Source organism: Rutidosis leptorrhynchoides, chromosome 9, assembly GCF_046630445.1.
Source record: "Rutidosis leptorrhynchoides isolate AG116_Rl617_1_P2 chromosome 9, CSIRO_AGI_Rlap_v1, whole genome shotgun sequence".
Classification (NCBI taxonomy): Eukaryota; Viridiplantae; Streptophyta; class Magnoliopsida; order Asterales; family Asteraceae; genus Rutidosis; species Rutidosis leptorrhynchoides.
Window position 1 is genome coordinate 370,332,193 of NC_092341.1, and position 72,089 is coordinate 370,404,281.

General features: G+C 34.0%; 4 protein-coding genes across 4 annotated transcripts; all 4 read right to left on the minus strand.

The window, feature by feature from the left end:
- Window positions 1–5,898: 5,898 nt before the first annotated feature.
- Window positions 5,899–7,158, minus strand: LOC139867561 (dof zinc finger protein DOF5.7-like). Its single transcript, XM_071855928.1, has one exon. The coding sequence runs from the start codon at window positions 7,067–7,069 to the stop codon at window positions 6,041–6,043; it is 1,029 nt and encodes a 342-aa protein (XP_071712029.1). The 5' UTR covers window positions 7,070–7,158; the 3' UTR covers window positions 5,899–6,040.
- A 2,168-nt stretch (window positions 7,159–9,326) lies between these two features.
- Window positions 9,327–18,074, minus strand: LOC139867487 (uncharacterized). Its single transcript, XM_071855855.1, has 15 exons — window positions 17,883–18,074; window positions 17,678–17,779; window positions 14,789–14,864; window positions 14,434–14,555; window positions 14,183–14,236; window positions 13,945–14,064; window positions 13,691–13,810; window positions 12,970–13,105; window positions 12,661–12,831; window positions 12,038–12,193; window positions 11,736–11,921; window positions 11,502–11,643; window positions 10,429–10,588; window positions 9,933–10,173; window positions 9,327–9,807 (listed from the first exon to the last, which is right to left on the minus strand). Exons 2-15 carry the CDS (start codon window positions 17,770–17,772, stop codon window positions 9,568–9,570), a joined length of 2,019 nt encoding a protein of 672 aa, XP_071711956.1. The 5' UTR covers window positions 17,773–17,779; window positions 17,883–18,074; the 3' UTR covers window positions 9,327–9,567.
- A 7,388-nt stretch (window positions 18,075–25,462) lies between these two features.
- LOC139867669 (dof zinc finger protein DOF5.7-like) lies at window positions 25,463–26,722 on the minus strand. The gene has a single exon (XM_071856032.1). It carries the CDS (start codon window positions 26,631–26,633, stop codon window positions 25,605–25,607), a length of 1,029 nt encoding a protein of 342 aa, XP_071712133.1. The 5' UTR covers window positions 26,634–26,722; the 3' UTR covers window positions 25,463–25,604.
- A 2,168-nt stretch (window positions 26,723–28,890) lies between these two features.
- LOC139867509 (uncharacterized) lies at window positions 28,891–37,630 on the minus strand. Its single transcript, XM_071855873.1, has 15 exons — window positions 37,439–37,630; window positions 37,234–37,335; window positions 34,345–34,420; window positions 33,990–34,111; window positions 33,781–33,834; window positions 33,543–33,662; window positions 33,289–33,408; window positions 32,568–32,703; window positions 32,259–32,429; window positions 31,636–31,791; window positions 31,334–31,519; window positions 31,100–31,241; window positions 29,993–30,152; window positions 29,497–29,737; window positions 28,891–29,371 (listed from the first exon to the last, which is right to left on the minus strand). The coding sequence occupies exons 2-15, from the start codon at window positions 37,326–37,328 to the stop codon at window positions 29,132–29,134; spliced, it is 2,019 nt and encodes a 672-aa protein (XP_071711974.1). The 5' UTR covers window positions 37,329–37,335; window positions 37,439–37,630; the 3' UTR covers window positions 28,891–29,131.
- Between the last annotated feature and the right edge of the window lie 34,459 nt (window positions 37,631–72,089).

The following is a 72,089-nucleotide window of genomic DNA, read 5'->3' on the forward strand; positions in this document are numbered from 1 at the left end:
GTTTTCGACACGATAAGCAAAGTCTATAAAGTTGAATCTCAAAATTTTTGAACTATTCAATTACCTTTCGATTATTCTCAACGATTCGAGAACAATTATAGGTAAATAGATACATATATATACCATAACTTGAAAACGTAACAAAGTGTTGAGTATATGATACTGTGCATTAAACTTATTGGTTTGATTATCTGATTGATATATTTAGATACAAAAGTTAAAAGATTATGCCAAACGATTGAATTAAAAGATAATTATTGAGTCCCTTAAGGATTATGATATTATTACGGGTCTCTGTTGTAAGGTCCAAGTTGATTTGGGAAATCATTCATTCTTAACGGTATTCGGAATAAATGGTAAAGTGTTTGTTTAAATAACGTAATTTGGACACATACAATAATAAGGAATATCAACTGTTGGAATTAGATATATGAATAACTTGCGATATGTATTTTAAAACGTGTTTATTAATATCGAAAATATATATTTAACAATACGATAAAATATAATATTAACTTGGTCATAAAAACAAATTGTTATTATATATATATTAACAAATAGCGAGACGATGATTTATAGAAGTAAATGATCAAAATACTCGAAAGTTTAAGATATACTTTGAGTGGTATAGTTTAGGGATAATTTAAGGCTATATTTTGACAAAGGTACGTGACACGAAATGTAAAATACAAGTTTTCTCAGCGTACGAAAGGACATTTGAAAAACCGGAACCGGGACATAAGTCGAATGATGACGTACGACTTATCGGAACAAAAATTACAAGTCAACTATGCATGTGAATTTAATATAATATATAATTAATTATATAAATTAAATATATATTATATAAAATTATGTCGACAAACAAAAAGTTAAAAGTTTGTGAGCTGGATCAGAGGGCCATGCGATCGCATGGCCTTGAAGCACAAATCCCATGCGATCGCATGGGGTGCTTTTTCAGAAAAGGTACTATAAATTCAATTGTTTTGCTCGAACAATCACACACAGTTACAAATGTATAGATATATACTCTGTAATATTTATATTATTTATATTATTATTATTATTATTATTATTATTATTATTATAATTATTATTAAAGATTAATATTAATATTAATATTATTATTATCAGTAGTATTAATATTATTTTTATTAGTATTATACATAAAATACTACGACGAGGTCATGTTCAAACGATTTCAAAAATGATTTTCGAGTGAATTAAAGCTAAGGAAATTATGGGTTATTGCCAAGGAGGTTATGGGTAATGTTCGGGGGTATAATTGTGAATCAAACTTAGTGTTTATCATCTCCGTTACGTCTACGTACTTTTCTACAATATTGAATCTCAATATTAATACGTAAGCATTTATATTTTATATTTTATAAATTAATAGTGTATACATACTAGTGCTCGAGTGTATATATTTATACATGCTTGTATGCTAAATTTCGTCGTTAAACAGTTTATAATAAATCACGAATTAAATACATATATTACGGGTAAAAGGTATATGATATACATGTTTTCGGAAAGCTGGCGAAAAATCAATAACTTTTCATTTAGATATCGAATAGTTTCGAGGAACGAATCAAAAGATATGGTCAACTGAATTATAATTGACATTAATTGGAATTGCTTTTTGAATCTACAATTAATACTTAAACAACTTGTTTACGAGATTGATAAAATGGATTTTTGAATATTACCAACCGAGTAAATGAATCCTTATATAAGGTACGTCTCGTTTGTTGAACTATTGTCAAAATTGACTTTTTGAAACAACTTTGAATAACTTTTGTATGTCAATTTCGAGCATTAGGATTGTGATACACTATGACCTGACCTAGCTTGATAGACATTTATTGACCAACATATGTTCTCTAGGTTGAGATCTACGATTATTTGATATACCGAGTTTCGGTCACATTACGATGAACAACTTTATGTGCTGCTAAGGTGAGTTTCATATGATCCTTTTTACTCTCTACATTTTTGGGCTGAGAATACATGCAAATGCTTTATTAACTGATTTACAATATTTATATGTGTGAGTTTCATCTGCTCCCTTTTTAATTGCTTTTGCAATCTATATTTTTGGGCTGAGAATACATGCACTTTATTTTAAACGCAATGGATACAAGTACATACTAAATTCTACACCGAGTTTGAACCGAAAATCCCTTAGCTTTGGTAACTAGTAACTGCCGGTTATAAGAACTGGTGGGCGCGAGTAGTAGTATATGGATCCATAGGGATTGATATCCCCGTCCGAGCTAGAGCACTAGCCTTTTAACGGACGTATGCTATTTGAGAAGCGTACACGTTGGTTTGCGTGTATTATTAAGATGATTATACAAAGGGTTCAAATTATATATACGTTAAGTTTAGTTACCAGGGTGCTCAATTTCGTAGAATATTTTGATAAACGTTTCTGGATGAAACAACTGAAATCTTGTGATCCATCTTTATATACAGATTATGCGAAACATACAAACTATGAACTCACCAACCTTTGTGTTGACACTTGTTAGCATGTTTATTCTCAGGTTCCCTAGAAGTCTTCCGCTGTTTGCTTATATGATAGACAAGCTATGTGCATGGAGTCTTATATGGCATATTTTTCAAGAAAACGTTGCATTCACCAATTCATCATCATGTACCTTATTTTGACTGCATTGTCAATGGAAGTACTATTGTAAACTATTATATACGGTGATTGTCTATATGTAGAAATCATCAGATGTCGAAAACCTTTGATTTAAATATTCATTTATGGTGTGCCTTTTCAAAAGAATGCAATGTTTACAAAACGTATCATATAGAGGTCAAATACCTCGCAATGAAATCAATGAATGACGTGTTCGTCCATATGGATTTGGAGCGATCATCACAGATTACATACAAGGAAACTTGGTGTAATTGTTAATAAAGTATTAAAACCTTGGATTGCACGCAGTCGATATCCTGGTGCAATTATTAAACAAAGTATTAAGACCTTGTTACAGTATAAGTCCCCAATTAGTTGGAATATTTGACTTCGGGTATAAGGATAATTTGACGAGGACACTCGCACTTTATATTTATGTCTGATGGACTGTTATGGACAAAACCGTATGGACATATTGAATAATCCAGGACAAAGGACAATTAACCCATGGTAATAAATTAAAATCAACACGTCAAACATCATGATTACGGAAGTTTAAATAAGCATAATTCCTTTATTTTATATCTCATCGCACTTTTATTTACTGTCATTTTATTTATTGCACTTTTAATTATCGTACTTTCAATTATCGCAATTTTATTTTCGTCATTTACTTTACGCTTTAAATTAAGTTATATTTATTTTTAATATTTACATTAGATTTTAATTGTGACTTAAGTTTTAAAATCGACAAACCGGTCATTAAACGGTAAAACCCCCTTTTATAATAATAATAATAATAATACTACTTTTATATATATATATATATATATATATATATATATATATATATATTTATATATATATATATATATATATATATATATATATATATATATATATATATATATTTATACAAATATAGTTTAAAATAAAAATATAGCGTTAAACTTGGCTAGCTCTCTGCGGAACGAACCGGACTTACTAAAAATTACACTACTCTACGATTAGGTACACTGCCTATAGTGTTGTAGCAAGGTTTAGGTATATCCACTCTATAAATAAATAAATAACTTGTGTAAAGTTGTATCGCATTTAATAGTATTTCGCAATAAAAATATAACTATTTCATATACACCACGCATAACATCAATATATATATATATATATATATATATATATATATATATATATATATATATATATATATAGTAGTATGGTCAATGGGGAAGTAACCAATTGAGGGGAAGTAGGGGAAAGCAAAAAAAAAAAAATCGTTTTTAGATTGGATGACAATATGAACATTTAAAAAAGTCACTTTGTGATAAATGTTTTTATTTTGACGGAAAAACGCTTGAAGAAATAATATATAACAATTATCTTGTTTTTCGAGCGTATTTTGAGGGTTTAGAAATTAGGGTTTAGATTTAGGATTTAGATTCAGTTTTTAACACGAACAGTTTAGTGTTTAGGGTTTAGTGTTTTGAGTTTAGGGACTAAACCCAAAGCCCTAAACTCTAAATCGGGCTAAATTTTATTTCACAAAACATGGAAAAAAAAAAACGTTAACATTTTTCACGAACAATATTATCTTGAATGTTATTTTTGTCGATCGTTTTCCCGCCTAAATAATAACATTCATCACGAAGTGTCTTTTCTAAATGTTCATATTTTCGTGTGATCTTGATGCCTGAAAAAAAATTAAAAAAAAACGAAATTTTTTTTTTTTTGCTTCCCCCCGATTCCCCCCGATTGGTTACTTCCCCATATATAGATTGGGGGAGTTACCAATTGGGAGAAGCGGGGGGAAGCAAATTTTTTTTTCATTTTTTAAAAAAACTTTGTTCACGAACATTATAGATTGGATGAAAATATAAACATTTAAAAAAGACACTTTGTGATAAATGTTTTTATTTTGGCGAAAAAATGCTCAAAAAAATAATATATAACAATTATCGTGTTTTTCGAGCTTATTTTGAGGGTTTAGATATTAGGGTTTAGGGTTTAGATTTAGGGTTTTGATTTAGGATTTAGATTGAGTTTTTAACACGAACGGTTTAGAGTTTAGGATTTGGGGTTCTAGGTTTAGAGACTAAACCCAAAACACTAAAACCTAAACCCTAAACTCTAAATCGTGCTAAATTTTGACAAAAAGTGCTTCACTAAACATGAAAAAAAAAAACGTTCAAATATTAACATTCTTCACGATCAATATTATCTTGAATGTTATTTTTGTCGATCGTTTTTCCGCCTAAATAATAACATTAATCACGAAGTATTTTTTTTTTTAATGTTCATATTTTCGTGTGATCTTGATGCCTGAAAAAAAACCAAAATTTTTAAAAAAAATTTACTTCACCCACTTTCACTGTTTCCCTCGATTGGTTATTTCCCCATTGATCCTACCCAAATATATATATATATATATATATATATATATATATATATATATATATATATATATATATATATATATATATATATAATTTCGTGGATATATCTAAAAATGACTTGTCAACTTTTTTGTTAGTTATAAAATGTTATAATCAGAAAACTAATAATTAATTAAAAAAAAAAGAAAAAAGAAATATCACTATTGTTTTTCTTAAATCAAGCTACTTTTCTAACAAACACTAGCTACAAAGTAAAATGAATTTAATTTGCCGTAGCAGCAACAACAACAACAACAACAAAAACTCAATATCACATAAGTGATGTATGAAGAAGGTGAGATGTAGACAATTCTTCCTCTATTCGAGAATAAATACAAGTCATTTCTCCACCCAGAATGAAAACACACTTAAAAGTAGATAAAGTCATCTTTTTCTCTTCGACGGATAAAGAGATTGCTTCCGCGTGACCTCCGGCCAATAGGTAGGAAAAAAATTTTAAAAAAATTAAAAAACATTAAAAATAAAATTTAGACTCCATGAAAATGGTAAAATTAAATTTCTATGGATTTCAAATTCTGCCTGAAATTTAATTTAAACTCTAAAAGTCAGTTAAGTCGTCAATAAATCGACGTTCGCTATGTATTAATTTGATACATAATCACTATAACTCGTAAGAAAAGATTATTTTAAAAACACTTGTCATTATAGAGAGTCATCATAAAACATTTGAAAAAGGCTCTTTACCAATGTAAAACATATTTTATTCCCCTTGAAGTTAAACAACATAGAATGAGAACATTCATAAGAACAAAACAAAAACAAAAACAACTATTATCTTCATAATCATGCTTTTTTACCATCATAACACACATACATGTAAATTAAAAAACAAAAAGATAAAAAGACATAGAATTTAAAATGCAGAAACATAAAGAACTTTGATTAAACTCTGATTTTTAAGTCTCTTATCATCCTTCCATATTAAATATTAATATTAATCTTGATCACCATAAGCATTGTACTGATTGAATTGATCCCATCCTTGAATTCCATTATTCCAATTATTGAGACTTCCATTTTCATAATTTCCAGCTCCATTTCCATCCGCTGAAGCTATCGTTAAATCCGCATTCACCGATCCAAAATTGTTGTCGATGAACCACTCAGTAGCCAAACCACCATTATTATCTCTTTTAAACTCATCATTCATCGAGTTTTGAGAGGAGGGTTCAAGATTTTGAAACAAAATAGGCTGCAGCTTCTGAGCTGGTTGAGGTATAGCAACAATTTCGTTCTGATGATTAATTTGCAGCTCAGTTTCAACTCCATGTCCACCAACACCAACATCATTTCCGCCACGTCCACCGAACATCTCCGCCAATCGTTGTTGCTGCAGCTTTTGATGTAAATTTTGGTTCATAGAACTCAGAGATTCAATTGAGGAAGCAACATGATTAGGAACACCAACTTGTTGAAAGCTTCCATGCAATTGAGGTGGATTATGTTTGATCAAAGGGAGACGAAACCCTAATGGTTGATCAAGATTCATGAAAGGTGGTTGATTGATTGAAGATGATGAAGAATATTGGGTTAACCCATTTAGTTGAAAGTCCATAGCTGGTTGTGAGAGACCACTTAACAAATTCAACCCTCCAATATCTAAAGAGGAGTCTTTGAAGGAAGAAGAATCACCATTAATGATGAATCTTGAAGAACTTGATCTAGTTTTCTTGCTCTTCCTACAACCGCCACCGATTGGCACATTACGAAGGGCCCCGCCTTTAGTCCAATACCTTCTACATGTCTTGCAAAAGTGTCTAGGCTGAGTGAGGCTGTAATTATTGTAATAGCAAAACTTTGTGTTTGGTGAATCACATCTAGGACATTTAAGGGTTTGTTCCGGAGGCTTCAAAGAAGATGTTTTTCGACCAGCACCACCGCCGTTTGAACCGCCACCAATAGAGGTTTGGATATCATCTTTTGTAGGTCGGTTCGGTGGTGTGGTTTTGTTGTCTACAGACATGATGCCAAATGGATTAAATTGAGAAAAAAAGAAAAGAAAAGTAACCCTAATATTTAAGTAAAAGAGAGAGAGAAATTGAATATCCTATAGAAGAGGGAAAGCTATGAATTGAATGGCTTCATGTTTGAGATTGAAATTAAAATGTAAGAGGAGGATGTTGATGGGCACTTGTGAAGTTCATCAATTTATAACAAGAATTAAGAAGCCTTCTATTTTCAGAAAGAATTATAGGCTGTCTTTACAAGGTTAGATCCTAAGTAATATACTCGTATATAGCTACACAAAACATGCACAATGTGAAACGTACAATTAAATTTTGCTTTTCATCATGATATTTTATATGATTATTGAAGATTGATGAACTTTTAAATTAACCAAGTATTTATCTTGTGAAAAGCTTGTGAGTGTAACAAACTAACAAACACTGAACCCATATGCTAAATATACAAATTTCTTGCTATATTTAGTATTTAAATAGTGTGAACATTGATTCATGGAGGAATTGTGCATATGAGTTGTCTTAAATCTTTGTACTTCTAATTTAAGTATAATAAAAAACAATTAATAACTCACATGCATTACATATATACTTACTGTTTACATTTTCTCACACCTGATCGAATCAGTGAATTTTTTACACCAATCAGATTTTACTGAAACTTATAAATCATGTGACAATAATTGTTATAAACAACATGTTAATCATGTTTAAGCTAACTTATATTCAATATTTGGTTAGTTTTATTATAATTATTATCGTACATTAAAGAGCGTAACAGATGCATGGTTTTCTTCTGGCAACCAATTAAGAATGTCATTTTGTATAACTAAACGGATATATAGCTTGGCATCACAAGTATAACACCAGGAATAATGAAGCATGAGTTATGTTAGTATCATAAATTGAAATTGTCATTTTCTTAAAATAACTACAATACTAGATATATATAGCAATAAAGTTAGAAAACAAGGAATAAATAATTATAAATATATATACAGCTAACTCACATCACATGTTATATACAACTACATGATACTACTCAATACAATGTGACTTGAGTTTCATGCTTTATAATTTATATATTTATTTCAGTTCTAGGAATCACGAATGATATTTCTGATGATAAAAAGAATTAATAAGTAATAAACTTAATAAACCAGATATTTCATTTGATAAGCTTAATTAGCCATCAGCCTTCGCGGGTGGGTGGGTTGGGTTGCCAAAGGCAATACAGGGTTAGCGTGTCTATGCTGATCTACATATTTTGTGACGATATTTCATGTGATATATATTATTATATTGCATTTGATTACATAAAATAAACTTTTCACTTCATAAAGGATCTTGAAGAGTATTATACTCAGTGCCAGACGATCGGGTACATGAGAGAGGTGCCCCGTCCCTTAAAAATTGAGTACTTACACTTAACTATTGTGACATTCATAATATTTATGAGTTAAAAAAAAAAAAAAAAAATTAAGCCCCCAAAAATTGCAACAATATCTAGTATTATTATTCTTACCCCCAAGAAAAAGTTTCGAGTTCCGCCACTGATTATATCATAATTTGTTGACCATAATGTTTACGTTGCACGCTTTAAAGTCATCGTTAAGGTTAGGACATCAACAGTGAAAAATAAAAGATTTAATTTTTTTTTTAAAATTCTCACGTTTGGATGAAATACTTTGATCCAAAACTATCAAACGAATATTTTGAGTGTAATAATGGTGTGACAAGATAGTGTTTACCCTCTCAGATTGGATCAAATTCCCTCACAACCAAATATACTGGTTTCCTGCGATGACAGAAATTTTTTTAAAAATTTATTCAACTTTCGTATGATTGTTGAAGTTGCATGAGAGCTAGTATTTAAATTATGCATCCTTTCAGGCTTATAAAATCGATTATAGGCTGGATAAACGTATTTCCAGTAGTGGTGTCAATTTGGGTCTGGTGGGGCTGAGATTGGTGGATCATAATTAGCACCCCGCTTGAATTCTATTTAATTTGATATAAACAGGTTTACAGGTCGAACATACCCAATTCGATTAGGTAAACAAGTCAAATGAGTTTTTGGTTGACATGTTAATTTTGGGTCGCACGTGTCAATCATGACGGGCTAGTTTTATAGTTGGTGGGTAGATCTTGGGTAAATCAGTTCAAATTATACAGGCGAGTGTTGATCGGTGGCTTTTGGCTAGCTGAAACCGGGTCAAATGGGTAAAGTTTGACGAGTTGTTGAGTCAAACCCGTTAACCCTCACCCAAACTCGACCTAATTTGAGATTCAACCGTTAAAACAAATAGTAATTACAATACTTAAAACGACCCATACTATGTCAAAACCATCAATTTACAACTTACACATCAATGGATTGAACTTTTCATTTCTTTTATATCTACTCAGGACAAACATACGCAACTATATGCAAAATATACTTTCATCTATCTATATATCTATGTATAAAATATAAATTAAAAAATATATAATTTAAATTCTATGAACGAGGAGGACCTTCTAAACGAATATAATCATACATAACCCCTCTAAAAGGACTCAAACCTCTAGTTTGTGATAAATACATTATGTTCCTTCCGGCTCGTAGTTGAGTATGCATAACATTGATACCATATAACCAATATAGCCCATGAATACCATGTCGCGCAATCGCATTATCCCTCCCAATTAGCCCTGTTGTAAAAAAGGGCATCACCCCTCTCAGGTCATTGATCCGTACCTGAAAAAAAGGTAAAAAAAAAGAAAGAAAGAAAGAAAGAAAGATCAGTAACTGATATCCTTTTGTAATATATATATGCATGTAGCATTGATTGATTGATTTATTGATTGATTGATTACACGTACTTGCAGTTCTGCTGAGGTGGCAGAGGCCAATGCTAGTTGTAGTGTATAGTTACCAGTAGTAACTTTGTCAAGATCAAACAAAACAGTCCACGTAGTCGGAATGTATGTCTTATTTCCAACATTCCTGTTAACATGTGCGAAAAACCAGTCTGTTTTATAATCGTTAAAACCAACTGTGTAGACCAAATCTCTATCAGGGTACAGATCAGTGTATCGATCCCACAAGCCGTATTGCCTAAACCTGAAGTAATATAATTTCAGATATTATCACATAGAATTATTTTTTGGATTTAGCTAACGGCAGCCCTAAGGGCTGTCGGTAACATGCTTTATATTATTGTACAATTTGAAAACCGCCAGTTAGAAAGTGATAGATAACCGCTATGTACAATAATTTAATGCATGTTATTAATGACAATTCTTAGAGCCGTTGTTAGCAAAATCCATATCTTTTTTTTAAGTTAAAAAAATAGATGAATATAATGAATGGGCTTACGAGTCCGTTTTTTGGGTCGTGAGTAATTGGTTCATGAGGGTTGGGTTAGGCTCGGGGATAAAGAACTCAGAAGCTGTGCGATCTGGGACTCCGATTTCCCAAATGGTAGGACCATTTCTTGGTGGTTTGTATACAAGTGGACCCACTCTGATTCTACTTCCTGTTAATAATCAAAAATCGTAAATCTTCACAATCGTTTTATAACTAGTTGGGCGACCTGGTTTTGTGCCGGTTCTTCACCCTTACATAGCTAATTATTGAGAAAGTAACTATTTATCATTTTTTTTGTTTTATTTTTCGTTTTGTCGAGGAAGGACCCAAAATAGTTATGTGATTGATTTGTAATAAGCGTGAAAGTAATTATTCATCATTTTTTGTTTTAGTTTTCGTCTTGTCGAGAGAAAAGAACCAAATGCTCAATCAATAAAGTGAGACGTAACCATTTGTACAAACGATTTAATAAAATAGGAAAAACTATATATATATATATATATATATATATATATATATATATATATATATATATATATATATATATAAAACAAAAAAACAGTTATTAAAAAATGAGTTACGTGGTTAATTTGTAATGAGAGAAAAAAGTTAAATAATAATAAAGTGGAAACTATGTGATTGATTTGATGATAATAATAATAATAATAATAATAATAATAATAATAATAATAATAATAATAATAATAATAATAATAATAATAATAATAATAATAATAATAATATTATTATTATTATTATTATTATTATTATTATTATTATTATTAATTATTAATAGTGAGTAGTTATTAGATAGTGAAAATTGTGTGGGCGATTTATAATGAACAAGAAGTTTGATGGTTAAATTATAAAATGTGAAAAGTTTATGGTAAGTTTATAAAAACTATGAAGGTAACTATTATAAAGGGTGGAGTTGAATTATAAAAAATAAAAAGTTTGGTGTAAGTTTGTGAAGCTTCTAGAGTTCACTATTCACTTGGATTATATCTTTTAGATATATAGTATAGTATAATATAATATAATAAGATATGTATAAAAGTGAACACTTTAAATAGGGAACGAACCTTGTAAGACATTGATAACAGATTCGTACATATAATCACCAACATACCCAGGAACCCAAGCATATAGATTATAGTAACCAGGGCGGACGTTTTTGATCTCAAAGTAACCTCCATCGTCAGTTTGGGTCCAGAACTGGTATCCCTAATTATTTGAAAAAAAAAAAGAAGATAATTAATATTAAACTCGAGAGTGGTTAGCGAACTAGAATAATACCGAGTGACGAGAAAACGCACCTTATTTTCTAGTTGCCACGATCCAAGAGTACCTGGTGGGGCCAGGCCAATAAAAGCAGACTTAGCGCGTGCTAATGCTACATCACGAACCAGTAGGGTTCCTGATACGACACCGCGTTGATGTGCACCAAGAAAATCAGGAGAGTTTGTGAAATCATACGGCCAACTCTCTGTTTGCTTTAGCATCTATTATATCGCATAGCATAGAGATTAACAGAAGATTTACAACTAATAAAGAAACATATTATAATACATTGCAAACTTATAAACAACCATATGCAACTCATGAGAAAGAATCTTACCTCATCTTTGGCATCAGCCCAAAGTGACACAGGATTTTCTTCGGTTGTAACTGAGTTGAGATATATAAACACTGGGCCAAACACCTTTTTCCATGGCTCACCATCTCGAAATTTCATTCCTAATTCGATCCCCGCATAATGGGTGCTAAAGAACATCTGAAGTAAAATATAAAATTGGATTATAAACTGATTATTGTAGATGCATTCGTCAATGGTTGAATACTGTCACCGGGTTTCTACTAACTGTCATGATACGTAGAGGTGGTAATTTGGGCGGGTTGGATAATGGGTTTGTTCAAATGATTACCGTTATGTATACTGTCAACTAGGCATGTTTAGTTAACTCTCAAACATTATTATACTAATTATTTTAAGAAACTGATTACACTGTGATTACAAAACAGAATATTGTGAGATAGAGAATCTAATCTAGAACTTTGAACAGGTTGATTTATGATGTTGCATACAACCAACATAGACTTGGTGTTTCAACCCATTTGACCAAGTTGATCAGTTCTTTTTAGTCAAAACTTTTTTATTATCAGATCAAAAAACACAACCCGAATCAACTTATCAACTCAGGAAAAAATTGGTTGAAGAAAATGTCTAGTGTGCCGACTTACAGAGAGAGTAACAGGACCAGCATGAGATGTGAGGTCTTGCTTAACTGGACCAGCAGTACGAAACTCGTTACTGGGAGTGATCATCCAAAACCCAACGGGCGGGTCAGAGCATATCCAACCATGAACCCGGTTATCTTTATTTTCTGTTGAATATTGGTACTTGTCATCTACCTGTATTTACAATTATAGATTATTATTTTTATTGATTTAGAAAAAAGTTAAAAATACTTAAAAATACATACATACTACTATAATATTAATAAACTCATAACTATAATAACTACTGTATTTATAGAAACTGTATAGTACCTCTCCCTTGAGAATAGAAATTGAGGGATGAGTCAAACGAACAGCTTCAGGGTAATCTAGGGGCACTCCTTTTTTTCGGTCATCGAACGAAGGCATAATCCTTTGCCTTTCATCCGAAATAGCCATGTAATGAAACCTTTCATTCAATTCAACAAATTATTAAATTAAACAAATGCATAAAAAGATGGATGAAGTCATATATATAGTCTAAGGTTATACGTGACATCTAATGATGGATATTTCTTTCTTAGTTATATGAAAAGAACCTAGAGGTTGTGACTTGTGGTTTCGAGTATCATTGAAAACGACACATATACATGTTTAATTGTTGATAATATGTTTAGAAAGTGATACAGTATAAGTTCTTTTTTTGCTAATAAAAGGTGAACATAGGTCAGGCACAAAACCTACCCAAAAACAGAAAAACGAGGATAAAAAGAACCCAAAACAAGACAATAGTATTTTTGTACTATCTTGAAGATATTTAATAGACTTTAAAGTGTTCAGTATAGCATGTCAAACAAAATAAAGTAAAATTAACACAATCTTAAGCCCCTGTTTTACGCTTTAACACAATCTTTCGGATTAAAAACTAAAATAAACACGACACCCTTTTGATTCTAATTATTATTATTTTGTGATTATGCATTCACATGTGTTTATAAAATAGATCGAAAAAAGAGATTTATATAAAAATGCATGGATCAGGATCTGGTCTTACAATTTTTCTTGAAGCTTGAAGACGATTCGACCTTGGTAGACATCAGCATCAGGCCACCCTTCTAAACGATCAAAAATCCCATACGAATAAAACCCACTCGAACCCCGCAACACTATAAACCTTGATTTAAAAATAAAAAATGCAACAATGATAATCAAATTTTACTGCAATTAAGACCGAACGTATAACAAATCATGAAAATTAAGCTAAATAGTCCTAGCAAATTACTACTACAAAACGTGTTACATGCACACCTTTTGTCGATGTTTAAGGAAACATGATTGTTTTTCTGAGAAAAGGACCAACGTCTTTTGAATGAAAGCTCCACTTGGTTTCCGTCGTTCTGAATAACATCCAACTGTTCGCCATTAAGCCTGCCAAATATTTGTATTTGTATATAATAATAAAAATAAAAATGTAAGAGTATAACACAATCTATATGACATAAAATTTTGAAAACTAATCATTAGATGAATAGTTAAATTAACTTACTTGTCCAAATTATCCTTTGGATTTTGCGGGTCACTCCAATCTACATCCCAATAACTGCAATAATTCAAGTGTATATATATATATATATATATATATATATATATATATATATATATATATATATATATATATATATATATATATATATATATATATGTAAAAATCAAATAAAATGAAATGAAATAATTTTAGATGTGATATACTAATCAACAAATTGCTTAAGTAAGCAATCAAAATAATAAAATTCATACCCTCGATCTGAAATTTCATTTCGATCGCTTAAGATATTGTCAATTCCGTTATATTCTATACCCGTGACTGTCCCTTCTGGACTTGCAAAAGTGATGCTGAAGATGCCGTTATCCACCACAACCTACAAACACACGTATACTGATTATTGTAAGCTTCAGGGACTGTGCGCGCAACAATTACAAACTACGAGTTAACGGAAATTTTTTAAGGTTTGTTAGATTTAGGGACTGTGCGCGCAACAATTGAAAACTTTGAGGACTAACCACACAAAAAAATAAAGTTTAGAGTCTGAGTGCGTGCAAACCATTCCTAATAAACAAAATAAATAAAAACATGAAGGTTGTGTGAAATTACATGATCATCGTACTTATGTAATTGCACTGGAGGATATAACACCTGATGACCTCCCACTGTTCTTTTTGCACCCATTCTACAATTAAAACACAAAAATCATGAAACACCTTTTTGAACTAAACAATTATTTTCATGTTCATTCATCGACGAAAGTCATTATCACAATTATTTATTATTTATTTACAAATTACACTTTATAATAAATAATGAAAAATAAAAACGAAATAGTCATCTGACTATTAAAGTACTCGCACAAAGTAACACTCAAGATTATAACTCCGTAGTATAATTTTTCTGGTGTTGCAAATAAAAATGAGTTTTCTCTATTAAAAGTAGTACAATGATGCTTAATCGTGAATGGGTTTCGTGTATTAATTTTTTTTGTTTACACCCTCTTATAATTTCCTTATATTTTGTACTCATTTTTTGTTAAGGATTTTTTTTTCAATATGTAGCAGCCAAATGATATAAAATCTCTTCATTCCATTTTAAATGTACTGACTATGACTATCTTCGGCCATTTTATCAACCTTGAAGTAATGAGTTTGAGTCTTATCGTGACCTATTTAATTTTAATTTTAAATAAAAAATAAAAATTATTTTAAAAAAATGAATTATAAACTGTGATTTGTATCTGCCGTTAAAAAATAAAAAATTAAGCAAAATTAATTTATATATTGTCAAAATTAATTTAACACAAAATACTTTATGATTTTTCTACTTGTAACTTGTTTATAATCATGAATTGTTCTATATATTGATATTGATTATGTGATAGTTATAGTTATTTAAATAAGTGTTTAATATTATTCTGCATTTTAGTTACGTTTAGAAAAAATCAAGTATTTTATAACTATTAGGACAACAGAGCACAGGTGTTGTATCTGTCAATTTTCTAGAAAGGTGTAAATGTTTTTTGCATGTTAGTGCAAGCCCTTAAGTTTTGGTTCATTTATATGACACGTACCAACCTAAAATATTGTTTAACAATTTTGATTATATATAAAATAATATATCTAACTTAGGTTAACTAAATTCTTGATTATTCAATCTATATGTTCTTTTGCAAAAGCATTTGTGAACACTATTTTTTTAACAAAAATTTTGCTAACGGAAATTCTTAAATTGCTAACGATAGCTCTTAGATTGAAATATGTATTGTACAATTTGATAACCTTTGTTTCAAATTATAAATTATAAATATCCGTCGTATAGTTTGTTTTTGATTTTTAACTAACACGGGTTCATAGTTACCAAGTTACCAACCCTTTCTGACAAATAAGTGGAAAAATACGGGGCTTATTTTATAGAACTTTGAAAGACTGAGGGGTTAGAATAGTACTTTCTCACCTATTACAATAGGTGGTCCACGTAAAGAGTTTATGGTTACAAAATGGACAAAATAATGATCACAAGATGGTGTTGAGACGTGAAAAAGGTAAACACATGCTCACAGTAAAACAAACTCATATGTTCCTTAAATTGGTAACTCATAAACGGGAACAAGCTAATTCAAATATTAGATTTATAACTCCTATTTATTTCACTAAAATGATATATAATGAATGACATCTAATGGCAAAGAATGAATGATATATAATGATATAGAGGCTAATTATGTAACTTTTCCTTTCATATGCTCCTAACTTATTTTTATAAGCTATTTTATAGAGCTAATTTTTTCATATCTTACGTTTTTCATAAGCTCTTTAAATAAGTTTCTACCAAACAGTGCTACTAATTCGAGCGTATGAAAAATAAGTTTAAACTTCCTTAAGTTACCATAAGCTAATGTGTGAAACATGCCTTTGTAAAAGTAACACGTTAAAATCCATTGCCAACGACAATCATTACGATCGTCGTTAACTTTAATCACTTTGTGCAACATATTAATGTATCTTAACGCATGTCATTCTTAACAAAAGTCTTAAACTGTCCTTAAAATATTCCAAAACATATATAATTGCAAATTTCTTTTAAACATATTTCAAAACAAATAAGTCGTCATAAAGTCAAAGTAATAGGTCAACAAATCTACCATAAAGCATTAGAAAGTCAAAAGAAAACTAAGAGAATGAGTACCGAACAAGAAAACTCTAACCCAATATGTACGCACCCATAGTTGATTTATTATTTAGTTTTCTAGCGTATATGAAGGTTAAAAAACAAAAAACTTGTATTTGGAGTAAGTAGATTCTATTTCTATTTGTATATATTTGTGTTCTCGAGAACAAAAAGAAACCCATGTTTTTCCTTTTACTTTTTAATAAACCATGTATTGTGAGTGCTCAATTTTTTTAATCATCCTTGTAAAAATATTCCCAATAAAAATATTCTTTTACGGGAAGGAAATCCTAGGAAGAAACTATGGAGTAGTGGAGTACTTAATAAAACATAATTATAGAACAAAATATATGTCAAAAATAAAGTATTTATTAAATGAAAATTAATGTAAATAATATTTATTTCCCTTGCATGGATTTGAAAACCAAAAAATTTTGCACCCGGTTCGACACTTTTGCCTCACCAGCTCCACTTACTTGTTTACTTTGTAATTTAACAGGTATCATTCTTTTCTTATTACCTATACTTCCGACCAACTTCCACCTTCGGGTAAGGTCAAATGGGTTCGACTTGCCACCCAACCCATATGCAGTAAAAGATTTCTTCATCTTTTACATCAATGCATAATCTTAAAAATATATATTAGTCCATCTTTTAAGCAACCATTCATCAAGAAAAGAAACAAATTAAATAAACAAATTTGTATGCATGATCTTAATTGAAACACCCAAATAAAAAGATAGTAAAAATTATGTAAGAATCCAAGATTATTTAATTTTTTATACATATGCAGGAATATAATGAATAAGAAGGAAAGAAACTAACTTTGTATTCAATGAGGTTGTGAAGTGAACAGAAAGAATGAAGAAAACAGCAACTAATGTTTTGGTGGCTAATACCACTTCATTCTTCTTTCCCATTATGAACCTGCAAAACATTCAATAAATAAGTACTAATTAACACATAACAACAATTCAAAGTAAATGTATAATAACTGTAGTTTAGATTGTTAATGACGAAAATCAATTACCTTTAAAACAAGATATGTTGTTTTAATGTTTTTGAGCTTATGAATTGAACCATAAAGTCAAAGAACACGAACAAAACCGGCCTGTTTGAGAATCTAGCCAAAATAGTGTTTTTATGTGGGGTGGGGTGTGGGGCAGTATATACCAATCGTTACAAATAAACTTGATACGATTATAATTATAATTGTAATCCCAATAACTTAACACGCTTTATTCCCTCAAAAGGAACGGATTTGATATTTATAATGTAACGAATGGACGAATTATGGTGAGTTTAGGTAGGTTTTAATATATTAGGTGTGCAACCCTTACGAAAATTCAATTTTCAAGGTTGACTGATTTTTTTTCAATTCTGACAAAAGATGTAGTAGTTGATAAATAATTTGGTAATAACGCATTTAAAGAAAAGATCAATTTAAATGGGGGAATAAACACTTGGTTGATTTCAAGCTGGTGTGTTAGGTCACTTACGAGATTTATACTCCCAGATTTCATTCCAAATATATACTATAAATTTGACAAGTAAACTTTACTACACGTTTGTAGATAATCAATTATATACAAAGTTACAAACCTCTAAAATATGATTCCCATTTAGTGTATATGGAGAAAATTGAAAGTGATATATATTTAATACTAGATTTTAGAGTCCATGCGTTGCACGACAGCTCTTAATCAGAGGAATCGAAAATGTAAAAATTGATAGCAAATTATCGTTTGATAAAATTACGAAATCGAAAACCTCCATTACATAGTTTTTAATTAAATAACTACATCACCATAAGTTGTTTAGATAACAACATCACCAACAGTACGTAGCACGTTTATAAGTAACTACATAACCAAATGTTGAATAACTTGTGACGACCCGAAAATTTTCGACCAAATTTAAACTTGATCTTTATGTGATCTCGACATGATAAGAAAGTCTGTAAGATTGAGTCTCGAAAACTTTGGAAACAGTTTACATGAATGCATTTGCCCTTTTGACTATTCCCGACGATCCACGAACCAATAATTGTAAATAAATGTGTATACGGAAAAATATAAATATATGTATATAAAATAATTTGGCATAATAATATATGAATTAATTGCTTAAACTAAATATGAAAAATATGACACAAAAATATTTAAGTTGTAATTAAAATAAATAAATATAAAGACATACGATTTCTATACATAATTATTATATGTATATTGGGATACATATAAAAGTTATAGATATTATATAATACATAATTAATAATATGTAATATTAATATATTAGATATAATTACAAGTTAAGGATATAGTATCATAATATTAGTATTATTATTTTCATTATTATTATTATTAATACTAATATCAATATAAGTATTCATTATATTATTATTATTATTATTGTTATATTTGTAATTAATAAATTCTAATAATCTAGGGTTATCATAATAAAGATCCTCATTATAATTATTACTATAAGAAAGATTGGAATTACAAATTATCATAATCTTGTGGCTTATTAAATATCATGATTATTATATATGAATTAAACCTATGAACTCACCAACCTTTTGGTTGACACTTTAAAGCATGTTTATTCTCAGGTATGAAAGAAATCTTCCGCTGTGCATTTGCTCATTTTAGAGATATTACTTGGAGTCATTCATGACATATTTCAAAAGACGTTGCATTCGAGTCGTTGAGTTCATCAAGATTATTATTAAGTCAATTATAGTTGGATATATATTGAGATGGTATGCATGTCGTCAACTTTCGATGTAATGAAATATTGTCTTTTCAAATATGAATGCAATGTTTGTAAAAATGTATCATATAGAGGTCAAGTACATCGCGATGTAATCAACTGTTATGAATCGTTTATAATCGATATGGACTTCGTCCGGATGGATTAAGACGGGTCATCACAGTTGGTATGAGAGCGGTGGTCGTAGCGAACCAGGTCTTGCATTAGTGTGTCTAACTAGGAATTGTTATGATACATTAGTAAGTCTGGACTTCGAACTAGTAGTTGTTAGGTTATATTAATAAGTCTGGACTTGAACCTGGTCTGCATGTCAAAAAGTTTTGCTTATCATTTGGTGTCGAAAATTATCTGCTTATCATTCTTAGTCTAAACACGTATTACTGCATTGATTGCATGAATAGTGTATAGATAAAATTCATATCTTAGCGTATCTGCTAAATCATATCTTATCGCATCTATTACTGTAAACTTTGCCTGACATATCCTGTAAATTCTGCCGTAATCTACGAAACTGTAACACCCCTGATTTTTTTTTTATACAGCGGAAGACCTGGTTATTATATATATATTATATAAAATCCACATGATTATAATATACACGTTAATATTTAAAAGTCTGGGTGTTATATTAAATATTACAATAACTTTTAATATAAAGGACACGACATCAGAGTTTTCGACTTTGTCAAACATATCTTCCAGCATCCCATCTTCACCATGATGACTAGCATACAATAAATCCATAACCTGCAGGGAAGATGTGGGGGATTAGCACGAAGCTAAGTGAGTGCCACTAACTACAGGCATAGCATACAGAAGTGTTATACTAATCATGTCACATAGTCTAACACACAAACATCACCCAAGTGCCGTCTACAGAGACTCTGGCGGCTCGGGCAAACCATTAACCACCAGCTGATCGGACTGGGGCTTACCAGAAGTTCCTCCACCAACGTATGTATATACATAATCCACACGCGACGGATGCATCATTCACATGTATATACACCACGGTTGTTTAGGCAACCACATGAGGAACCCAACCCACAGGTTGATCTCTCCTACCGAGGCAACCACACAATAGGGACACACTAGGATCCAACAGACAAGCATCAACTAACATGCAGTCATCACAACATACTAACTAACTGTATCAGTAAGTATAACTAACAAGCATGGCAGTCATAATATAACATGCTACTCTATACTATATTTCACAGTTAGTCCCACTCACCGATACCGGCAGCACTCGGTAGTCTAATGTCACCGAGTCTTCCTCGTCCATATCACCTGAGAACAAATACTGAATAAGTTAATAATCGTATTCCAATACTAACTATATCACGATCAAAGTATATATAAACTAACACTTAAGCACATAACAACTGGTCCATCAACCGTACGAGTAACACTCTCACTCGTACGTTTGAGAACACTCAACCGTACGGGTGACAACTTACTCGTACGTTTGATCTATGACCATACATCATACAGTGACTAATCTGATTCGTACGGTTCACCACACGAGTGACCGGTGACTCGTACGAGTCACATCTCAACCGTACGTATCATCATAATCAAATCATACATTTCCATCACTACTCACTCACACGGTTCACCACATGGGTGACTATCTCAACCGTACGAGTGAAGGCTCACTCGTGCGAGTGATGAAGAACATTAGCAGCAACTGTAACGACCCTGGTTTTTCCAACGTTATTTATTAATAATTATTATTATTAATACGTGTGATTAATCGAATGTATGTTATTACATTTACATGTTGCTTTGATTGCCCGTACTTGAACTTTAAATGCCCGAAACGTCTTTGTGACACCCGGAACTTGCACGGATAATATTTTAAGATATTATTTACATTCATGATTAATTTTATTGATCATTTTAATTAACTAAAGCTATTAGTTAGTTACTTGGGCTTAACTTGGACTTTTATTGGATTACTTGCTAACTACTTGCAACTTGGGCCTTTTAAGTGATGATGGACTTGTGTAAGCCCACCCTACTTATGCTAATGGACATTTAGCCCAACTCTTTCAACATGTAAGTATTAGTTTAAACATGAACTAGCTAGTTAAAGGCTTTTGGAATATAGTTGGCTCACTATCCCCATGCAACCTATCCTTTTAACCAACTTTAAGCCTCTTTACATGTTAATATCCACCAAACTTCTTCCTCCCCCCCCCCCCTTGTTTTCTGCTGGCCGATGGTTTAAGGCCCCATTAGGGGTGCCTTTTGCCTTCATTCTTCACTTCATACACTCTTGTTTACTCTTCCAAAAACACACACACTTTACTTGCAATTTTCTTCTCTCTTTTTCTCTCAAGTTCTTTGTTCTTTGTAAGTAATTTGAAGACATTTCTTCTTCTTCTTTCTCCCTAAAAACCGTGGCCATGAGACCCATAATCATCATCATCATTTGTTGTAGTTACTTGTTCTTGTTAAAGATTCATTACTTATAGTTTACTTACTTGTTGTAGCTACTTACATGCTTTCAAGAATCAAACTTTCTAGTCTTGATTCTTCATAATATCTTGTAGAATTCAAGAACATTCAAGAACATAATCTATCTAGTTATGTTCTACATATTTTGTTTCAAAGATTTAAAGTTCATAGTTGTAGAAACTCATTACTTGTAAGTTCTTGAAGTAACTTTAAAGTTACTTCACTTAAAGATCAACTTGGGTTGAATCTTTAAAAGTATGAGCAACTATGAACCATTTTCTTATTTAGTTAGTTTTCTACTTTATTTGTTTCTAAGATTACAAGTTCTTGTTGTTTAAAATCATACTTGCAAGTCATGGAAGTGAACTTCAAGTTTACTTTCCTTAAAGATCAAGACTTAGGCTTGAATCTTTAAAGTATGAACAACACTTGGACTAGCAACTTGTTTACTTAACTTGTTTACTTCATTTTTGCACCTTATTTACATATTGTTAGTTTGTTTGGTCAAGAACTACAAGTTAGTCTTGATCTCATTTCTCTTGAACAAAAGTTAACTTTATTTAAGTTTCAAGAACAAGGAAGTGTAACTTACTAGTTATGACTTCATAAACTTGCAAAGGATCTAAGTTATCTAGCTTATGGTCTTCTAAATTTGTCATAAACAAAAGCTATAAAGCTTACATACACTTTACTAGTTGTTGATTTAAGTTTATAACTTGTTTTTACTACTAAAGTTCGTGTAAGTGTTGAAACTAAGCCTTGATGTAACCTTGGTTCATCAACACACTTACAACACTTGCACTTGAGTTATGATGGACAAACCTTGGTCAAAATGATGTTAACACATCAACGAGTTGTACACTTGAAGCTATACGCATCAAGAATGAGAACCGTGATGAACATCAAGCACCGAGACAACCGGAACTCTCCAAAACCCACTGTTCTGTCCAAAACCTACTGACCTGGTGCTTCTGGAACAGACCGATAGACCTGGGCTGTTCTAACCTTGATTTTTAGATAGAACTTTTCGAGTAGATAACTTTTCATATAGGATTCGTCTTAATCCGAGTTACGGTTTAGGATTTATGGCCCTCCGATCGTTACCATGTCCTTTAACGTTGTGCAGAAATTTCTGACCTACTCGCACTTAGACCGTCGCCACGGTCAAACCAAGACGAGTTTGCTTCTGTAAATTTTACCACACTTAAGGGACTCATATACGGAGCCATGACCACTGGTCTCACCTTAATTCAGTAAGGGTAGAGGCCGTGGTGACTGACCGAAGTCAGCCTTTGTTTTAAACGACTTTCATAAACGAGTCTTACTTGTTACCTTTTGTTTAATGATGATTGATGATGACCCTTATGACCTTAATTACGTACTTGTAAACCTTTTGAGACGACTTATTGACTTAGTGCTATTTGACTTAGGTTGAGGACGTTTGGACCGTTACTTGCACACCATTTTCCCGACTACTACTTTACCGCTACTACTATCATTGTGAGTTATAGCATTCCCTTTTTACTTTAACTTATTTTGGGAACTGAGAATGCATGCGGATTTTATGTTTTACATACTAGGCACGAGTACTTAAACTTTATATATGTGTGGGTTATATAACGGCAGAAACATTCCCTTTAGCTCGGTAACGTTTAATCATTGGTTTTTGAACCGTGAACGCGAATCTTAGATATGGATCCATAGGGTTTGACATCCCCACTCGGGCTAGTAGCGCTAGCATTTAACGAGTGTTTAATACTTCGAGGTTATACGCACTTGCCAAGTGCACTTTAAGGGGGTACATTAAACGTTAAGTTAGTTACCGGGTGCCCACGGTTAAGCATATACTTTTACATACTTTTGAAACGCTCGTTGTAGCACTGAAATCTCGTGGCCTACTTACATTACTGTTATACTTAAACTATAGCTCACCAACCTTTGTGTTGACCTTTTTAAGCATGTATTTTCTCAGGTGCTTGAAGTCGCTTCCGCTATCTTACTAGTCGTGCTGTAGAACCCGCTGCCTAGAGTTGTTATCGCATGACTACTTATGTTGCATTCAAACTTTTTACTTATGAACTTATGTTATGTAACGAGCATTATGGTCACGTACACTTATTTAATGCTTCTACTTAGTGAAGCATACTTTTGATTTGTAAAACAATTGACGTATGTTATGACGTCACTTTTATTAATGAATGCAAACTCTGTTTTTAAAGCGCATATAGTACTTAACCTTGTAATGATCCTGTTGTTGATGGTCCGTACATGATGATTTAGTACGGGGCGTCACATTTGGTATCAGAGCCAGGTTGTAGGGAATTAGGATGCATTAGTGAGTCTAAGGCCGACCCGAGTAGGATTCACTAATAGGGCTAATCTACAACTTGTTAGTTTACTTGTTTCCGCTGAACTTACTGCATGCTGCTGCTTACTGTTACTGCTATATGCCGTATGCTACTACGTGATTTCACTACTGCATGCTATTACTTGCTTTCGATTGCATGCTAGTTTCGTACGATTACTGATATTGCCATGCTACTTATTGTTATACATGATTTAAACTGTTGGCCTATTATTTGCTTGCTTTATGACATACTGACATGGAAAATTTATTTTTCCTTGTTCAGATGTCGGACGTTCCACCTACTGACATCCCGAGCGGCTCAGGCCCCGTTGTTCCACCCACTACTGCACCTGTTGCTGCTGCTGCTGCTGCCGACATTCCGGCCCCGACACCCACTGGCGACCCCGGCGCCTCTAGTTACAAAGTAAAATGAATTTAATTTGCCGTAGCAGCAACAACAACAACAACAACAAAAACTCAATATCACATAAGTGATGTATGAAGAAGGTGAGATGTAGACAATTCTTCCTCTATTCGAGAATAAATACAAGTCATTTCTCCACCCAGAATGAAAACACACTTAAAAGTAGATAAAGTCATCTTTTTCTCTTCGACGGATAAAGAGATTGCTTCCGCGTGACCTCCGGCCAATAGGTAGGAAAAAAATTTTAAAAAAATTAAATAACATTAAAAATAAAATTTAGACTCCATGAAAATGGTAAAATTAAATTTCTATGGATTTCAAATTCTGCCTGAAATTTAATTTAAACTCTAAAAGTCAGTTAAGTCGTCAATAAATCGACGTTCGCTATGTATTAATTTGATACATAATCACTATAACTCGTAAGAAAAGATTATTTTAAAAACACTTGTCATTATAGAGAGTCATCATAAAACATTTGAAAAAGGCTCTTTACCAATGTAAAACATATTTTATTCCCCTTGAAGTTAAACAACATAGAATGAGAACATTCATAAGAACAAAACAAAAACAAAAACAACTATTATCTTCATAATCATGCTTTTTTACCATCATAACACACATACATGTAAATTAAAAAACAAAAAGATAAAAAGACATAGAATTTAAAATGCAGAAACATAAAGAACTTTGATTAAACTCTGATTTTTAAGTCTCTTATCATCCTTCCATATTAAATATTAATATTAATCTTGATCACCATAAGCATTGTACTGATTGAATTGATCCCATCCTTGAATTCCATTATTCCAATTATTGAGACTTCCATTTTCATAATTTCCAGCTCCATTTCCATCCGCTGAAGCTATCGTTAAATCCGCATTCACCGATCCAAAATTGTTGTCGATGAACCACTCAGTAGCCAAACCACCATTATTATCTCTTTTAAACTCATCATTCATCGAGTTTTGAGAGGAGGGTTCAAGATTTTGAAACAAAATAGGCTGCAGCTTCTGAGCTGGTTGAGGTATAGCAACAATTTCGTTCTGATGATTAATTTGCAGCTCAGTTTCAACTCCATGTCCACCAACACCAACATCATTTCCGCCACGTCCACCGAACATCTCCGCCAATCGTTGTTGCTGCAGCTTTTGATGTAAATTTTGGTTCATAGAACTCAGAGATTCAATTGAGGAAGCAACATGATTAGGAACACCAACTTGTTGAAAGCTTCCATGCAATTGAGGTGGATTATGTTTGATCAAAGGGAGACGAAACCCTAATGGTTGATCAAGATTCATGAAAGGTGGTTGATTGATTGAAGATGATGAAGAATATTGGGTTAACCCATTTAGTTGAAAGTCCATAGCTGGTTGTGAGAGACCACTTAACAAATTCAACCCTCCAATATCTAAAGAGGAGTCTTTGAAGGAAGAAGAATCACCATTAATGATGAATCTTGAAGAACTTGATCTAGTTTTCTTGCTCTTCCTACAACCGCCACCGATTGGCACATTACGAAGGGCCCCGCCTTTAGTCCAATACCTTCTACATGTCTTGCAAAAGTGTCTAGGCTGAGTGAGGCTGTAATTATTGTAATAGCAAAACTTTGTGTTTGGTGAATCACATCTAGGACATTTAAGGGTTTGTTCCGGAGGCTTCAAAGAAGATGTTTTTCGACCAGCACCACCGCCGTTTGAACCGCCACCAATAGAGGTTTGGATATCATCTTTTGTAGGTCGGTTCGGTGGTGTGGTTTTGTTGTCTACAGACATGATGCCAAATGGATTAAATTGAGAAAAAAAGAAAAGAAAAGTAACCCTAATATTTAAGTAAAAGAGAGAGAGAAATTGAATATCCTATAGAAGAGGGAAAGCTATGAATTGAATGGCTTCATGTTTGAGATTGAAATTAAAATGTAAGAGGAGGATGTTGATGGGCACTTGTGAAGTTCATCAATTTATAACAAGAATTAAGAAGCCTTCTATTTTCAGAAAGAATTATAGGCTGTCTTTACAAGGTTAGATCCTAAGTAATATACTCGTATATAGCTACACAAAACATGCACAATGTGAAACGTACAATTAAATTTTGCTTTTCATCATGATATTTTATATGATTATTGAAGATTGATGAACTTTTAAATTAACCAAGTATTTATCTTGTGAAAAGCTTGTGAGTGTAACAAACTAACAAACACTGAACCCATATGCTAAATATACAAATTTCTTGCTATATTTAGTATTTAAATAGTGTGAACATTGATTCATGGAGGAATTGTGCATATGAGTTGTCTTAAATCTTTGTACTTCTAATTTAAGTATAATAAAAAACAATTAATAACTCACATGCATTACATATATACTTACTGTTTACATTTTCTCACACCTGATCGAATCAGTGAATTTTTTACACCAATCAGATTTTACTGAAACTTATAAATCATGTGACAATAATTGTTATAAACAACATGTTAATCATGTTTAAGCTAACTTATATTCAATATTTGGTTAGTTTTATTATAATTATTATCGTACATTAAAGAGCGTAACAGATGCATGGTTTTCTTCTGGCAACCAATTAAGAATGTCATTTTGTATAACTAAACGGATATATAGCTTGGCATCACAAGTATAACACCAGGAATAATGAAGCATGAGTTATGTTAGTATCATAAATTGAAATTGTCATTTTCTTAAAATAACTACAATACTAGATATATATAGCAATAAAGTTAGAAAACAAGGAATAAATAATTATAAATATATATACAGCTAACTCACATCACATGTTATATACAACTACATGATACTACTCAATACAATGTGACTTGAGTTTCATGCTTTATAATTTATATATTTATTTCAGTTCTAGGAATCACGAATGATATTTCTGATGATAAAAAGAATTAATAAGTAATAAACTTAATAAACCAGATATTTCATTTGATAAGCTTAATTAGCCATCAGCCTTCGCGGGTGGGTGGGTTGGGTTGCCAAAGGCAATACAGGGTTAGCGTGTCTATGCTGATCTACATATTTTGTGACGATATTTCATGTGATATATATTATTATATTGCATTTGATTACATAAAATAAACTTTTCACTTCATAAAGGATCTTGAAGAGTATTATACTCAGTGCCAGACGATCGGGTACATGAGAGAGGTGCCCCGTCCCTTAAAAATTGAGTACTTACACTTAACTATTGTGACATTCATAATATTTATGAGTTAAAAAAAAAAAAAAAAAATTAAGCCCCCAAAAATTGCAACAATATCTAGTATTATTATTCTTACCCCCAAGAAAAAGTTTCGAGTTCCGCCACTGATTATATCATAATTTGTTGACCATAATGTTTACGTTGCACGCTTTAAAGTCATCGTTAAGGTTAGGACATCAACAGTGAAAAATAAAAGATTTAATTTTTTTTTTAAAATTCTCACGTTTGGATGAAATACTTTGATCCAAAACTATCAAACGAATATTTTGAGTGTAATAATGGTGTGACAAGATAGTGTTTACCCTCTCAGATTGGATCAAATTCCCTCACAACCAAATATACTGGTTTCCTGCGATGACAGAAATTTTTTTAAAAATTTATTCAACTTTCGTATGATTGTTGAAGTTGCATGAGAGCTAGTATTTAAATTATGCATCCTTTCAGGCTTATAAAATCGATTATAGGCTGGATAAACGTATTTCCAGTAGTGGTGTCAATTTGGGTCTGGTGGGGCTGAGATTGGTGGATCATAATTAGCACCCCGCTTGAATTCTATTTAATTTGATATAAACAGGTTTACAGGTCGAACATACCCAATTCGATTAGGTAAACAAGTCAAATGAGTTTTTGGTTGACATGTTAATTTTGGGTCGCACGTGTCAATCATGACGGGCTAGTTTTATAGTTGGTGGGTAGATCTTGGGTAAATCAGTTCAAATTATACAGGCGAGTGTTGATCGGTGGCTTTTGGCTAGCTGAAACCGGGTCAAATGGGTAAAGTTTGACGAGTTGTTGAGTCAAACCCGTTAACCCTCACCCAAACTCGACCTAATTTGAGATTCAACCGTTAAAACAAATAGTAATTACAATACTTAAAACGACCCATACTATGTCAAAACCATCAATTTACAACTTACACATCAATGGATTGAACTTTTCATTTCTTTTATATCTACTCAGGACAAACATACGCAACTATATGCAAAATATACTTTCATCTATCTATATATCTATGTATAAAATATAAATTAAAAAATATATAATTTAAATTCTATGAACGAGGAGGACCTTCTAAACGAATATAATCATACATAACCCCTCTAAAAGGACTCAAACCTCTAGTTTGTGATAAATACATTATGTTCCTTCCGGCTCGTAGTTGAGTATGCATAACATTGATACCATATAACCAATATAGCCCATGAATACCATGTCGCGCAATCGCATTATCCCTCCCAATTAGCCCTGTTGTAAAAAAGGGCATCACCCCTCTCAGGTCATTGATCCGTACCTGAAAAAAAGGTAAAAAAAAAGAAAGAAAGAAAGAAAGAAAGATCAGTAACTGATATCCTTTTGTAATATATATATGCATGTAGCATTGATTGATTGATTTATTGATTGATTGATTACACGTACTTGCAGTTCTGCTGAGGTGGCAGAGGCCAATGCTAGTTGTAGTGTATAGTTACCAGTAGTAACTTTGTCAAGATCAAACAAAACAGTCCACGTAGTCGGAATGTATGTCTTATTTCCAACATTCCTGTTAACATGTGCGAAAAACCAGTCTGTTTTATAATCGTTAAAACCAACTGTGTAGACCAAATCTCTATCAGGGTACAGATCAGTGTATCGATCCCACAAGCCGTATTGCCTAAACCTGAAGTAATATAATTTCAGATATTATCACATAGAATTATTTTTTGGATTTAGCTAACGGCAGCCCTAAGGGCTGTCGGTAACATGCTTTATATTATTGTACAATTTGAAAACCGCCAGTTAGAAAGTGATAGATAACCGCTATGTACAATAATTTAATGCATGTTATTAATGACAATTCTTAGAGCCGTTGTTAGCAAAATCCATATCTTTTTTTTAAGTTAAAAAAATAGATGAATATAATGAATGGGCTTACGAGTCCGTTTTTTGGGTCGTGAGTAATTGGTTCATGAGGGTTGGGTTAGGCTCGGGGATAAAGAACTCAGAAGCTGTGCGATCTGGGACTCCGATTTCCCAAATGGTAGGACCATTTCTTGGTGGTTTGTATACAAGTGGACCCACTCTGATTCTACTTCCTGTTAATAATCAAAAATCGTAAATCTTCACAATCGTTTTATAACTAGTTGGGCGACCTGGTTTTGTGCCGGTTCTTCACCCTTACATAGCTAATTATTGAGAAAGTAACTATTTATCATTTTTTTTGTTTTATTTTTCGTTTTGTCGAGGAAGGACCCAAAATAGTTATGTGATTGATTTGTAATAAGCGTGAAAGTAATTATTCATCATTTTTTGTTTTAGTTTTCGTCTTGTCGAGAGAAAAGAACCAAATGCTCAATCAATAAAGTGAGACGTAACCATTTGTACAAACGATTTAATAAAATAGGAAAAACTATATATATATATATATATATATATATATATATATATATATATATATATATATATATATATATATATATATATATATATATATATATATATAAAACAAAAAAACAGTTATTAAAAAATGAGTTACGTGGTTAATTTGTAATGAGAGAAAAAAGTTAAATAATAATAAAGTGGAAACTATGTGATTGATTTGATAATAATAATAATAATAATAATAATAATAATAATAATAATAATAATAATAATAATAATAATAATAATAATAATATTATTATTATTATTATTATTATTATTATTATTATTATTATTATTATTATTATTATTATTATTATTATTAATTATTAATAGTGAGTAGTTATTAGATAGTGAAAATTGTGTGGGCGATTTATAATGAACAAGAAGTTTGATGGTTAAATTATAAAATGTGAAAAGTTTATGGTAAGTTTATAAAAACTATGAAGGTAACTATTATAAAGGGTGGGGTTGAATTATAAAAAATAAAAAGTTTGGTGTAAGTTTGTGAAGCTTCTAGAGTTCACTATTCACTTGGATTATATCTTTTAGATATATAGTATAGTATAATATAATATAATAAGATATGTATAAAAGTGAACACTTTAAATAGGGAACGAACCTTGTAAGACATTGATAACAGATTCGTACATATAATCACCAACATACCCAGGAACCCAAGCATATAGATTATAGTAACCAGGGCGGACGTTTTTGATCTCAAAGTAACCTCCATCGTCAGTTTGGGTCCAGAACTGGTATCCCTAATTATTTGAAAAAAAAAAAGAAGATAATTAATATTAAACTCGAGAGTGGTTAGCGAACTAGAATAATACCGAGTGACGAGAAAACGCACCTTATTTTCTAGTTGCCACGATCCAAGAGTACCTGGTGGGGCCAGGCCAATAAAAGCAGACTTAGCGCGTGCTAATGCTACATCACGAACCAGTAGGGTTCCTGATACGACACCGCGTTGATGTGCACCAAGAAAATCAGGAGAGTTTGTGAAATCATACGGCCAACTCTCTGTTTGCTTTAGCATCTATTATATCGCATAGCATAGAGATTAACAGAAGATTTACAACTAATAAAGAAACATATTATAATACATTGCAAACTTATAAACAACCATATGCAACTCATGAGAAAGAATCTTACCTCATCTTTGGCATCAGCCCAAAGTGACACAGGATTTTCTTCGGTTGTAACTGAGTTGAGATATATAAACACTGGGCCAAACACCTTTTTCCATGGCTCACCATCTCGAAATTTCATTCCTAATTCGATCCCCGCATAATGGGTGCTAAAGAACATCTGAAGTAAAATATAAAATTGGATTATAAACTGATTATTGTAGATGCATTCGTCAATGGTTGAATACTGTCACCGGGTTTCTACTAACTGTCATGATACGTAGAGGTGGTAATTTGGGCGGGTTGGATAATGGGTTTGTTCAAATGATTACCGTTATGTATACTGTCAACTAGGCATGTTTAGTTAACTCTCAAACATTATTATACTAATTATTTTAAGAAACTGATTACACTGTGATTACAAAACAGAATATTGTGAGATAGAGAATCTAATCTAGAACTTTGAACAGGTTGATTTATGATGTTGCATACAACCAACATAGACTTGGTGTTTCAACCCATTTGACCAAGTTGATCAGTTCTTTTTAGTCAAAACTTTTTTATTATCAGATCAAAAAACACAACCCGAATCAACTTATCAACTCAGGAAAAAATTGGTTGAAGAAAATGTCTAGTGTGCCGACTTACAGAGAGAGTAACAGGACCAGCATGAGATGTGAGGTCTTGCTTAACTGGACCAGCAGTACGAAACTCGTTACTGGGAGTGATCATCCAAAACCCAACGGGCGGGTCAGAGCATATCCAACCATGAACCCGGTTATCTTTATTTTCTGTTGAATATTGGTACTTGTCATCTACCTGTATTTACAATTATAGATTATTATTTTTATTGATTTAGAAAAAAGTTAAAAATACTTAAAAATACATACATACTACTATAATATTAATAAACTCATAACTATAATAACTACTGTATTTATAGAAACTGTATAGTACCTCTCCCTTGAGAATAGAAATTGAGGGATGAGTCAAACGAACAGCTTCAGGGTAATCTAGGGGCACTCCTTTTTTTCGGTCATCGAACGAAGGCATAATCCTTTGCCTTTCATCCGAAATAGCCATGTAATGAAACCTTTCATTCAATTCAACAAATTATTAAATTAAACAAATGCATAAAAAGATGGATGAAGTCATATATATAGTCTAAGGTTATACGTGACATCTAATGATGGATATTTCTTTCTTAGTTATATGAAAAGAACCTAGAGGTTGTGACTTGTGGTTTCGAGTATCATTGAAAACGACACATATACATGTTTAATTGTTGATAATATGTTTAGAAAGTGATACAGTATAAGTTCTTTTTTTGCTAATAAAAGGTGAACATAGGTCAGGCACAAAACCTACCCAAAAACAGAAAAACGAGGATAAAAAGAACCCAAAACAAGACAATAGTATTTTTGTACTATCTTGAAGATATTTAATAGACTTTAAAGTGTTCAGTATAGCATGTCAAACAAAATAAAGTAAAATTAACACAATCTTAAGCCCCTGTTTTACGCTTTAACACAATCTTTCGGATTAAAAACTAAAATAAACACGACACCCTTTTGATTCTAATTATTATTATTTTGTGATTATGCATTCACATGTGTTTATAAAATAGATCGAAAAAAGAGATTTATATAAAAATGCATGGATCAGGATCTGGTCTTACAATTTTTCTTGAAGCTTGAAGACGATTCGACCTTGGTAGACATCAGCATCAGGCCACCCTTCTAAACGATCAAAAATCCCATACGAATAAAACCCACTCGAACCCCGCAACACTATAAACCTTGATTTAAAAATAAAAAATGCAACAATGATAATCAAATTTTACTGCAATTAAGACCGAACGTATAACAAATCATGAAAATTAAGCTAAATAGTCCTAGCAAATTACTACTACAAAACGTGTTACATGCACACCTTTTGTCGATGTTTAAGGAAACATGATTGTTTTTCTGAGAAAAGGACCAACGTCTTTTGAATGAAAGCTCCACTTGGTTTCCGTCGTTCTGAATAACATCCAACTGTTCGCCATTAAGCCTGCCAAATATTTGTATTTGTATATAATAATAAAAATAAAAATGTAAGAGTATAACACAATCTATATGACATAAAATTTTGAAAACTAATCATTAGATGAATAGTTAAATTAACTTACTTGTCCAAATTATCCTTTGGATTTTGCGGGTCACTCCAATCTACATCCCAATAACTGCAATAATTCAAGTGTATATATATATATATATATATATATATATATATATATATATATGTAAAAATCAAATAAAATGAAATGAAATAATTTTAGATGTGATATACTAATCAACAAATTGCTTAAGTAAGCAATCAAAATAATAAAATTCATACCCTCGATCTGAAATTTCATTTCGATCGCTTAAGATATTGTCAATTCCGTTATATTCTATACCCGTGACTGTCCCTTCTGGACTTGCAAAAGTGATGCTGAAGATGCCGTTATCCACCACAACCTACAAACACACGTATACTGATTATTGTAAGCTTCAGGGACTGTGCGCGCAACAATTACAAACTACGAGTTAACGGAAATTTTTTAAGGTTTGTTAGATTTAGGGACTGTGCGCGCAACAATTGAAAACTTTGAGGACTAACCACACAAAAAAATAAAGTTTAGAGTCTGAGTGCGTGCAAACCATTCCTAATAAACAAAATAAATAAAAACATGAAGGTTGTGTGAAATTACATGATCATCGTACTTATGTAATTGCACTGGAGGATATAACACCTGATGACCTCCCACTGTTCTTTTTGCACCCATTCTACAATTAAAACACAAAAATCATGAAACACCTTTTTGAACTAAACAATTATTTTCATGTTCATTCATCGACGAAAGTCATTATCACAATTATTTATTATTTATTTACAAATTACACTTTATAATAAATAATGAAAAATAAAAACGAAATAGTCATCTGACTATTAAAGTACTCGCACAAAGTAACACTCAAGATTATAACTCCGTAGTATAATTTTTCTGGTGTTGCAAATAAAAATGAGTTTTCTCTATTAAAAGTAGTACAATGATGCTTAATCGTGAATGGGTTTCGTGTATTAATTTTTTTTGTTTACACCCTCTTATAATTTCCTTATATTTTGTACTCATTTTTTGTTAAGGATTTTTTTTTCAATATGTAGCAGCCAAATGATATAAAATCTCTTCATTCCATTTTAAATGTACTGACTATGACTATCTTCGGCCATTTTATCAACCTTGAAGTAATGAGTTTGAGTCTTATCGTGACCTATTTAATTTTAATTTTAAATAAAAAATAAAAATTATTTTAAAAAAATGAATTATAAACTGTGATTTGTATCTGCCGTTAAAAAATAAAAAATTAAGCAAAATTAATTTATATATTGTCAAAATTAATTTAACACAAAATACTTTATGATTTTTCTACTTGTAACTTGTTTATAATCATGAATTGTTCTATATATTGATATTGATTATGTGATAGTTATAGTTATTTAAATAAGTGTTTAATATTATTCTGCATTTTAGTTACGTTTAGAAAAAATCAAGTATTTTATAACTATTAGGACAACAGAGCACAGGTGTTGTATCTGTCAATTTTCTAGAAAGGTGTAAATGTTTTTTGCATGTTAGTGCAAGCCCTTAAGTTTTGGTTCATTTATATGACACGTACCAACCTAAAATATTGTTTAACAATTTTGATTATATATAAAATAATATATCTAACTTAGGTTAACTAAATTCTTGATTATTCAATCTATATGTTCTTTTGCAAAAGCATTTGTGAACACTATTTTTTTAACAAAAATTTTGCTAACGGAAATTCTTAAATTGCTAACGATAGCTCTTAGATTGAAATATGTATTGTACAATTTGATAACCTTTGTTTCAAATTATAAATTATAAATATCCGTCGTATAGTTTGTTTTTGATTTTTAACTAACACGGGTTCATAGTTACCAAGTTACCAACCCTTTCTGACAAATAAGTGGAAAAATACGGGGCTTATTTTATAGAACTTTGAAAGACTGAGGGGTTAGAATAGTACTTTCTCACCTATTACAATAGGTGGTCCACGTAAAGAGTTTATGGTTACAAAATGGACAAAATAATGATCACAAGATGGTGTTGAGACGTGAAAAAGGTAAACACATGCTCACAGTAAAACAAACTCATATGTTCCTTAAATTGGTAACTCATAAACGGGAACAAGCTAATTCAAATATTAGATTTATAACTCCTATTTATTTCACTAAAATGATATATAATGAATGACATCTAATGGCAAAGAATGAATGATATATAATGATATAGAGGCTAATTATGTAACTTTTCCTTTCATATGCTCCTAACTTATTTTTATAAGCTATTTTATAGAGCTAATTTTTTCATATCTTACGTTTTTCATAAGCTCTTTAAATAAGTTTCTACCAAACAGTGCTACTAATTCGAGCGTATGAAAAATAAGTTTAAACTCCCTTAAGTTACCATAAGCTAATGTGTGAAACATGCCTTTGTAAAAGTAACACGTTAAAATCCATTGCCAACGACAATCATTACGATCGTCGTTAACTTTAATCACTTTGTGCAACATATTAATGTATCTTAACGCATGTCATTCTTAACAAAAGTCTTAAACTGTCCTTAAAATATTCCAAAACATATATAATTGCAAATTTCTTTTAAACATATTTCAAAACAAATAAGTCGTCATAAAGTCAAAGTAATAGGTCAACAAATCTACCATAAAGCATTAGAAAGTCAAAAGAAAACTAAGAGAATGAGTACCGAACAAGAAAACTCTAACCCAATATGTACGCACCCATAGTTGATTTATTATTTAGTTTTCTAGCGTATATGAAGGTTAAAAAACAAAAAACTTGTATTTGGAGTAAGTAGATTCTATTTCTATTTGTATATATTTGTGTTCTCGAGAACAAAAAGAAACCCATGTTTTTCCTTTTACTTTTTAATAAACCATGTATTGTGAGTGCTCAATTTTTTTAATCATCCTTGTAAAAATATTCCCAATAAAAATATTCTTTTACGGGAAGGAAATCCTAGGAAGAAACTATGGAGTAGTGGAGTACTTAATAAAACATAATTATAGAACAAAATATATGTCAAAAATAAAGTATTTATTAAATGAAAATTAATGTAAATAATATTTATTTCCCTTGCATGGATTTGAAAACCAAAAAATTTTGCACCCGGTTCGACACTTTTGCCTCACCAGCTCCACTTACTTGTTTACTTTGTAATTTAACAGGTATCATTCTTTTCTTATTACCTATACTTCCGACCAACTTCCACCTTCGGGTAAGGTCAAATGGGTTCGACTTGCCACCCAACCCATATGCAGTAAAAGATTTCTTCATCTTTTACATCAATGCATAATCTTAAAAATATATATTAGTCCATCTTTTAAGCAACCATTCATCAAGAAAAGAAACAAATTAAATAAACAAATTTGTATGCATGATCTTAATTGAAACACCCAAATAAAAAGATAGTAAAAATTATGTAAGAATCCAAGATTATTTAATTTTTTATACATATGCAGGAATATAATGAATAAGAAGGAAAGAAACTAACTTTGTATTCAATGAGGTTGTGAAGTGAACAGAAAGAATGAAGAAAACAGCAACTAATGTTTTGGTGGCTAATACCACTTCATTCTTCTTTCCCATTATGAACCTGCAAAACATTCAATAAATAAGTACTAATTAACACATAACAACAATTCAAAGTAAATGTATAATAACTGTAGTTTAGATTGTTAATGACGAAAATCAATTACCTTTAAAACAAGATATGTTGTTTTAATGTTTTTGAGCTTATGAATTGAACCATAAAGTCAAAGAACACGAACAAAACCGGCCTGTTTGAGAATCTAGCCAAAATAGTGTTTTTATGTGGGGTGGGGTGTGGGGCAGTATATACCAATCGTTACAAATAAACTTGATACGATTATAATTATAATTGTAATCCCAATAACTTAACACGCTTTATTCCCTCAAAAGGAACGGATTTGATATTTATAATGTAACGAATGGACGAATTATGGTGAGTTTAGGTAGGTTTTAATATATTAGGTGTGCAACCCTTACGAAAATTCAATTTTCAAGGTTGACTGATTTTTTTTCAATTCTGACAAAAGATGTAGTAGTTGATAAATAATTTGGTAATAACGCATTTAAAGAAAAGATCAATTTAAATGGGGGAATAAACACTTGGTTGATTTCAAGCTGGTGTGTTAGGTCACTTACGAGATTTATACTCCCAGATTTCATTCCAAATATATACTATAAATTTGACAAGTAAACTTTACTACACGTTTGTAGATAATCAATTATATACAAAGTTACAAACCTCTAAAATATGATTCCCATTTAGTGTATATGGAGAAAATTGAAAGTGATATATATTCAATACTAGATTTTAGAGTCCATGCGTTGCACGACAGCTCTTAATCAGAGGAATCGAAAATGTAAAAATTGATAGCAAATTATCGTTTGATAAAATTACGAAATCGAAAACCTCCATTACATAGTTTTTAATTAAATAACTACATCACCATAAGTTGTTTAGATAACAACATCACCAACAGTACGTAGCACGTTTATAAGTAACTACATAACCAAATGTTGAATAACTTGTGACGACCCGAAAATTTTCGACCAAATTTAAACTTGATCTTTATGTGATCTCGACATGATAAGAAAGTCTGTAAGATTGAGTCTCGAAAACTTTGGAAACAGTTTACATGAATGCATTTGCCCTTTTGACTATTCCCGACGATCCACGAACCAATAATTGTAAATAAATGTGTATACAGAAAAATATAAATATATGTATATAAAATAATTTGGCATAATAATATATGAATTAATTGCTTAAACTAAATATGAAAAATATGACACAAAAATATTTAAGTTGTAATTAAAATAAATAAATATAAAGACATACGATTTCTATACATAATTATTATATGTATATTGGGATACATATAAAAGTTATAGATATTATATAATACATAATTAATAATATGTAATATTAATATATTAGATATAATTACAAGTTAAGGATATAGTATCATAATATTAGTATTATTATTTTCATTATTATTATTATTAATACTAATATCAATATAAGTATTCATTATATTATTATTATTATTATTGTTATATTTGTAATTAATAAATTCTAATAATCTAGGGTTATCATAATAAAGATCCTCATTATAATTATTACTATAAGAAAGATTGGAATTACAAATTATCATAATCTTGTGGCTTATTAAATATCATGATTATTATATATGAATTAAACCTATGAACTCACCAACCTTTTGGTTGACACTTTAAAGCATGTTTATTCTCAGGTATGAAAGAAATCTTCCGCTGTGCATTTGCTCATTTTAGAGATATTACTTGGAGTCATTCATGACATATTTCAAAAGACGTTGCATTCGAGTCGTTGAGTTCATCAAGATTATTATTAAGTCAATTATAGTTGGATATATATTGAGATGGTATGCATGTCGTCAACTTTCGATGTAATGAAATATTGTCTTTTCAAATATGAATGCAATGTTTGTAAAAATGTATCATATAGAGGTCAAGTACATCGCGATGTAATCAACTGTTATGAATCGTTTATAATCGATATGGACTTCGTCCGGATGGATTAAGACGGGTCATCACAGTTGGTATGAGAGCGGTGGTCGTAGCGAACCAGGTCTTGCATTAGTGTGTCTAACTAGGAATTGTTATGATACATTAGTAAGTCTGGACTTCGAACTAGTAGTTGTTAGGTTATATTAATAAGTCTGGACTTGAACCTGGTCTGCATGTCAAAAAGTTTTGCTTATCATTTGGTGTCGAAAATTATCTGCTTATCATTCTTAGTCTAAACACGTATTACTGCATTGATTGCATGAATAGTGTATAGATAAAATTCATATCTTAGCGTATCTGCTAAATCATATCTTATCGCATCTATTACTGTAAACTTTGCCTGACATATCCTGTAAATTCTGCCGTAATCTACGAAACTGTAACACCCCTGATTTTTTTTTTATACAGCGGAAGGCCTGGTTATTATATATATATTATATAAAATCCACATGATTATAATATACACGTTAATATTTAAAAGTCTGGGTGTTATATTAAATATTACAATAACTTTTAATATAAAGGACACGACATCAGAGTTTTCGACTTTGTCAAACATATCTTCCAGCATCCCATCTTCACCATGATGACTAGCATACAATAAATCCATAACCTGCAGGGAAGATGTGGGGGATTAGCACGAAGCTAAGTGAGTGCCACTAACTACAGGCATAGCATACAGAAGTGTTATACTAATCATGTCACATAGTCTAACACACAAACATCACCCAAGTGCCGTCTACAGAGACTCTGGCGGCTCGGGCAAACCATTAACCACCAGCTGATCGGACTGGGGCTTACCAGAAGTTCCTCCACCAACGTATGTATATACATAATCCACACGCGACGGATGCATCATTAACATGTATATACACCACGGTTGTTTAGGCAACCACATGAGGAACCCAACCCACAGGTTGATCTCTCCTACCGAGGCAACCACACAATAGGGACACACTAGGATCCAACAGACAAGCATCAACTAACATGCAGTCATCACAACATACTAACTAACTGTATCAGTAAGTATAACTAACAAGCATGGCAGTCATAATATAACATGCTACTCTATACTATATTTCACAGTTAGTCCCACTCACCGATACCGGCAGCACTCGGTAGTCTAATGTCACCGAGTCTTCCTCGTCCATATCACCTGAGAACAAATACTGAATAAGTTAATAATCGTATTCCAATACTAACTATATCACGATCAAAGTATATATAAACTAACACTTAAGCACATAACAACTGGTCCATCAACCGTACGAGTAACACTCTCACTCGTACGTTTGAGAACACTCAACCGTACGGGTGACAACTTACTCGTACGTTTGATCTATGACCATACATCATACAGTGACTAATCTGATTCGTACGGTTCACCACACGAGTGACCGGTGACTCGTACGAGTCACATCTCAACCGTACGTATCATCATAATCAAATCATACATTTCCATCACTACTCACTCACACGGTTCACCACACGGGTGACTATCTCAACCGTACGAGTGAAGGCTCACTCGTGCGAGTGATGAAGAACATTAGCAGCAACTGTAACGACCCTGGTTTTTCCAACGTTATTTATTAATAATTATTATTATTAATACGTGTGATTAATCGAATGTATGTTATTACATTTACATGTTGCTTTGATTGCCCGTACTTGAACTTTAAATGCCCGAAACGTCTTTGTGACACCCGGAACTTGCACGGATAATATTTTAAGATATTATTTACATTCATGATTAATTTTATTGATCATTTTAATTAACTAAAGCTATTAGTTAGTTACTTGGGCTTAACTTGGACTTTTATTGGATTACTTGCTAACTACTTGCAACTTGGGCCTTTTAAGTGATGATGGACTTGTGTAAGCCCACCCTACTTATGCTAATGGACATTTAGCCCAACTCTTTCAACATGTAAGTATTAGTTTAAACATGAACTAGCTAGTTAAAGGCTTTTGGAATATAGTTGGCTCACTATCCCCATGCAACCTATCCTTTTAACCAACTTTAAGCCTCTTTACATGTTAATATCCACCAAACTTCTTCCTCCCCCCCCCCCCTTGTTTTCTGCTGGCCGATGGTTTAAGGCCCCATTAGGGGTGCCTTTTGCCTTCATTCTTCACTTCATACACTCTTGTTTACTCTTCCAAAAACACACACACTTTACTTGCAATTTTCTTCTCTCTTTTTCTCTCAAGTTCTTTGTTCTTTGTAAGTAATTTGAAGACATTTCTTCTTCTTCTTTCTCCCTAAAAACCGTGGCCATGAGACCCATAATCATCATCATCATTTGTTGTAGTTACTTGTTCTTGTTAAAGATTCATTACTTATAGTTTACTTACTTGTTGTAGCTACTTACATGCTTTCAAGAATCAAACTTTCTAGTCTTGATTCTTCATAATATCTTGTAGAATTCAAGAACATTCAAGAACATAATCTATCTAGTTATGTTCTACATATTTTGTTTCAAAGATTTAAAGTTCATAGTTGTAGAAACTCATTACTTGTAAGTTCTTGAAGTAACTTTAAAGTTACTTCACTTAAAGATCAACTTGGGTTGAATCTTTAAAAGTATGAGCAACTATGAACCATTTTCTTATTTAGTTAGTTTTCTACTTTATTTGTTTCTAAGATTACAAGTTCTTGTTGTTTAAAATCATACTTGCAAGTCATGGAAGTGAACTTCAAGTTTACTTTCCTTAAAGATCAAGACTTAGGCTTGAATCTTTAAAGTATGAACAACACTTGGACTAGCAACTTGTTTACTTAACTTGTTTACTTCATTTTTGCACCTTATTTACATATTGTTAGTTTGTTTGGTCAAGAACTACAAGTTAGTCTTGATCTCATTTCTCTTGAACAAAAGTTAACTTTATTTAAGTTTCAAGAACAAGGAAGTGTAACTTACTAGTTATGACTTCATAAACTTGCAAAGGATCTAAGTTATCTAGCTTATGGTCTTCTAAATTTGTCATAAACAAAAGCTATAAAGCTTACATACACTTTACTAGTTGTTGATTTAAGTTTATAACTTGTTTTTACTACTAAAGTTCGTGTAAGTGTTGAAACTAAGCCTTGATGTAACCTTGGTTCATCAACACACTTACAACACTTGCACTTGAGTTATGATGGACAAACCTTGGTCAAAATGATGTTAACACATCAACGAGTTGTACACTTGAAGCTATACGCATCAAGAATGAGAACCGTGATGAACATCAAGCACCGAGACAACCGGAACTCTCCAAAACCCACTGTTCTGTCCAAAACCTACTGACCTGGTGCTTCTGGAACAGACCGGTAGACCTGGGCTGTTCTAACCTTGATTTTTAGATAGAACTTTTCGAGTAGATAACTTTTCATATAGGACTCTTCTTAATCCGAGTTACGGTTTAGGATTTATGGCCCTCCGATCGTTACCATGTCCTTTAACGTTGTGCAGAAATTTCTGACCTACTCGCACTTAGACCGTCGCCACGGTCAAACCAAGACGAGTTTGCTTCTGTAAATTTTACCACACTTAAGGGACTCATATACGGAGCCATGACCACTGGTCTCACCTTAATTCAGTAAGGGTAGAGGCCGTGGTGACTGACCGAAGTCAGCCTTTGTTTTAAACGACTTTCATAAACGAGTCTTACTTGTTACCTTTTGTTTAATGATGATTGATGATGACCCTTATGACCTTAATTACGTACTTGTAAACCTTTTGAGACGACTTATTGACTTAGTGCTATTTGACTTAGGTTGAGGACGTTTGGACCGTTACTTGCACACCATTTTCCCGACTACTACTTTACCGCTACTACTATCATTGTGAGTTATAGCATTCCCTTTTTACTTTAACTTATTTTGGGAACTGAGAATGCATGCGGATTTTATGTTTTACATACTAGGCACGAGTACTTAAACTTTATATATGTGTGGGTTATATAACGGCAGAAACATTCCCTTTAGCTCGGTAACGTTTAATCATTGGTTTTTGAACCGTGAACGCGAATCTTAGATATGGATCCATAGGGTTTGACATCCCCACTCGGGCTAGTAGCGCTAGCATTTAACGAGTGTTTAATACTTCGAGGTTATACGCACTTGCCAAGTGCACTTTAAGGGGGTACATTAAACGTTAAGTTAGTTACCGGGTGCCCACGGTTAAGCATATACTTTTACATACTTTTGAAACGCTCGTTGTAGCACTGAAATCTCGTGGCCTACTTACATTACTGTTATACTTAAACTATAGCTCACCAACCTTTGTGTTGACCTTTTTAAGCATGTATTTTCTCAGGTGCTTGAAGTCGCTTCCGCTATCTTACTAGTCGTGCTGTAGAACCCGCTGCCTAGAGTTGTTATCGCATGACTACTTATGTTGCATTCAAACTTTTTACTTATGAACTTATGTTATGTAACGAGCATTATGGTCACGTACACTTATTTAATGCTTCTACTTAGTGAAGCATACTTTTGATTTGTAAAACAATTGACGTATGTTATGACGTCACTTTTATTAATGAATGCAAACTCTGTTTTTAAAGCGCATATAGTACTTAACCTTGTAATGATCCTGTTGTTGATGGTCCGTACATGATGATTTAGTACGGGGCGTCACATTTGGTATCAGAGCCAGGTTGTAGGGAATTAGGATGCATTAGTGAGTCTAAGGCCGACCCGAGTAGGATTCACTAATAGGGCTAATCTACAACTTGTTAGTTTACTTGTTTCCGCTGAACTTACTGCATGCTGCTGCTTACTGTTACTGCTATATGCCGTATGCTACTACGTGATTTCACTACTGCATGCTATTACTTGCTTTCGATTGCATGCTAGTTTCGTACGATTACTGATATTGCCATGCTACTTATTGTTATACATGATTTAAACTGTTGGCCTATTATTTGCTTGCTTTATGACATACTGACATGGAAAATTTATTTTTCCTTGTTCAGATGTCGGACGTTCCACCTACTGACATCCCGAGCGGCTCAGGCCCCGTTGTTCCACCCACTACTGCACCTGTTGCTGCTGCTGCTGCTGCCGACATTCCGGCCCCGACACCCACTGGCGACCCCGGCGCCTCTAGTTCTGGAGCTAGCTCTAGTGTGCCTATCCCGACGTCTTCTTCCAGACCCCTGAGGCAACTGGCTCGCATTGGTGGCATGGAGATCCCCGCGGAGTTCGGGGAAGGTCCCTTCCGTAATCACTGGCGCACACCTTGCCGACGCACTGCCGACGGCCGCTTAGCCGTGATTACGCCAGGCCGACACCGACAGATGTTGGCCGCTTTCGGATATGTTGAGCCACCCGCGCCACCACCGCATGATTCAGACGACGGTTCTTCCACCGATGCTTCTTCAGACGACACCTCATCTGACGACTCCAGTGATGAGGAGGATCCCGCTGACCGACCGATTCAGGCACCTTCTACCCCGCCGAAGAAGCGGTATCGCTTCGCTGGCATAATTCCTGGTCGTACTATCACTGACGCTTATGGTCGGCGTCGTAGGATCACTGCTCGTAAACGGCTGGTGCCGTACCCCGCCGACCCACAGATATTACCGTCTCCACCCAGAGCCGGACCATCCACTTCAGCACCACCGGCTCCACCTGCACCGCCAGCACCACCTGCCCCACCATCTTCCTCTAATGAGGAAATGAGGCGGGAGATTGAGATTCTCCAGACTCGAGTTACTGAGCTCGAGGAGCAGATGACTCATGTTTTGGACATCTTGTACCCACCATCGCCGTAGGACTTTGTACTAGATTCTGTATTGTAATCTCTTTTGTAATTTCGTATTTCACTTATGTAATGTACGAACTTATTGTAATGTATGAACTTATTATCATTAATGAATGAAATTTGTGTTGCTTACTTCTTGCGCAAGTGTTCTATTTACGTTATCATCTCATGGTTTTGTGGTACTTATATCTGCTTGCGTTATTTAATCAACACGTGTTGTGCTGTTCTCATGTTGGTTGTTATATAATGTACTATTATTATTTGCATAATGGATTTTGACTTGAGTCAAAATGTTTGTATAGAACATCATGGCCAACGGGAGATCTATCCCCACCGCGGCACAAATTGAGGAAATGATTAACGAGCGAGTCGCTGCTGCACTAGCTGAAAGACAACCCCAAGCTCCACCACCACCGCCTGTCAATCCACCTGTCGTTCGAGATGGGTGTACTTACAAGGAATTTCAAAGCTGCAAGCCACACTACTTCAATGGCACTGAGGGACCCGTCGGTCTCACCAGATGGTTCGAAAAGTTGGAATCGGTATTCAGGGTTAGCAATTGTTCTGAGGCTAACAAAACAAAATTTGCATCTTGCACGCTGTCTGATGGCGCGCTCACATGGTGGAATACCATGGCCCAAGCCAAAGGAATTGATGAGGCGTATGCTACGCCTTGGGAAGAATTTAAATGTGCTATGATCGAGGAATACTGTCCGAGAACCGAGATTCAAAAGATGGAAATCGAATTTATGCAATTGAAAACCGTAGGGAACGACCTTAACAGCTACAACAGTAGGTTTTTGGAATTGGCTCTTATGTGTCCAACCATGGTCACCCCCGAATTTAAGCGTTTGGAGAAATACTTCTCGGGACTTCCTAAGTCCATCAAGGGTAATGTTACCTCATCCAAGCCACCAAGTGTTCCCGAAGCAATGCGCATGGCGCATACTCTCTTGAATCAAATCATCCTTGACGAGTCGGAGAAGGCTAAGTTTGAAACTGTTAGTGGTGAAAAGAGGAAATGGGACAACAACCACAACAACAACAGGGGTAGGAACTATGATCAAAACCCGGCAAAGCGACATGAAGGGTTTAGGCAAAACAACAACATACACAACAACAACACCAACCCCAACAACAACAACCGCACCAATCCGAACTACAAAGGAACCTTACCACAATGTAATAGGTGCTACAAGCACCACACTGGGTATTGCAATGTTATCTGTGAGAAGTGCCAACGATCTGGACATGTTGGCAAGGATTGCAAGGTTACCACTTTGAATGTGAAGCCAAACCACAACAACAATGGGCCTAAGAAGTGTTATGAATGTGGAAAGACGGGCCATTTCAGAAACGAGTGTCCTAACAAGCGTAAGGATGGCGGACCACCACGTGCTAGAGCCTTCAATGTTAATGCAAGGGACGCTCGCGACAACCCCGACTTGGTGACAGGTATATTCAAGATCAACAATCTTTTAGCTTCTGTCCTATTTGATACTGGTGCCGATAGGAGCTATGTGTGTAGACATTTTTGTGATAAGTTAGATTGGTCGTTAGTTCCTTTGAAGGAAAGTATGCTTGTCGAGGTCGCCAATGGAAAACTTGAAAAGGTTGACCATATTAGTCGTGGAGCTATTATCAACATAGCTGGTGCAGATTTCGAAATTGATTTGATACCTATCAAACTGGGAAGTTTTGACGTGATCGTCGGTATGGATTGGTTGAGCAAGATAAAGGCCGATGTTATCTGTGGAGATAAAGCACTTCGCATACCACAAGGAGATGGCGAACCACTGGTTATCTATGGAGAGAGATGTACCTCGAAGTTGAACCTCATTAGTTGCGTGAAAGCACAAAAGATTATGAAGAAGGGACGCTTTGCTGTCCTAGCACATGTGAAAGCGGTAGAAACTGAGATGAAGAACGTGAACGACGTTCGAATTGTGAACGAATTTTCTGATGTCTTCCCAGAGGAATTGCCTGGATTACCGCCGCAGAGAGCAGTAGAGTTTCAGATTGACTTAGTGCCGGGAGCTGCACCTGTAGCTCGCGCACCTTATAGACTCGCACCTTCCGAGATGCAAGAATTACAGAGTCAACTACAAGAGCTATTAGATCGAGGGTTTATCCAACCAAGCTTCTCGCCTTGGGGCGCACCTGTGTTGTTTGTAAAGAAGAAGGATGGATCCTTCCGTATGTGTATCGACTACCGTGAACTCAACAAATTGACTATCAAGAATCGATATCCTCTTCCACGAATTGATGATCTTTTTGATCAACTACAAGGATCGAGCGTTTATTCAAAGATCGATTTGCGATCCGGATATCACCAGCTGAGGGTGAAGGAAAGTGACGTGATGAAAACTGCATTCAGGACCCGTTATGGTCATTATGAGTTCCTTGTGATGCCATTCGGTTTGACAAATGCACCTGCCGTGTTCATGGATCTCATGAATCGTGTCTGCAAGCCTTACTTGGATAAGTTTGTTATCGTCTTCATAGATGATATCCTCATCTACTCTAAGAGCGAAGAAGAACATGAGCAACACCTTCGGCTAGTGCTTGAACTCTTAAGACAAGAGCAACTTTACGCCAAATTCTCCAAGTGCGAATTTTGGTTGAAGGAAGTACAGTTTTTGGGTCATGTTGTGAGCGACCAGGGTATCAAAGTTGATCCCGCCAAGATTGAAGCCATCAGTAAGTGGGAGACCCCCACTACTCCAACGCATATTCGCCAATTTCTAGGTCTCGCCGGTTATTATCGAAGGTTTATCGAAGGATTCTCTCTGATTGCGCGTCCTTTGACCGCACTGACTCACAAGGGCAAGAAGTTCATTTGGGAACCCACACACGAATCAGCATTCCAAACTTTGAAGAAGAAGTTAACCTCCGCACCTATCCTATCACTTCCTGAAGGCAGTGACGACTTTGTTGTTTATTGCGATGCATCGAAGAGTGGTTTTGGTTGTGTACTGATGCAACGATCAAAGGTTATTGCCTATGCCTCCCGCCAATTGAAGATTCACGAGCGGAACTACACTACACATGATCTTGAACTTGGAGCCGTTGTCTTTGCACTCAAATTGTGGAGACATTATTTGTATGGAACTAAGAGCACTATCTTCACCGATCACAAGAGTCTCCAGCACATCTTCGATCAGAAGCAATTGAATATGAGACAGCGTCGATGGATCGAGACGCTCAACGACTACGATTGTGAACTCCGTTATCACCCTGGCAAGGCCAATGTTGTAGCTGACGCTTTAAGCCGAAAGGAGAGGACGGCACCTCTCCGTGTTAGGGCTCTGAACATCACCATCCACTCGAACCTCAACAACCAGATCAGAGTAGCCCAAGTTGAGGCTCTCAAGGAGGAGAACATATCTCACGAGCATTTGAACATACTTGTCTCTCGATTCGAGGTTAGAGAGTCTGGACTCCGATGTTATGCCGGAAGAATTTGGGTACCTTACTATGGAGATCTACGAAGCCTGATACTTGATGAAGCACACAAATCAAGATATTCGATTCACCCCGGTGCAGGTAAGATGTACCACGACCTTAAAGAACAGTATTGGTGGCCGAATCTTAAGAAGGATGTTGCGACTTATGTTGGTAAGTGTTTGACTTGCTCGAAGGTTAAAGCCGAGCATCAGAGACCTTCTGGGTTACTTCAACAGCCGGAAATCCCACAATGGAAGTGGGAAAGGATCACAATGGATTTCATTACTAAGCTGCCGAAGACGGTGGGCGGATGCGATACTATTTGGGTTATTGTTGATCGCCTCACCAAATCTGCACACTTCCTAGCGATGAAGGAAACTGATACAATGGAAAGACTTGCTCAGCTGTACATCAAAGAGGTTGTATCTCGTCATGGTGTACCTTTATCAATCATCTCCGATCGCGATCCCCGTTTTGCTTCCAGATTTTGGCGTTCTTTGCAAGAAGCCATGGGAACTCGTCTTGACATGAGTACTGCTTATCATCCTCAGACTGACGGGCAAAGTGAACGAACGATTCAGACCTTGGAGGACATGCTGCGTGCATGTGTCATTGATTTTGGAAAGGCCTGGGAAAGGCATTTGCCACTCGCCGAATTCTCGTACAACAACAGTTATCACTCAAGCATTAATGCTGCACCTTTTGAAGCATTGTATGGTCGTAAGTGCCGATCTCCTATTTGTTGGGCCGAAGTAGGCGAAAAGCAAATCACCGGACCCGAGGTAGTTCACGAAACCACGGAGAAGATTGCTCAGATCCAAGCTAGACTTAAGACTGCCCGTGATCGCCAAAAGAGCTATGCCGATCTTAAACGGAAAGACTTTGAATTTAATGTTGGTGATCGTGTAATGTTGAAGGTTGCACCTTGGAAAGGTGTGATCCGTTTTGGAAAATGTGGAAAGTTGAACCCACGATACATTGGTCCATTCGAGATCTTGGAACGTGTTGGACCAGTTGCATACCGTTTGGATCTACCAGCACAATTGAGCTCAGTTCATCCTACCTTCCATGTGTCAAACTTGAAGAAGTGTCTTGCTGCACCCGAACTCATCATACCATTGGAAGAACTTACTATTGATGACAAACTCCACTTTGTGGAGGAACCTGTTGAGATTATGGATCGTGAGATCAAAACTTTGAAACGCAACAAGATTCTGATTGTACGAGTACGATGGAATGCCAAACGAGGACCTGAGTTTACTTGGGAACGAGAGGATCAAATGATGCGGAAATATTTTCCCGACTCCTCCATCTACTTCAGCTTAAATTTCGGGACGAAATTTTCTTTAACAGGTGGGTAATGTAACGACCCTGGTTTTTCCAACGTTATTTATTAATAATTATTATTATTAATACGTGTGATTAATCGAATGTATGTTATTACATTTACATGTTGCTTTGATTGCCCGTACTTGAACTTTAAATGCCCGAAACGTCTTTGTGACACCCGGAACTTGCACGGATAATATTTTAAGATATTATTTACATTCATGATTAATTTTATTGATCATTTTAATTAACTAAAGCTATTAGTTAGTTACTTGGGCTTAACTTGGACTTTTATTGGATTACTTGCTAACTACTTGCAACTTGGGCCTTTTAAGTGATGATGGACTTGTGTAAGCCCACCCTACTTATGCTAATGGACATTTAGCCCAACTCTTTCAACATGTAAGTATTAGTTTAAACATGAACTAGCTAGTTAAAGGCTTTTGGAATATAGTTGGCTCACTATCCCCATGCAACCTATCCTTTTAACCAACTTTAAGCCTCTTTACATGTTAATATCCACCAAACTTCTTCCTCCCCCCCCCCTTGTTTTCTGCTGGCCGATGGTTTAAGGCCCCATTAGGGGTGCCTTTTGCCTTCATTCTTCACTTCATACACTCTTGTTTACTCTTCCAAAAACACACACACTTTACTTGCAATTTTCTTCTCTCTTTTTCTCTCAAGTTCTTTGTTCTTTGTAAGTAATTTGAAGACATTTCTTCTTCTTCTTTCTCCCTAAAAACCGTGGCCATGAGACCCATAATCATCATCATCATTTGTTGTAGTTACTTGTTCTTGTTAAAGATTCATTACTTATAGTTTACTTACTTGTTGTAGCTACTTACATGCTTTCAAGAATCAAACTTTCTAGTCTTGATTCTTCATAATATCTTGTAGAATTCAAGAACATTCAAGAACATAATCTATCTAGTTATGTTCTACATATTTTGTTTCAAAGATTTAAAGTTCATAGTTGTAGAAACTCATTACTTGTAAGTTCTTGAAGTAACTTTAAAGTTACTTCACTTAAAGATCAACTTGGGTTGAATCTTTAAAAGTATGAGCAACTATGAACCATTTTCTTATTTAGTTAGTTTTCTACTTTATTTGTTTCTAAGATTACAAGTTCTTGTTGTTTAAAATCATACTTGCAAGTCATGGAAGTGAACTTCAAGTTTACTTTCCTTAAAGATCAAGACTTAGGCTTGAATCTTTAAAGTATGAACAACACTTGGACTAGCAACTTGTTTACTTAACTTGTTTACTTCATTTTTGCACCTTATTTACATATTGTTAGTTTGTTTGGTCAAGAACTACAAGTTAGTCTTGATCTCATTTCTCTTGAACAAAAGTTAACTTTATTTAAGTTTCAAGAACAAGGAAGTGTAACTTACTAGTTATGACTTCATAAACTTGCAAAGGATCTAAGTTATCTAGCTTATGGTCTTCTAAATTTGTCATAAACAAAAGCTATAAAGCTTACATACACTTTACTAGTTGTTGATTTAAGTTTATAACTTGTTTTTACTACTAAAGTTCGTGTAAGTGTTGAAACTAAGCCTTGATGTAACCTTGGTTCATCAACACACTTACAACACTTGCACTTGAGTTATGATGGACAAACCTTGGTCAAAATGATGTTAACACATCAACGAGTTGTACACTTGAAGCTATACGCATCAAGAATGAGAACCGTGATGAACATCAAGCACCGAGACAACCGGAACTCTCCAAAACCCACTGTTCTGTCCAAAACCTACTGACCTGGTGCTTCTGGAACAGACCGGTAGACCTGGTGTGACGATCGCTCCAAATCCATATGGACGAACACGTCATTCATTGATTTCATTGCAAGGTATTTGACCTCTATGTGATACATTTTGTAACATTGTATTCGTTTGAAAAGGTATTTCATAAATGAATATATAAATTCCAGGTTTTTAACATCTGATGATTCCTACGTATAGACAATCACCATTTAAATGGTTTACAATAATACATCTGTTGACAATACAGTCAAAATAAGATACATGGTAATGGTTTGGTGAATGCAAGTTTCTTGTATATAGCATGTATGACTCCAAGCACATATCTTGTATCACGTATAAGCAAACAGCGGAAGACTTCTAGAATCCTGAGAATAAACATGCTTCAAGTGTCAACACAAAGGTTGGTGAGTTCATAGTTTTAATATTACACATAATCCGTATATCAATGTGGATTACAAAAGTTCAGTTGTTTTATTCAAAACGTTTATCAATAGGTTTTACATAAAAGGTGGATCACAAGATTTCAGTTGTTTCATCTGAAACGTTTATCAATCGGTTCTAAAAAATTGAGCACCCTGGTAACTAAACTTTAATGCTTATATAATTTGTACCCTTTGTATAATCATCTTAATAATACACGCAAACCAACGTGTACGCTTCTCAAATAGCATACGTCCGTTAAAAGGCTAGTGCTCTAGCTCGGACGGGGATATCAAGCCCTATGGATCCATATATAACTACTCGCGCCTACCAGTTCTTATAACCGGCAGTTACTAGTTACCAAAGCTAAGGGATTTTCGGTTCAAACTCGGTGTAGAATTTAGTATGTACTTGTATCCATTGCGTTTAAAATAAAGTGCATGTATTCTCAGCCCAAAAATATAGATTGCAAACGCATTTAAAAAGGGAGCAAATGAAACTCACACATATAAATATTGTAAATCAGTTAATAAAGCATTTGCATGTATTCTCAGCCCAAAAATGTAGAGAGTAAAAGGGATCATATGAAACTCACTGTTTAATATTGATATACAATATTGCAGGAAAGCACGTAGACGCATCGGAGATGATAAACACGAGGTTTGATTCACAAAAAAATACCCCCGAACATTACCCATAACCTCCTTGGCAATAACCCATAATTTCCTTAGCTCTAGCTTGCTCGAAAACTCATTTTGAAAATTACTTGGACAGCACTCCGTCGTAATATTTTATGTACATTATTATTTTTGTATCGCAAAAATAATAACACTAATAATAAAAATAATAAGATTAATAATAATCTTATTATTATTAATAATAATAATAATAATAATAAAATAAATAAATACGGAGTAAAAATAATATGTGTGTGATTTATCTGGCCAAAACTCGAGAATTTATAGCACTTGGCCTGAAATCTGGAGTCATGCGACTCGCATGGAAATGGCCTTCTGGCCATGCGACTCGCATGATGACCAGGGACAGCTCACATTGTTTTGTAATTTAGCTCGTCGACATAATTAATTATTAATATAATATATATAATTTAAATAATTAATTATATATTATATTAAATTCACGTGCATAGTTGACTTGTAATTTTTGTTCCGATAAGTCGTACGTCATCACTCGACTTATGTCCCGGTTCTGGTTTTTCGAATGTCCTTTCGTACGCTGAGAAAACTTGCATTTTACGTTTCGTGACACGTACCTTTGTCAAAATATAGCCTTAAGTTATCCATAAAATATACCACTGTAGCAAAGTTACTGTAGCAAAGTCAATTTTTACTGTAGCAATTCACTGTAGCAAAGTCAATTTCACTGTAGCAAATAGTGATTTTCGAAAACACTGTAGCATTTTGAGTAATGTGGCAAATTGGAAAACACTGTAGCAAATTAGTGTTTTACTGGTTCATCTTAAACGCTTTATTTAACTTATCTAAATATCAATCGAATCAATAAACGAATGTTACTATCGTTTATTATATATATGTATATATCTTTTTAATATACATAAATCAATTTTTAAATACACATTGGAAGTTATTTATAAATAAATTTTAATAATAAATATCTCAACTTATCATATATATTCAAATAGATATTTAAACCAATAAGTTTAATGTACGGTATCAAACAATTAATACATTGTTACCTTTTCATGTTATAGTATATATGTATCTGTTTACATATAATTGTTCGCGAATCGTCGAAAACAACCGAAGGTATTTCAAAAATTTTGAGATTCAGTTTTACAGACTTTGCTTATCGTGTCAGAAATGTTAATCATACAAAGATTAAGTTTAAATTTAGTCAAAATTTCCGGGTCATCACACCTGGGCTGTTCTAACCTTGATTTTTAGATAGAACTTTTCGAGTAGATAACTTTTCATATTGGACTCGTCTTAATCCGAGTTACGGTTTAGGATTTATGGCCCTCCGATCGTTACCATGTCCTTTAACGTTGTGCAGAAATTTCTGACCTACTCGCACTTAGACCGTCGCCACGGTCAAACCAAGACGAGTTTGCTTCTGTAAATTTTACCACACTTAAGGGACTCATAGACGGAGCCATGACCACTGGTCTCACCTTAATTCAGTAAGGGTAGAGGCCGTGGTGACTGACCGAAGTCAGCCTTTGTTTTAAACGACTTTCATAAACGAGTCTTACTTGTTACCTTTTGTTTAATGATGATTGATGATGACCCTTATGACCTTAATTACGTACTTGTAAACCTTTTGAGACGACTTATTGACTTAGTGCTATTTGACTTAGGTTGAGGACGTTTGGACCGTTACTTGCACACCATTTTCCCGACTACTACTTTACCGCTACTACTATCATTGTGAGTTATAGCATTCCCTTTTTACTTTAACTTATTTTGGGAACTGAGAATGCATGCGGATTTTATGTTTTACATACTAGGCACGAGTACTTAAACTTTATATATGTGTGGGTTATATAACGGCAGAAACATTCCCTTTAGCTCGGTAACGTTTAATCATTGGTTTTTGAACCGTGAACGCGAATCTTAGATATGGATCCATAGGGTTTGACATCCCCACTCGGGCTAGTAGCGCTAGCATTTAACGAGTGTTTAATACTTCGAGGTTATACGCACTTGCCAAGTGCACTTTAAGGGGGTACATTAAACGTTAAGTTAGTTACCGGGTGCCCACGGTTAAGCATATACTTTTACATACTTTTGAAACGCTCGTTGTAGCACTGAAATCTCGTGGCCTACTTACATTACTGTTATACTTAAACTATAGCTCACCAACCTTTGTGTTGACCTTTTTAAGCATGTATTTTCTCAGGTGCTTGAAGTCGCTTCCGCTATCTTACTAGTCGTGCTGTAGAACCCGCTGCCTAGAGTTGTTATCGCATGACTACTTATGTTGCATTCAAACTTTTTACTTATGAACTTATGTTATGTAACGAGCATTATGGTCACGTACACTTATTTAATGCTTCTACTTAGTGAAGCATACTTTTGATTTGTAAAACAATTGACGTATGTTATGACGTCACTTTTATTAATGAATGCAAACTCTGTTTTTAAAGCGCATATAGTACTTAACCTTGTAATGATCCTGTTGTTGATGGTCCGTACATGATGATTTAGTACGGGGCGTCACAGCAACTATTTAATCGGGTTTCAACTCCAAATGTACAACATAAACATCAATTCATACAATAAGTTAACGCATATCATCATATATTCACTATATTATAAGCCTACATCATAAACTAAACCAATAACGACACTAAACGAGTGCAGAACAAGACATACACTTGCAAATACCTACTTCTGACCAAACTAAAGTTTGATCTATCTTTTTAAAACCTTATCATTGGATAGTAAACTTCAAGACGATTCCAACGATAGTTTATTCATCGAAAACGGAGTTACGATTTGAAAGTTACAGCCTTTTCAAGTTTACCAAAAAACTGACCAGTGCTCACTCGCGTGGGAGAGACCTCACTCGTGCGAGTGAGTCATCAACCGCGTGGTTGAGCCTCAAACGCGTGGTCACACGTACGGTTGACCTGTCAGAAGTGTGGGAGCTGTTAGAACATTCCAGCTCGCTGATTTTTGTCATTTTGGCCCAAAAACTCGATTTTTGCAAGATCTAACACCAAAATCACTCCCAAAACATCATATAAACTATATAGAACATATTTCTAACATCAATTAAGCACAACAAACACTTTAGATCAAGAATCAAGCATCAAAACCTAACTTTTACTCAAGAACACAAAAACCCATTTAATCAAGGATTAAAGCAATGATTCAAGCAAGCAAACCTGGTTAGATGATCACAAGGATGCTAGAAATCAGTCCCTCAAGCTTCTTAATCCAATCTCTAACATGAATCAATTAGAGTTTTGGTGATGGAGGAAGTTAGGTACGAGCTTCTTATCAAATTTGGGAGAAAATGGACAAGAATTGTCCAGACCATGGCTATATGTGGATTTAAAACCCATACCCCATATCACACGGGTATTTATCAGTTAACTGAATTCGTTCGTATGTCATTTGGTGACCCAAACGAAGTCCAAATTAAACAAACAAACCTGTTATGTGACCCTTGTCACAAACTGGTCCTAACCACATCATCAAATAATAATAAACACTAATTAAAAAATAAAAGCATATTAAACCACACAAGGGAAAAATAGACCATTTCAACTAGGCCCAATTCAAGGATGTTACAGAAACCTTTTGCTCTATATATATAGATATTCTATATAGTTAGAATACCATCCAATATTCAAAAATCAATCCCTTATTCAAATCGTACGAAATGGAATTCGTCATTAGTTCAAGTTCCTCGGATTCCGAAATGGAATCTCACTCAAGCTCCGAAAGCAGTGTAACCGGAATGGATCAACCAATCAGCCATCATCTATTTTGGATGAATTGGGGATGGGTTCGTAGCCTCCTTAATCATTGGAGATAAGAAGAAGGCGATCCCTTCCATCCACCACATTGCCCTCTCGGCGAAGAACCTGAAGCACTTACCGGCGAACCTGTCCGAAACACCATTTTCTCTCTCATTTCCAGAGTATCTCGTCACGATCATATACTAAACCAAACTTTAGATCTTATTTATCCGCTCGTTCGAACCGACAGTCACCCTAGTGTAATAGAAGAAGTCAACGAACTTCGCGCTCGGGTAGTGGCTTTAGAGAATATAGTACGAAGGTTACAAACACCAGCAGCAGCACCAGCAGCATAAACAGTACCACCACCATCCAGCAACAACAACATCCGCATCTCACACCTCAAATTCACAATCTGTCCCACGAACATCAACATCATACGCACCATAGATACCAAGGAGTACCAACAACAATAACCGATGAAGTATTGACCCATAACTTCATTAATATTCTGCGAAGAATATGTAGTTCCTAATAGTCTTAGAGATTACTTATTCCAGCTCAAACCAAAAATCATATGAGTTTAATATCATAATAACTCATTAAATCCGTGATTACATCTGAAGAAAATATATGTACATATGTTATCATAAAGATTGTAATTAAAAATTCTTTGGTACAAACTGTTAATGGTGAAAATATTTTAATGGGTAGGTAATACTCGATGAATATTTAGATTCCACTTTAATAAGTTACACTGTACATTCTTCGAATCTGATTCAACAGTCATTTACTATCCTACTTACATTCACCGATTTACGAATCCGTTCACCCCAAGAATAACCATTTTCATTCAATTTCATATTTGGATTTTGACTTATCAAAATTCAACAAGTGGCATAATAAAGAAAACATTGGACAAAATAAAATTTGTTAGAAACAAACGAATTAACTAATTGAAATATTGTTAAGTATCCACGCTAACTGTTCCTAGCTAACTGGTTACATTTTATTTACCGCAATTTAATTTTATCGTCATTTAATTTCTGTTATTTATTTTTCGCACTTTAAATATCGGGACACGTATACAAAGTTTTGACATATCATATCGACGCATGTATATATATTATTTGGAATAACCATAGACACTCTATATGCTGTACTGCTTGAGTTCGCTATACAGGGTTGAGGTTGATTCTATAATAATATATATACTTTGAGTTGTGATCGAGTCTGAGACATGTACACGAATTCTGTAATTGTATATATGTATAATAATATTCTTGGTACATCCTAACACAATAAGTATACAATACGTTTTGATAAATCCTAAGACAATACGTACACAATACGTCTTAGTTAATTCTAAGACAATACGTATACAATACGTCTCTAGGTTGATGCAAAGACAATACGTATACAATACGTCGTGGGGGTAATTCTAAGATTTTATATATATAAACCGATTATTGGACTATCAACATTGGACAATTAAAAATGAATTTAAATATTAATTATAACATATGAAACTAAACAATTCTTCAAGTTTGCCACTTGATTTCATCTTAAACCTCATTTGTATCTTAACGATTACAATCTGCGTTCAAACCTTTCATGATTTTTGAAAACACCTCAATCGAGAGAATGAACCAACCGCACTTCATCTATGGAAGGAAAGATTTATGCATATAGTTATGCACCTGAAAAACTCTCGGAAACTGAGTAAACGTTTAACACATAGCTGTGCTAATTCCTTAGTGTTATTATTACCCAAAATAACTTGATAATTCCTTTCCAAATTAGTCAATTTTGTCACAGCTCCAGCAAGTCAACTTCGACTTTTCACTCGGATTACCTTATTATAACCCTGATATATAAGTTGTCTTTCATCAGCGATACCGGGAAACTGTTTATATCTCACCACATTAGCAGTAAATTTACCAACAACTCCGTTGATCTTTGACTTTCCGAAAAATCACTATATTCAGTGAAACCCTATTATTTACTCATTTACATCTTATAACGAGAATTACTATACCAACTACAGGGAATTAGCAATCAGTATTTTGAAATCTCGCAACATGTCTACATCAACAGTTATAAGTATACATATAATCCTTATCTCTTTGAATTATGATCTTCCTGAAACAACCCAACCCGTATTAAAGCCGGCCCATAAAAATTTTCCTTTTAATACGTGTTAAATAATACTTTAGGTCCCATTACACAATTTCCAAAACATATTTGTTACCAAGGTAAGTTCAACGAACTTAAAACATACATTAATAGTTTAAACTCCCTAATGCAATGGTTCATTAATTAAATCGTAAACCGGTTATAATCATTATGACCCGACTAGTTACGTTTACACTAAACCGAGCATGGTGATTTGGGACTACGCTACCTAAATCCTAATCGAGTCCGAAAGCAAGATCTTCTAAGAAACCTAGCCAAGATCTCTAATCCCCAAGCTTACCCGAGCCGCCAAGCATGCGAACCTATAAAAATATCAACAACGAGAGGGTAAGCTAACGCTTAGTGAATGATAATATACTACATACATATATATGTATAAAATGGACACGCCACACAAATACCAAATACCGCATACCGAAGCATCCATGTATAAGGCCACTACACTAAGCATACCGTAAGATCTCTAAGCAACAAGCTAAAGATATCAACAAGTAAGTTCACCAACGACGATGTGAACAACGCCAATAAGCTACACCCGGAGGGTTAGCTACAACACAATACATTAATATATGTATACAATATATATATATATATATATATATATATATATATATATATATATATATATATATATATATATATATATATATATATATATATATATATCGAATAAAATAAATTGCTTACGCTTACAACACAATAACCATGGTTAACCAAATCTTCGCAAGGGAATGACTTCGCGAAATAAGTCATCGATGTTCATAACAACCATTAGTGCACTTAACACTTCGTACACTAACCCCACGGGTGGTATCTTAACACTTCGATACTTCACCCCGGGTGGCGTCTTAACACGTCGACACTTCACCTCAAGTGGTGTCTTAACACTTCGACACTTCACTCTTCATTTTACTTTAGGTGGCATCTTAACACGTCGATACTTCACCTCGAGTGGCCCCTTAACACATCAGCACTTCACCCTTCAACTACTCAGAGTGGCATCTTAGCACATCGATACTTCACTCCGGGTGGTGCCTTAACACGTCGACACTTCACTCGTCACGTGAAATGTGGTGTCTTAGCACATCGACACTTCACATCTCACGCTACAACAAATAAATACATTATATACCTACGCATATAATTATTCCACTCACTATATTAACCCTTCGTCATTGGGGTTATAGAAGTCCACATCACACGCCCATGTGATATCGTACACACAAGGTGTGCACCTCGCCAAAGTGGTCAACCAAAACGCACAACCGTGCCAATTGGACCTATACACAAGTCCAACAATTCCACCTATACGAGAAGCGAGCTCTATAAGCGAGAACCCCTTCACCTGACCCGCACCCATCCTACACATACATATGCATATAGGATATTAACACTCACTTTGTCGCCTTGAAGAAATGCTTCAAAGTAATCCGCAACTCGTCAATGCAAAGTACCTAATCTATTATCACAAATTCAACAACACACTTAGATTGGATTTACAAACCAACCCAATTTGACACTTAGTGCAAATTCGACCCAAATGCACCTCCAAGTACAAACCGCGCTCAAACTAACCAATAATCACTAACACAAGTGATAATGGTCCTAATATGCCAATTAAACCCGAACACAAGTGTTAAACACTTATCATTCTCAAAATCGCCCATAAACCCTAATTTTGACCCATAAGGTCAAAATCTCATCATTTACAAGTTTTGACACCAAAACGTATTTAACTCGGTTTTTATACTTCAACTTAATCCATTTTAAGTTTACAAACCTCATCGAATCGACATTCGGGTTATAATCCTCAACAAACCCTAATTTCGACTCTAGTCAAAATTAGTCAACCACAAGAACCCTAAAAGTCTCCAAAACATTAATAATCACTAACACTAGTGATTATACACCATTCTCAAGTCTTAAACGTGGTTAAATCATTAACCAACCCAAAACCCGCCTTTAACACTTACAAACCCGAATCTTGGTATTAATCTCCAATTAACAACTAAATGGGCTCCATCTACGAATCATACAATCAAAAGCCCGAAATTTGAATGATGAACACGAAAATAAAATTCGGAGTTAGAGCTTACCACTAGTATCACCGTGTAGCTAAGAACGAGGAGAACAAACTTGTCAACTACGCCAAAGATCAAAGCCCACTTCTTCCTTTCCAAAATCCCACTTGAATCACTTGAGGATTTTAAGTTTTGAGAGGAAAATAGGAAAGAAAACGAAAAAGAAAATAAGAAATGAAATGAGTGGATGAGGTTAAAGCCTCAAATCTGGCTCAAACGTGAAAAGACCAAAATGCCCTTGAACTTCATTTAAAATTACAAGAATCTGGTGCCAGTTCGTGCAGTATGCCGCGCAGCGGCCTTAAATATCGCGCCGCGACATTTGACTAAGTCTGGGATCATTTTAAACCTAACTTCTGATCTTTGTTTCAGTAGAATGCCGCGCCGCGTCCTCATTTGTCATGCCCTCACCCAAAGCTCGACCTGAGCCCTTCTCCCGCGTACAAGACTTTAACACCCGAACACGTCTCAAATCCTTCAAACTCTAGTCGTACCCACACAATACACCTATATATCATGTACGGAGAAAAACGGGGTGTTACAACTCTCCCCCACTTAATTTCGATCACGTCCTCGTGATCCTAGTCACGAACCCAACGGACCCACACTCAATGGTTCCCGAACATGTATTCCGAACCAACTTCTACCACAATTTCACTAACCCGAAAGTTAACCAAATGACAAATTACACACCTGCTCGCATTCTGAGACGTACAATACACCCAACAACCGAAATCTGCAATGATCCCTTAGACAATTCTTCTCAAAGAGTTACCCTTAACAACTAAATCGTCACCCGCGATTTATCAAATTCCACAATTCCGAGCACTAGCACTAACTCAATCCCTCACATCGGGAAAAACTCAACAAATTTTGTACCGAGGTTTCAACTCCTAGCGTACCATACCAAGTACATCGCTAGTAACAACCACAAACCAAGACAAGGTCAACCATCAAACCGAAGAAGACCGAATTTAAGCGAATCCTTACGGATAATACTCATCACTAAACATCCCTTGTAGTGCGCAATACAACCAATACGCAACTACCGTAACATCATAACAAACGGTTAAGACCGATAATGCCCAAAACGACTATGGTAACGTTAATCCCAAGGCGTACAAAATCGACTGTTGTCACACCCGTAACATCATGTGAGCGAAGCACGGCTATCGCATCACTAATCATACAACATGGTCCTCACGACCCCACCATCGGCGTATAAACAACCGATAGTTCCCACAACATGGTCTTTACGACCCCACCATCGGTGTATAAAACAACCGACAGATCACACAACCCAAAGGCTGGCCAAAAACACATGCGCCTTAGTGAATCCGAACTACACGAGACTCACTCCTCAATACAATGACCGACACCACACGCGATCCACTACCATGATGAAGTCAGCGGACCCGAAGATCATGCTTCACCAATCTCAACACCGGATGAAGTCAGTGGACCCCGTCAACGGTCATGCTTCACCGATATAACACCTCGCTCATGATGAAGTCAGCGGGCCCCGAAGGTCATGCTCCACCAATCGCATACTCCCATGATGAAGTCAGCGGACCCTAAAGGTCATGCTTCATCAATCACCAATATCATGATGAAGTCAGCGGACTCCGAAAGTCATGCTTCATCAATCAACGCCCTTTTGGCCTCGAACGACGAGTAGCGTAACATCGCGCTCTGCTACGCCATAGTGAATCCTAACGGATACCACTAACCATTCACACACTCGAGCAAGAACCACCTATATCAAACATAGGCACAAAACAATAATTCTCTAGAAGAGAATCCGACACACACCTCCCTTAACCGAAGGATTTCACCTTGCTCACCAAACACGTCCATTACCTCTCAACGAGATTTACCACATTACCACCTCGGTGATAATTCAAATCCAAACCATAAGTACAATTTATCCGAAATTGTAATCTACCACAAATCGACCAAAACCAGGTCTCGACAACATTTTCCGGATCTACCAAAAGCATCATCCGAAATCTCACACCAAAACTTCCTCATGCGGGAGTGTAACTCCCCCACTTGGAACTACATCCCATATCCATAACTCGTACAACCGTACAATGCTACCAAAGATAGACTTTACAAACGATTGGGCTCACACGACCCATCACCATATCTTGCTCCAGCCTTGAGCACACGAAGGATTTCAATCAATCCTTAAACACTTCGAACAAAAAGTGTACCACGATTACACAAACCACACCCTCTCAATCATCTAATTGCTCTAGTTTGTCAATTTCCACTTAGTCACTCATGTACCTAAGGGTTTCTCTCCGGTACCCCAAGTACAATGTAACCGCAACACAATCGGAGTCGAACACCATGCTGGTAGGTATAAAAGAGGCACCTAATGTCGCGTCACGTAGACTCCATTACCAACATACATCGAGATTTTAAACACTCGATCTCTCGGGTTTCATCCCACCCGTTGAACCTCATGGTTCATCAACTTCAACATAAAAGCGAACACGCGCTTAACAACCGAACACCAAAACCCATTTCCATGGCTTGGTAGAAACATTACCCAGATACTAAGGAAATGCTTGGTTGCACCAAGTCTTACACCCTTCGCCCGACAATCAAACGTCACCATAGGGTACTTCCATTAGGAACGTCACCCATGTCAATAACATGCACAAACAATGCATCTAATAAACTCAAATTCAATGGCGCATAATAAATAATCAAAGGACATATTTATTAAAATGAAACGTACCTTAACGTCTCCTAGCCGCACCCGTCCCCGCTAACTTGGGACATTCCGACTTACGATGTCCTTCCTCTTGAAAATTGAAACACACCATACCACCACCCTTTGGTACCGAACAATCCCAAGACTTGTGACCCCTCATGCCACAATTGTAACATCTAGATGCACTAGAATCCGGTATACCCATCCGCGTACCACCCGTGCTCACACTCGGACCCTTAGTCCTCTTACTCGGAGCACCATACGAAACAACCCTTCTCTCACTTGAAGGTTCACCAATCTTTGATCGCGTATACGACTCGAAACCTCTAGCCACGGCGAATAATTCCGCAAACGATTTCGCGTGACCCCAGCTAATCTTATTCTTCAAGTCATCATTCAAGGTTCGATAGAAATCTTGCATCAACAAATTATCAATCCCCAAATACTCCTGGCAAAAACGAGCCTTCGCCATAAAGGTCGTCTTGAGAGTATTCAAATCCATAAAACCCTATTGCAAATTTCGCAACTCATTACGCATTTCCGACAAATCGGCTGAAGTCCGAAATTCCTCGAAGAATTCCTTCTTAAACCCGTCCCACAATAACGCCATAAACGGTTCACCACCGATAAGATCAATCTTACCATCCAACCAATCCTTTGCTCTACCCCGCAACAAGCTCGTAGCGAGCCTCGTCCTCTTCTCGGGAGGACATTCAATTGTTCGAAAACACCCTTAGACATCCGAGATCCAAGTTGTGCTTATCAAAGGATCCGGTTCTCCATCGTACATCGGAGGTTTAGTCCTCATGAAGCTTTTAAGACAACGCTCCATCTCACCACTACCTTGAAGTTCGGAATACTTCCTATCCATTTCTTCTCGAAACGCACTCATTTGCTCCGCAACGGTGGCCGCAACTCTAGAGTTAAACTCAACATTGTTCATCTCGATCCCACTTCCCGTCGCCATTCTAAGGAATGCAAAGCGATTAGATCACGAACGTATAAAGCACACACACAACACCGCCCCATCTTGCTAAACACTCATCGTACATCACTTGTTAGACACGATTTGCACCCGTAATAAGGTTTGCAAGTCCTTATTACGCACACACGTCGTCTCAACTCGTTAGTACAACGACCGCCTCGCTCGATGATATAACCAACACAACGACGATTCCACGCGATATAAACACACGCAAGGGAATAGCATCACAACACAAGCCAAAAATCCTAGTTAGTCCACCTACAAACAAGGCACTAACTATAACCTATTCCGACCCGTAATCCTACAAGTCCCGCAACAACAAGCACACACAAAAGTCTAAGTCTAGGCACCTATCTCAAGTCGCCTAAATCCCTTAGACCATGCTCTGATACCACTTGAAACAACCCAACCCGTATTAAAATCGGCCCATAAAAATTTTCCTTTTAATACGCGTTAAATAATACTTTAGGTCCCATTACACAATTTCCAAAACATATTTGTTACCAAGGTAAGTTCAACGAACTTAAGACATACATTAATAGTTTAAACTCCCTAATGCAATGGTTCATTAATTAAATCGTAAACCGGTTATAATCATTATGACCCGACTAGTTACGTTTACACTAAACCGAGCATGGTGATTTAGGACTACGCTACCCAAATCCTAATCGAGTCCGAAAGCAAGATCTTCTAAGCAACCTAGCCAAGATCTCTAATCCCCAAGCTTACCCGAGCCGCCAAGCATGTGAACCTATAAAAATATCAACAACGAGAGGGTAAGCTAACGCTTAGTGAATGATAATATACTACATACATATATATATATATATATATATAAAATGGACACGCCACACAAATACCAAATACCGCATACCGAAGCATCCATGTATAAGGCAACTACACTAAGCATACCGTACGATCTCTAAGCAACAAGCTAAAGATATCAACAAGTAAGTTCACCAACGACGATGTGAACAACGCCAATAAGCTACACCCGGAGGGTTAGCTACAACACAATACATTAATATATGTATACAATATATATATATATATATATATATATATATATATATATCGAATAAAATAAATTGCTTACGCTTACAACACAATAACCATGGTTAACCAAATCTTCGCAAGGGAATGACTTCGCGAAATAAGTCATCGATGTTCATAACAACCATTAGTGCACTTAACACTTCGTACACTAACCCCACGGGTGGTATCTTAACACTTCGATACTTCACCCCGGGTGGCGTCTTAACACACCGACACTTCACCCCGAGTGGTGTCTTAACACTTCGACACTTCACTCTTCATTTTACTTGAGGTGGCATCTTAACACGTCGATACTTCACCTCGAGTGGCGCCTTAACACATCGGCACTTCACCCTTCAACTACTCGGAGTGGCATCTTAGCACATCGATACTTCACTCCGGGTGGTGCCTTAACACGTCGACACTTCACTCGTCACGTGAAATGTGGTGTCTTAGCACATCGACACTTCACATCTCACGCTACAACAAATAAATACATTATATACCTACGCATATAATTATTCCACTCACTATATTAACCCTTCGTCATTGGGGTTATAGAAGTCCACATCACACGCCCATGTGATATCGTACACACAAGGTGTGTACCTCGCCAAAGTGGTCAACCAAAATGCACAATCATGCCAATTGGACCTATACACAAGTCCAACAATTCCACCTATACGAGAAGCGAGCTCTATAAGCGAGAACCTCTTCACCCGACCCGCACCCATCCTACACATACATATGCATATATGATATTAACACTCACTTTGTCGCCTTGAAGAAATGCTTCCAAGTAATCCGCAACTCGTCAATGGAAAGTACCTAATCCATTATCACAAATTCAACAACACACTTAGATTGGATTTACAAACCAACCCAATTTGACACTTAGTGCAAATTCCACCCAAATGCACCTCCAAGTACAAACCGCACCCAAACTAACCAATAATCACTAACACAAGTGATAATGGTCCTAATATGCCAATTAAACTCGAACACAAGTGTTAAACACTTATCATTCTCAAAATCGCCCATAAACTCTAATTTTGACCCATAAGGTCAAAATCTCATCATTTACAAGTTTTGACACCAAAACGTATTTAACTCGGTTTTTATACTTCAACTTAATCCATTTTAAGTTTACAAACCTCATCGAATCGACATTCGGGTTATAATACTCAACAAACCCTAATTTCGACTCTAGTCAAAATTAGTCAACCACAAGAACCCTAAAAGTCTCCAAAACATTAATAATCACTAACACTAGTGATTATACACCATTCTCAAGTCTTAAACGTGGTTAAATCATTAACCAACCCAAAACCCGCCTTTAACACTTACGAACCCGAATCTTGGTATTAATCTCCAATTAACAACTAAATGGGCTCCATCTACGAATCATACAATCAAAAGCCCCAAATTTGAATGATGAACACGAAAATAAAATTCGGAGTTAGAGCTTACCACTAGTATCACCGTGTAGCTAAGAACGAGGAGAACAAACTTGTCAACTACGCCAAAGATCAAAGCCCACTTCTTCCTTTCCAAAATCCCACTTGAATCACTTGAGGATTTTAAGTTTTGAGAGGAAAATAGGAAAGAAAAGGAAAAAGAAAATAACAAATGAAATGAGTGGATGAGGTTAAAGCCTCAAATCTGGCTCAAACGTGAAAAGACCAAAATGCCCTTGAACTTCATTTAAAATTACAAGAATCTGTTGCCTGTTCGTGCAGTATGCCGCACCGCGGCCTTAAATGTCGCGCCGCGACATTTGACTAAGTCTGGGATCATTTTAAACCTAACTTCTGATCTTTGTTTCAGTAGAATGCCGCGCCGCGGCCTCGTTTGTCGCGCCGCGACCCAAAGCTCGACCTGAGCCCTTCTCCCGCGTAAAAGACTTTAACACCCGAACACGTCTCAAATCCTTCAAACTCTAGTCGTACCCACACAATACACCTATATATCATGTACGGAGAAAAATGGGGTGTTACACTTCCACTCTGAAATTTTGAAAAGCACCCAGTCTACAAATTAATATTCCAGATTCTGAAAAAGCTGAATACAGCAGCAAAAACTATACAAGCTGAATACAGCAGCAAAAAAAAACTGTACACGACCTTAACTGTCGAAGGTATAAAGATAAAGAATAGTATGTTGGTAAAGCTCAGAAAAGTTGGAACTGGAAACCGGATTGAGAAAACCATGAAGGAGACTCTGAACAAATTACAAGGACTAAACTTGTACATAAAGAATCCATATGATTATGTTTTTGATGAAATTTTTAGCGAATACCTTACTCCTTAACCACTCTAAATCATCGTGAATGAATTTCTTCATCACAATTTGATTTCGAAATCCTAAGATATCATCGTACTTTTCTTTATTAATATCTTCAATATTTCTGAAGATATCTTCATAAATATTCTTGTCCGATATTAATAGTATTTCTACGCTATCTGTGTTATATCATAAAAGAGACTGTTTTAGTTTCTAAAATTCTGAAAATTCGAATTTGAATTATGGATGTGCTGAAGTAGTGTTGGGAGCTGAAGCATGAGTCACTATAATATAATGACACTTGATCAACGTGATTATATTACAGTAAGTCATGCTGAGTTTCTAAATGGAACGTGATGATTCACAGATCATAACGTCATCATGTGCCATGTTACACGACTCTTACATTCTACTTAATCTCCAAACATATCAAGAGTATATCTTTCTGATAGTCCTATCTTTCCTTGAAATCTGGTAATTTGACAAGTCAAATTGTGCTATTACCATTTATTTATTAGAACATTAACAATGTTCATTCTGAAACTTATACATACGAATTCTGGACCATTACAAGAAATGCCCAATCGCAAGAAGAAGAAACCAAGGGACAAAGCTCCGAAATAGAAATTGGAGTATAAATCGCAGCAAATAAGGGGAAGTATTAACTGGGGATGACAATGATTATAGAAAACAGAATCAAGGACTTCGAAGAATAAGGGAAGATATAAAGCCCGGTAACAACACATAAATTACAAACCGTGTATATCAATTTTTATAGCAACATAAAGACACGGGAATATTAAAAGCACTATAACCCCAAGGGCAAAGTAGAAGTAAGCAGATTCCTCGGGTAGAAGTTGGAAAAGGAGAATGATGGTTGTGATAGTAAGGATAAGGACAAGGATCAGAACTGGATTTAGCATTTTCATAAACTTTTGAATTTGGGGATTGGGTATAGGAATGGTAAAAGTAACGGAATGAAAGAAGTTAATTTATAGTGAAATATCTGATAAAAAAAGGCAGATCTCCGCATTTAATTAGAGAATCTTAATTTTCTTATTCGCCGAAGAATCAGATCTTTTAGATTTAGAGGATTTTCTTTAAATCCCTTGAATTCCGGAATTCAACTCTGACTACGTCAAAAGCTAAGACAAATCTTTACTTCTTTATTTCATTCTTTTGTGATAACTTTACTCGTACTTTTCGAGTAATCGAATAATCTTATCCATATTACTCAACAGTAATAAAACTCTATTTATCAACTCATATGAGTCATGAAAACATACTTATTGTCAACCATGACCATCCCAATCAAATTTCGGGACGAAATTTCTTTAACAGGTAGGTACTGTGACGACCCGAAAATTTTCGACCAAATTTAAACTTGATCTTTATGTGATCTCGACATGATAAGCAAGTCTGTAAGATTGAGTCTCGAAAACTTTGGAAACAGTTTACATGAATGCATTTGCCCTTTTGACTATTCCCGACGATCCACGAACCAATAATTGTAAATAAATGTGTATACAGAAAAATATAAATATAAATATATGTATATAAAATAATTTGGCATAATAATATATGAATTAATTGCTTAAACTAAATATGAAAAATATAATACAAAAATATTTAAGTTGTAATTAAAATAAATAAATATAAAGACATACGATTTCTATACATAATTATTATATGTATATTGGGATACATATAAAAGTTATAGATATTATATAATACATAATTAATAATATGTAATATTAATATATTAAAGATAATTACAAGTTAAGGATATAGTATCATAATATTAGTATTATTATTTTCATTATTATTATTATTAATACTAATATCAATATTAGTATTCATTATATTATTATTATTATTGTTATATTTGTAATTAATAAATTCTAATAATTCTAGGGTTATCATAATAAAGATCCTCATTATAATTATTACTATGAGAAAGATTGGAATTACAAATTAATTATGAATTAAATAAATTATTAGTTAGTATTATCTTTAAAATTATAATTCTTATTACATATTATTATGATTATCATTAATGGTATTATTATTATCAAATTCACAAATTATTATTATTGTGACCTATTATTAATATTCTTGTTATCATTAGTAAAATTATATTATTACCATTTCTATAATTACTTTTATTATTACTCTTAATATTATTATCACTATTTCTATTATTATTATTATTATTATTATTATTATTATTATTATTATTATTATTATTAATGTTATTATTTTTTTTAGTATTTTTTTTTATTATTTAATAATATTAACTGTATTTTAGTATTTATTAATATTTACTAATTATTAGTTATTATTTATTACATCAGATTAATAAGATGAATCTGTATCAAATCTTTTTTTTTCAACTTTAGATATATCTTTGTGTACGAACGATCCTTTCACCACTTTTTAATTTTGTTTCTGTCCCCAATCAGTTACCAGTCGATTTCAATTTGTTCACTAAGCAACAACATGGATAGATTATAAATACTACTTCAAATATACCTGATAATTAAAAAAAAAAAAAAAAAAGAGCAAGAACACTCTGTACGTAGTCAATTTTTTTCAAAGCTCAATTTCTAATCAATTAGCAAAATGTAAAAATGCCATTGTGTTAGGAATCTCTTATGTAATGTTTCTGCAAAGTTTCAAGATCCAATTTCATTTATCAAGCTTTAATTTGCTGAGTCAAAGTTAATTTGTAAAAGTCAACCGAATGTTAATCATCAAAATTAGGATTCGTCTTTGTGTTTCATGCTAAATTGATGGTCCATAAAGTTTATAGGAATCTTTTGGAACCTTTTTCATGTTGTAAGTGTAGCCTAAAACGTTTTCGAAATTGAAAAACGATTTCTAGTTCATAACTATGAAACAGCGTTTTTTATATTCTTTAATCCGAGTAATTTAATTTTTTTTTTTGTTTCTATTAATGGTCATCGTGATTGTTGGATGTTGTTGTGTTAATGCTACATCAAGTAATGGATTATGAATTGGTTTGGGTTAAATGTCGAATTGGTACAAGGAAGAAGAAGAACAGTGCTTATGGGTTATATTTAAACACAATGGATTTAAAACAGATAAATTGATTTGGTTAAGTGGTCGTGTGGGTGTTTGTCTGATCCAGAGGTCACATGGTCGAATCTGGTAGCTGCCATATTTTTTTTGAAAAAAAAAAAAACTATTAAAGGTAGTTATTATTGTTATTATTATTATTATTATTATTATTATTATTATTATTATTATTATTATTATTATTATGATTTTGGTTATTATTATTATCATTAGTATTATTGTTATTGATACATGAAAATTATTATTAGTATTATTATTACTATTACTATTATTATTACTTTTATAATTAATTATTAGTAGGTAATATTATTATTGTAGTATTTGTTATTAGTATTAATGTGAAAATAATACAAATTATTATTATTTTCATAAATATTAGTATAAGTATATTACAAATTATAATACAAATTATTATTATTTACATAAATATTATTATCACCTTATAAATGTTAGAACCATTTTTATTAATATAAGTATATTATTATTATTATTAATATCATTATTTTTATCACTAATGAAATCATAACCATTAGCATCTTAATTAGTAATATTAAGTAATATAACTATTATCATTTTTATTATTATTAATATTACTCTAGTATTACTATAACTAATATTTTGTAAACAAAAGATTAAGTAGATAAAAATATGTATAATAACAATAACTTAAATATATAAATACTTTACTTAAATACACAAAATGAATATATAATAAAGTATATAAGTTATTAATATAAAAATTATCACTAATAATAATATAATTATTGGTTCAATTACAATTATATGTATTGATGAAAATACAAATGATATAGGTTCGTGAATCCAAGGCCAACCCTGCATTGTTCAATATAGTCATATGTATTTTTACTACAAAATACATTAGGTGAGTTTCATTTGCTCCCTTTATAAATGCTTTTGCAATATATACTTTTGGGACTGAGAATACATGTGCTGCTTTTATAAATGTTTTACAAAATAAGCACAAGTTCATAAAACTACATTCTACGATTGTTTTGTTATACCGGATATCTGTACTTATTATTATTATGCTTGGTAACCTAAGAATTAGTGAAAAATACTAATTGACGCGAATCCTAAAGGTAGATCTACAGGCACCAACCACCCCCATTTTCGAATAGTGGAAATGCTTTAGTACTTCGAAGGGTTCTTGTCATACATTTGAATAGTGGAATGTATGATGTC

Bases quoted from the DNA above. Each gene is read 5' to 3' on its own strand.
- LOC139867561 (XM_071855928.1), bottom strand. From the start codon at position 7,069: ATGTCTGTAGACAACAAAACCACACCACCGAACCGACCTACAAAAGAT.
- LOC139867487 (XM_071855855.1), bottom strand. From the start codon at position 17,772: ATGGGAAAGAAGAATGAAGTGGTATTAGCCACCAAAACATTAGTTGCT. The intron at 14,556-14,788 runs GTAATTTCACAC...GTGTGTTTGTAG, and splicing joins TACATAAGTACGATGATCAT to GTTGTGGTGGATAACGGCAT. The intron at 13,811-13,944 runs GTGTGCATGTAA...TTTTAAATCAAG, and splicing joins TCCTTAAACATCGACAAAAG to GTTTATAGTGTTGCGGGGTT.
- LOC139867669 (XM_071856032.1), bottom strand. From the start codon at position 26,633: ATGTCTGTAGACAACAAAACCACACCACCGAACCGACCTACAAAAGAT.
- LOC139867509 (XM_071855873.1), bottom strand. From the start codon at position 37,328: ATGGGAAAGAAGAATGAAGTGGTATTAGCCACCAAAACATTAGTTGCT. The intron at 32,704-33,288 runs GTAAGACCAGAT...ATTGAATGAAAG, and splicing joins TTCAAGCTTCAAGAAAAATT to GTTTCATTACATGGCTATTT. The intron at 32,430-32,567 runs GTACTATACAGT...TTGTAAATACAG, and splicing joins TTTCTATTCTCAAGGGAGAG to GTAGATGACAAGTACCAATA.